Source organism: Myxine glutinosa, chromosome 1 (genome assembly GCF_964187855.1).
Source record: "Myxine glutinosa chromosome 1, kmMyxGlut1.1, whole genome shotgun sequence".
Classification (NCBI taxonomy): Eukaryota; Metazoa; Chordata; class Myxini; order Myxiniformes; family Myxinidae; genus Myxine; species Myxine glutinosa.
In genome coordinates this window covers 299,820,773-299,892,861 of record NC_136261.1, presented here as the reverse complement: position 1 = coordinate 299,892,861, position 72,089 = coordinate 299,820,773, and the positions used below count along the sequence as shown (strand labels likewise).

Here is a 72,089-nt window from a genome sequence, read left to right as displayed (position 1 = left end):
GAAGGAGGTTTACCCGGGCCGAGATCCCACGCACCATCTCGGCACGGAGCCATCCCATGGCTCGATCTCGACCTGCCGGAATGCCTCAACAAAAAGTGGTCGCCATGACGACCCTTTCTATCGGGCTGCCCGCTCCGCCTAGTGGAGCACGGACGCGGCCGTTCAAAGCGAGGCCCAGCACGCACCGAGGGCCCGATTCGGCTATAAGTCGTTCTAAACTCTACCCCGTCTAACGTCGATGCTTCACCTGGGCGCTTACACCCCGCAGCCCGTTCCTTGCTCACACATCCAGCCGTGCCCATGCTCCTCGTACCTTTCCTTACACACCCAGGTACCCTCATTCCACTCACAGCCTTGGTCACACACCTGACCACCGAACACTGTGGCACACATTCGTTGCTCGCACACCTCATCAATACACCGCTTCGCACCCCCTCCTCGGTCACCTCCTCTGTGACAATCACAGGTGTGCTCTCATTCGCACACCCAACCACGTGCCTCACCACCAACTCCAGCGTGCATTCCCACTCACGCTCTACCATTCCAGGTGTGCATCCTGCCATCCCAGGTGTCCATCCTCGCTCACCTGTCACAACTAACTCACGCTCCATGTCACTCTCACTACTTTCACCTCCATTCCTGACAGCGCACTCACCCTTACTCTTGACAGCGCACTCTTTCCTCATGCACCTGTCCGTCACACACCTTTCTCGCGCACACTCTCCCGTTACACCCTCTGTAACACTCACCCCAGGTGGACACTCTTCCTTACTTCTGACAGCGCACTCTTTCCTCATGCACCTGTCCGTCACACACCTTTCTCACGCACACTCTTGCGTTACACCCTCTGTAACACTCCCCACAGGTGTGCATTCTTCCTTGCCTTTGACAGCGCACTCTTTCCTCAGGCACCTGTCCGTTACACACCTTTCTCGCGCACACTCTCCCGTCACACCCTCTGTAACACTCACCACACCGCGCTTCCATGTACTCCCTCGCACACGCGCTACGACCGACTCACTCTCGCCAGCACCCTCACTCCTTGGCACGCACTTTTTCCTCACACACCCCAGAGTCGGACTTTCTCGCACACCTCCTCTTTCGCACACCAGACCTGTCGCACACTTCACCAACGGCCTCTCACGAACACCCGGGTCTATCTCGACCCCCAAGCTTATTAAATCCCCTGGCGCATCATACGCACGACCATATTGGTCACCACTTACACCGGGTCCTCTTCCTCTTCGCTTCTCCTCCATCACCTGCGAATCCCTCATCCGGTTAATGGACACATCATCACGATCCAAACACAGACTTTGGACCAATTCTTTTATCTCCTCTTTCATCTCTTTCTTATCCCCTCTCCGTCGCTTCTTAATTTCGCTCACCCCTTCTTCCACTTCTTCTAATTTCTGCTTCACCTCTTTTATTCCCCGGTACGTCTCCTCAAGCTCGTCCTCCAAGGCTACCTTGACCGTTTCCATGTGCGTCCTCACCTGCCGGTCCTTCGTCTCCATTACCTCTATCACCTCGTTGTCAGTCCCTCACGTACCGTCTGACACTGCCTCTTTGTCGCTATCAAGTCGTTTTTTATGTCGTTTTGTGTCGCTTTTAACCCTCCTAATACCGCAGTGTTCCTTTGAACCTGCTCCACTAACTCCGTTTGTCCCACCGTCAGCTGCTCCACCTCCTGCGTCAGGTCCTCTATGCCCCCTTGCAATTTTACAGTCCCCTTTCTCACCTCCTTCTCCATGTGCTCCTTACAGTGCCTCACCTCCTCGCGCACTCCTCCGACCTCCTCACTCACTCCTCTTCTGATCTCCTCTCCCATCACTTGCATCTCCTGCCCAGATGCCACCCTCATCTGCTCCATTTCCTCCCTGTGAGCATCCAGTTTAGTTTCTACCCCCATTCTGACCCCCTCTATCTGCTGCCCCATTTGGTTAACTTCCCTTTCCGCTTGGTCCCTCATGTCCCTCAATTTGCCTTCCATACTGTTTTCTAACCCCTCTAACCCTTTTTGCATCCCTTCCATTTGATTCTCTTGAGCGGCCATTCTGTTTTCTACCCCCGTTAACCCCTCCTGTATTTCCCCTAATCTATCGTCTAATTTCCCAAATTTCATGTCTAATCCCTTAAAATTATTGTCTAATCCCTTAAAATTATTGTCTAATCCCTCACTGGTACCCCTCGCTTCGTCCCTCATTACCCCCATTTCGTTTCCCATTACCCCCATTTCGTTTCCCATTACCCCCATTTGGTTTCCCATTACCCCCAATTGGCCCTCCAATCGCTCACTCTGAGCCCTCATTTGCTCACTCTGAGCCCTCATTTCCTCCCTATTCTGGGCCATAAGGGCCTTCATTTGTATGAAAAACAAGTTCAAATCCACCGGTGGCGCCACTACGGTCGCGGGCGTGGACGCCGTGGCCACCTCGTGCATGACAACGCTATTTTGCGACCCTGCCGCCCTCACTGCTTCGCTCTCCTCCCGTCCCTCAATTTGGTCCTGGACCGACCCTGCCTCACTCTCCCCTACCGGACCCCAGCTGTCTTGATCCGCCATAGCGCGACTTTCAAAATTCGGGTTTTTATTTTCGTATAACAAAATCAAATTTCGCCGTTATAATTTCGCGCGGGAAACGCGCTCCGAATCGATTCTAATTGTTACAAATTTGGGCCTAATAAATTTAGTCCCGGGTTCGAATTCCACTCCTCGACACCAATTGTTACAGACGCGGTGGTGGATGTTAGTTTACCGAGCGGTTTTGGTATGACCACGTCTGCACAAGTTACCCGATTATACCTGAACGTTGACTAATCGCGCTACGCTAGATCAATGAAGGAAAAGACACACGGCTGGGATTAAAATGACGCGACACCAGGGATACGGTTCTCAAGACCTCCGGAGGAGATTATATTCGTTCGGAAGGTCAGATTACAGGGACGAGAGGTACAGCATAGAAAGACAAGCACTTAGACACAATCTTATATTAACCCCAACAGACGACAGATAAACGGGACAAAAGGCTGACTCACACGGGGATTGATGGCTAGGAAAGGCAGGATCGATGGCTCCAGGTGCACCTGGGCTCAGGGACAGGGTACTGTACGGTCCAGTAGATGCAGGAGGCTTCACAGCGCTCGAGGTGGCGTCTTGTCGTCTCAAGCTGGGGGCGCATCTGACGTCACATCCGGTGAGTCGCTTCGTATATCCGGCGGGGAGTGACACGCCCTCGGCTCGTTAGCTCCGCCTCGTGGAATCGGCACGTTGCTTCTCATTGGGTGCGTGCGGGGGGTTTACCAGGCTCCGCCCTTGACGAGGAGCTGACAGCCAGCCCCTTCGTGGTAACCCCGTGGAGCGCATGGTCATGGCGGCTAACCGAGCTGGTGGGAGGACGCACACTCCCCCCGCGCAGCGTCGTTGTTGTTGTAATTGTTGTTGTAGTTGTAGTTGTAGTTGTAGTTGTTGTTGTTGTTGTTGTTTGGGGAAGAAGATGGAAGGAGGTATGGGAAAGGTCCTAAACTCACTACTGGTGCCATATAATCACATTCTGGTGCAACGAAGAGTCATAATTAATGGAAACGAGTCCTTAACTGACATAGACTAAGAATAACTAGCAAGATGTCCGAAAGTTGTCTACGTGTGATGCGGTGGACCTGGGCACGACATTTAATGGGGGAAAAAGGGGAAGGTCGGCTCTACTGATTGTTGTTTACAGACAATGGGACTAGGGAATGGGGGATTGGGGATAGTTGGGGAGTATTGGGGAAATAGGGGAATATTTACAAGCGGATATGGAGGCCAAATTCCATATTCGCAACAATACGATAAGCCTTTGACAAAGAGCCGCTTCAACCAGCCCCGTTTCAACCAGCCGCGTGAAGCCCTGACGGGGCAGCGAGTGACCCTGCCGGTGTGCGGTGTAAAGCCGAATACAAGGAGCTGCCGGCTCCTCGCTTCCCGCCCGGAGTGGACCTGCTCGCTGTGCCCTGTGGTTCCACCTGCTCATCCCTCCAAACGATTCCTGTCCTTCCATCCTTTTGTGTACGTGAGTTTGTTTTGTGTGTTCTGTCCTGGGTAATAAGTTAAGCCTGTTTAGTTAAGCTCGAGTTTCACTGTGTCCTTCTGGTCCGTCCCTCTTTCTGCTTTATTTTATTATCCTTCCTTCTCCTTGGTTTCTTTTGGTTGTAAATAGTAATAAATTATATTCGTATTTCCTACTTCTGTCTTCCTCTTCTTCACATCCGTGTCGTCTTTGTCTTTTCCCCATTGAATATCTGTGGCACGATTTGGCCCACGTTTAAGGAATCGGGTCTTAGTCATTGCTAATAGTTCGGGCCGCGGCCGCCATCCGCTCGGCAAATCAACACCTTATCCACGGTCCGTAACAATTGGTGCCAGGAGCGAGATTCGGACCTGAAGCGCGAATAGCGCGCTCGAAATTACGGGTGGTCCAAAATTTTGTTTTATTTTAAAATCTTGAATTTGGAAATCGTGCCATGGCTGGTCAAGGTGATCGGATGCAGGTGGCGGAACTAGAAGAGGGGTTAGGGGTAACCCAGGACCAGAGGGAGGAAATGGAGGGGAGCAATGGTGAGGTGGTTGAGGGAGTTTCAGGCGCACAAAATGGCGCCTCGCACGAGCGCGCGGTAGCCGAGCCCGCTGTAACAGCGGGCTTTAACATGCAGCCGTTTGACATGCAGCAGTTCATGGCACGGTTCAGCGAATACATGGCAGAGTCGAAATGCGACAACAAGAAAAGAAGCAGGGAAATGGAAGAAATGGAAAACAGAATGAGGGACGAAGCGAGGGGTACCAGGGCCCAAATTGGGAAGATAGACAGCAAATTTGAGGGGTTAGACAATAAATTGGAGGGGTTAGCCAATAAATTTGAGGGGTTAGACAATAAATTTGAGGGGTTAAACAACGGGATAAAAGAGGTGAAGAATGGGTTAACGGGGGTGGAAAATAGAATGGCTGCCCAGGAGAATCAGATAGAGGGGGTGAAAAGTGGGTTAGGGGGGTTAGAAAACAAGATGGAAAACAAATTGCGGGAAATAGGGGAGCAATCGGCCCGGGAAATTAAACAAATTGGAGAGCAGATAAAGGAGGTGAAAATCGGGGTAGAAACCAAATTGGATGCCCAGAGGGATGACTGGGAACAGATGAGGGTGGCATCTACCAAAGAGATGGGAGAAATGGGAGAGGAGATCAGACGAGGTATAAGCGAGGAGGTCTCAGGGGTACGCGAGGAGGTAAAGCGAGGTGAGAAGCGTATGGAGAAAGAGGTGAGAAATGGGACGGCAAAGTTACAAGGGGGAATAGAAGATCTGACGCAGGATGTGGAACAGCTGATGGTGGGACAGATGGAATTAATGGAGCAGGTACAAAAGAACACTGCGGTACTAGGAGGGTTAAAGGCGACACAAAAAGAACTCAAAAATGACTTGATAGCGACGAAGAGGGAATGTCAGATGGTACGTGAGGGACTGACAACGAGGTTGGACGAGGTGACGGAGGCAATGGAGACGAAGGACCGGGAGGTGAGGACGCACATAGAAACGGTCAAGGTGGCCTTAGAGGACAAAATTGAGGGGGCGCACCGGGAAATAAAAGAGGGGAAGCAAAAGTTAGAGGAAGTGGAAGAGGGGGTGAGTGAAACTAAGAAGAGACGGAGGGAAACTAAGAGGGAGATAAAGGAGGAAGTAATGGAATATGTGCAAGGTCGGTGCTCAAATCGTGATGGTGTGCTCGCTAACCAAATAAAGAGTTTGCAGGTGGCGAAGGAGGTGCGGAGACGAGGTGCCGAGGTGAGTGGCGATATACGCGGAAATGTATATGGTGTGAGAGGAGATTCAGTCGGCTTGGGAGTTGGTTTGGACCCGGGTGTTCGTGAGAGGCCGCAGGTGAAGTGTGCGACAGGTACGGAGTGTATGGACAGAGGAGGTGTGCGAGAATGTCCGACTATGGGGTGTGTGAGGAAAAAGTGTGCGCCGAGGAGTGAGTGTGCTGTCGAGAGTGAGTTGGTCGTAGTGCGTGTGCGGGGGGGGGGGGGGCACATGGAAGCGCGGAGTAGGGAGTGTAACAGAGGATGTAACGGAAGCATGCACACCTGTGGTGAGTGTTACGGAGGGTGTAACGGGAGAGTGTGCGCAATAAAGGTGTGTAACGGATGGGTGCATGAGTACAGAGTACGCTGTTGAGAGTAAGGGTGAGTGCGCGACCGAGTGTGGTGGTGAAAGCAGTAAGAGTGACACGGAGCGTGAGTTGGTTGTGGCAGGTGAAAGAGGATGTCCACCTGGAATGGAAGGATGCACACCTGGAATGGTAGAGCGTGTATGGGAATGCACACTGGAATTGGTAGTGAGGCACGTGGTTGGGTGTACGGAGGAGAGCACACCTGTGGTTGTCACAGAGGAGGTGACCGAGGAGGGAGCGCGAAGAGGTGTGTTGGTGAGGTGTGCGAACGACGAGTGTGTGCAAATGTGTGCGGTGGTCAGGTGTGTGACCAAGTCTTTGAGCGGAATGAGTGTACCTGGGTGTGTAAGAGAAGGTGCAATGACGAGGAGCATGGGAACGGCTGGATATATGAGCAAGGAACGGGCTGCGGGGTGTAAGCATGCAAGTGGAGCATCGACGCTAACCGGGTTAGCGGTTAGAGCGACTTATAGCCGGAACGGGCCCTCGGTGCGAGCCGGGCAGCTTCGTGTGCCGCGGGGACCCGCGGGGATCGTGACCGCGACGGTTTCGAAAGAACCGCCGTGCGGGATCCACGCCGGGCCGAGCTCTGAACGGCCGCGTCCGTACTCCATTAAGCAGAGCAGGCAGCCCGGTAGGAAGGGTCGTCATGGCGACCCCTTTTTGTTGAGGCGTTCCGGCAGGGCGAAATCGGGCCATTGGACGGCTCCGTGCCGAGATGGTGCGTGGGATATCAGCCCGGGTAAGCCCCCGTCCCTGCACCGAATGCCGGACGTATCCAACCGCCGGCACCAAGCAACCCGCATTCATTGCTCGGCTGTGCGAAGCGGGGCTGTAGAAATGAATTGGCGCACCGAGAGGCTCAAGTAAGTAGACGTGTGATGAGGATAGTGTTTTGGACCCGAAATTGAAAAGCAAAAATTTGATGATTGGCAAAGGATTGGCAGATTGATGATTGGCAGATGATTGGTAGTGATTGGCAAATTTTTAATTGGCTGGAATTTGGTGAGCAAAATTTATAGTGAGAGATACCCGATGTGATGGGATGGCAACTCTGCCATCCCTCACAGCGGGGGCAAAGGAGCACTAGTTATGGGGTTTATGGCAGTGAAAACTAGCCCGGGAGGGTCAGGATATCGTGTGTAGGGACCTAGAGATTGACAATAGGTAACGCTAAGGTTAGGTAGTGACAATGATACCTGTAGTGGGGACGCAGGTAGATTAGTTGGATGACAATGACGAGGGAGCGCAATAGTTTAAAGGGGCGACTGGGAAGCGCAAGTTCCAGAGGGGAGTAGTTAGATGAGATGATGCCGTGTGTTTGAGGATCGGAAGTGTATTGAGCAGGGTATGAGTAAATGATTGTGAGTGTGGGTTGTATTGAGATTGCACAGGTGTGCAACTGAACAGGTGTATTGAGCAGTGTATGAGGGAGTGATGGTGATGTGTGTTGTGCTGACCAAATGGTCCAGGGAGGAAGGAGGGTGCAGGTGGCCCCAGGTGAGATTGCACAGGTGTGCAACTACAGGTGAATGGAGAATGGTTGTGTGGAGAATGGTAGTGTGGAATATATGGAGTATGGAATGGATGGTCGTGCAGTGAGTATGGTGGAAACTGTGGAGTGTAGTGGATGGTGCGAAGGTGTGGATGGGGGAAAGGAGGATGGACCCCATCACGAATACCCGGGGAGGGTAGTGTAAGTGTTAGGCAGAGGGTACAGGTAAATTGTGGTTGGATATTGGCATCTGTGGTGCGTGTGGAAGAATGGTACTTGGATGGGTGCATTAGTGTTGTGGAAATGGCTGGGCGTGTAGCCTGTTAGTGTGTGTAGTTGGTTGGGCACTCCACCACTGTGAGGATGTCGGCCAGGTGAGGCCGCAGGTGGGCTCTGGGAGCCGGTAGAGTTGTGGATGGGGCCCGAGGATCCGGAGGACGGACCCGGGTAGCCCAGTGCCAGAGGGCACCGAGGGGTGACAGAGCCAGGAGGGGCCTTCCCCAATTAGATAGGTTCGGGTGAGGAGCTAGGTAAGCTCGGGTGGCAACTACAGTGCTGGAGGTGTGCAGGTGGGTAGACCTGCTGGGAGAGCTACACGACCCAGCCCGGAAATTGTGCGAAGGGCACCGGGAGATGAATCGGGGGAGTGAGACCCCAAATTGATAAGCACCGCAGTTTGGTCAATGGGAATTGGTTTTTAGAACCCATAGTGTAAGTTGGCCAATGGATTGGCAGGGAAAGACCCCGGGTAGTGTAAAGTGTGTTAAAGTCATTTAGGAAGTAGTTAGGTTTGAAATCTCCTTGCACCATCTACATCCACTCACCTGAGATGACGTACCTCCACACCATGCCAGGTGGTTTTTATTATTTTTATTGTGCAAATGTTTGGAATGTGAGACGCATCATGACGTGGGTGTGACATTGTGCTGATGTTCCATCTCTTCCTCCTTATGAGGATTGATGATGAATTGGGTGATGGCAAATTTGGTTAGAGGGATTGTGGGGACGAATTTGGTATAGGGGAAAAATGGGGAAGACGTGACAATAGTGACGAATTTGTAATGTGTAGATTTTGTACATATGGGGTAAGGGCAAGGGTAGAGTAGGTGACAGGGGGGGTGACGTACGGTAGGGACGAGCTTTTCTCCGCTCCGTCTCCATACGCACCTCACCTTGCATTGCCTTTATTGATGTGTACCCTTGTGACCTTACCCCTCGCTCACCTGTCTTCCCCCCCCCCCCCCCTTGTCTCCCACACGAGGACTGTGCGCCATTGGGCGCCGAGGGGAGCGTGCGAGAGTCCGCCAGTGTGCGCCCGAAACTCCCGGAACCAGCTGTCTGCATCGATGCACCACCTTATGGACCACATGTCTGTGGCTGAGCACCACTTATGGACCCCATGGGTTGGGACATGGCCTCTCTGCTGGAACCGGCCATGAAGGCCCGAGATCTTGCTGGCGGACCTTGGTCGCAGGGCCCCGATGCCCTACAGGTGAACCACACATAGTCGGCCCTGTGGGCCATAAATAAATAAAAATGGACACGGTTGCGCACTTTCATTTTATTATTGCAAATAGGCCGCCAGCAAAGAAGATGACAACATCTGGAAGAACCATGGCCAGCAGAGGGAGCCAAAGAGGAAGACCAGCACCAGGGTTTGTTGTTTTTATTTTTATTGAACAGTGATGACTGTGCACCGATTGGTGCTTGAGGGTGTATTGGTGCGTTTTTGGGTGCTTCATGGTGCGTCGATGCAGAGCAGACTGTCTCCCCCCCCCCCCCCCCCCCCAAAAGAACAATCACAGGTCCTGGGTTAGTTTTGTAAATAAAATAGCATCATTGTAAATAATGCGCCCCCACCGTAAGTGTTTTAGTTTGAAGACCAATTCCGCAATTCGGTTAGTTGTGGGCGTGAATCTGTTAGGCAGGGTGCAATGGAGCAGGGGGACATATTTATTTATGTTTTAAAACTGTCGCACTCAGGGTCAGGTTAAATGTAGAGGGAACTACACCTACGTGCCACACTAAAAGTAAAAGTAATAGGCCCGGGACGTGCCTAAGAGGAGGAGGGTGCAGTGTTGTGGATATGAGAATGGTGTTTTCTTTATTGTGTTTTTTATTGTATAGTACATTGTAAAATATCGCCCTCCTTCCTCCAGTTGTGTATAAAGGTCAAAAGGGCGTCCCGTAATTAGGTCATCAACAATCACGTTAGCCAATCATAGATTTCCTCCTTGTTGGTAGTTTATTTCCTTATTCTGTGTATTAGGCTAAGGATTTGTCTTCCATTAATTAATACTCCATTGCACCGAATCAATTAAGAATAGCTCCCCTTCAATAATTCCATTTCCCAGCCAAACTCTCCATCTCTGGGTAAAGCAGTTCACAACCGTGGGGTGCGCGCCCTCTCATTTCGCTGCTATAGTGAATATGTCCTCCGTGCTCTGTATGAACAGGAGGGGCGGGGTCGCCAGGGAGAGGCAAGCCCAGGGCGCGCCACGAAGGGCGGGGCTGTTCAGCCCCATGCCCAAATAAGGAAACTAGCCCGTGGCTCGCCACGGGGGGCGTGCCATCGGCACCATGCCCAAATAAGGAGACAAGCGCGTGGGATTGCCATACAAGGTCATGAAACAGAGCACGGGGGGAGGGCGGTACCGAAACCGACGAGGGTGTGTCACACCCACGCGGAAGGTATGAGAGAAGGGTGCGACGATCGCAAAAAGGAGAGTCAGAGAGTTGGCAGTCCACCGGGAGAGAGAGTTGAGAGTTGCACCGGAGTTGCGTGAGAGATACGGAAAGCCTTTGGGTGGTTGTTGCGTGAGAGATACGAAAAGCCTTTGACAACGAGCCGCTTCAACCAGCCCCGTTTCAACCAGCTGCGTGAAGTCCTGACGGGGCAGCGAGTGACCCTGCCGGTGTGCGGTGTAAAGCCGAATACAAGGAGCTGCCGGCTCCTCGCTTCCCACCCGGAGTGGACCTGCTCGCTGTGCCCTGTGATTCCACCTGCTCATCCCTCCAAACGATTCCTGTCCTTCCATCCTTTTGTGTACGTGAGTTTGTTTTGTGTGTTCTGTCCTGGGTAATAAGTTAAGCCTGTTTAGTTAAGCTAGAGTTTCACTGTGTCCTTCTGGTCCGTCCCTCTTTCTGCTTTATTTTATTATCCTTCCTTCTCCTTGGTTTCTTTTGGTTGTAAATAGTAATAAATTATATTCGTATTTCCTACTTCTGTCTTCCTCTTCTTCACATCCGTGTCGCCTTTGTCTTTTCCCCATTGAATATCTGTGGCACGATTTGGCCCACGTCATTGCTAATAGTTCGGGCCGTGGCCGCCATCCGCTCGGCAAATCAACACCTTATCCGCGGTCCGTAACAATATATATATATATATATATATATATATATATATATATATATATATATATATATATGTATATATATATATATATATATATATATATATGTATATATATATATATATATATATATATATGTATATATATATATATATATATATATATATATATATATATATATATATATATATATATATATATATATATATATATATATATATATATATATTGTTACGGACGCGGTTAAGATGTTATTTTGACCGAGCGGTGGTATTGCCGCGACCGAACAGTTATTCCCCGACTAGAACCCGATTCCACCCAAACGTTGGCCGTATCGCACCGCAGCTGCTCAATATGGAAAACTCTAAAGCGACCGAATACAAAGAGGAAGAAGACGTACAGAAGAGTAATGGGATTTATTATTTACACATATAAGCAGGAAGAAAGCAATCACGTTTATTTACAGAAGATATTAGATACACAGTGCAACGCGAGCTTACCTACAGTCTTAATTAACCCAGGGACAGAACAAACAAGGACAGACTCACGCGGGGAATGATGATAGGACTGGCGGGAGATGGATGGCTGGCGGGATAGGGAGGTCCAACTGGTCCTGCAACCGATCGACTCGTTGGGCAGCCGCCGCTCCTTCGCGGCCCTGCTCCAAACTGCCGTCCAGGCCTCACGCTGTTGTGGCTGCAGTTTCGGTGGCTCCAGCTGCAGTAAGTGCAGTTTCGGTGGCTCGAGCTGCAGTAAATGCAGTTTCGGTGGCTCGAGCTGCAGTAAGTGCAGTTTCGGTGGCTCGAGCTGCAGCTCAACTCTGGACTTCTCTCGGACTCAACTCAAAGCGCCCCTCTTGGACTCAACCCAAAGCGCCTCTCTTGGACTCGACCGCTTGGACTTCCTCTCGTCTCTCTGTAAAAGCTCATCTCTTTTTTGGGAAACGCCCTAGCTGCGGGTTATATAGGCCCCGCCCCTCAACCTTCGCGAACCTCCTCGATGTTTCTCTCCACACCCTCTCCAAGTCCAACCCCTTGTTCGTGGTTGGTTGAGTGGGGCTGACTCACTCCTCCCCTCTATGACGAGGTGGGGACCCGCCTTTCTTCCCCAACCCTGCCTCGTGGCCAATGGCGGCAATTGTTGGTTGGCAATGCGAATGGCAATTGACGAAAAGGGGGAATGGAGGTTTTTGGGAATGGGAATGAAGGGAATCTATCTCTTTCACTGGTGCAATGGAGTATTTCAATTAATGGGAGACACAGCCTTACCCTAAAACACATAATAAGATATAACTATTGAACAGGGGTATTCTATAATGGGCTGACGTGCATGCTCTTGGACTAATTATGGGACGCCCTTTGACCTTTACACAGCTCCGGAGGCAGGAGGCGCAGAATAACAATAACAATAATAATAATAAAGCACACAATAAAAAAACACAATCCTCATATCCGCAACACTGCACCCTCCTCCTCTTAGGCACGTCCCGGGCCTACAACTTTTATTTAGTGTGACACGTAGGTGTAGTTCCCTCTACTTTTAACCTGACCCTGAGTGCGACAGTTTTTAAAACATAAATAAATGTGTCCCGCTGCTCCATTGCACCCTGCCTAACAGACTTACACCCACAGTTAACCGAATTGCGGAATGGTCTTCAAACTACACACTGACGGTGGGGAGCATTATTTACAATGACTCTGCTTTTATTTACAAGACTAACCCAGGACCTGTAATTGTTCTTTCTGGGGGAGACAGTCTGCTCTGCATCAATGCACCATGAAAGCACCTATAACACACCAACACACCCTCAAGCACCAATCGGTGCAGTCACCACAGTTCATCAGTGTTCAATGCATGTTCAATAATAAAAATAAATCAACAACCCCTAACCCTGTAGGTGGTCTCTTTCTCTTCGGCTCCCTCTGCTGGCTATCATTATTTTCCTGGTGTTGTCATCTTCCCTTGCTGGCGGCCTATTTGCAATAAAAGAATGCACCTAATGTGTCCGTTTTTATTTTATTTATGGCCCACAGGGGCCGACTATGTGTGGTTCACCTGTGGGGCATCGGTGCCCTGTGGCCAAGGTCCGCCAGCAAGATTTCGGGCCCTCATGGCCGGTTCCAGCAGAGGGGCCATGCCCCAACCCATGGGGTCCATCAGTGGTGCTCGACCACAGGTATGTGGTCCATAATGTGGTGCATCGATGCAGACAGCTGGTTCTGGGAATTCCGGGCGCACAATGGAGGACTCACGCACGCTCCCCTCGGCGCCCAATGGCGCACAGGTCATGTGGGAGACAAAAGAGACAAATGAGCGAGGGGTAAGGTCACAAGGGTACACATCAATAAGGCAATGCAAGGCGAAATGCGTACGGAGGGCGAAGTGAGAAAGCTCGTCCCTACCGTACGTCACCCCCCTGTCACCTACACTACCCTTGCCCTTACCCCATATGTACAAAATCTACACCTTTACAAATTCGTCGCTACCGTCACGTCTTCCCCATATTTCCCTTATACCAAATTCGTCACCACAATCCCTGTACTTCAAAATTTGCCATCACCCAATTCATCATCAATCCTCATAAGGAGGAAGAGATGGAACATCAAAGCACAATGTCACACCCACGTCATGATGCGTCTCACAATCCAAACATCTGCACAATAAAAATAATAAAACAACCTGGCATGGTGTGGAGGTACCTGTCACCTCAGGTGAGTGGATGCAGATGGTGCGAGGAGACTTCATCCTAACTACTTTCTAAATGACATTAACACACTTTACACTACCCGGGGTCTCTCCCTGCCAATCCATTGGCCAACTTACACTATGGGTTCTAAAAACCAATTCCCATTGACCAAACTGTGGTGCTTCTCAATTTGGGGTCTCACTCCCCCGATTCATCTCCCGGTGCCCTTGCACAATTTCTTGGCTGTGACGTGTAGCTCTCCCAGCAGGTCTACCCACCTGCACACCTCCACCACTGCAGTTGCCACCCGAGCTTACCTGCTCCTTAACCTAACCTATCTATTGGGGAAGGCCCCTCCTGGCTCTGTCACCCCTCGGTGCCCTCTGGCACTGGTCTACCCGGGTCCGTCCTCCGGATCCTCGGGCCCCATCCACAACAACTCTACCGGCTCCCAGAGCCCACCTGCGGCCTCACCTGGCCGTCATCCTCACAGTGGTGGAGTGCCCAAACCAACTACACACACTAACAGGCGACACGCCCAGCCATTTCCACAACACTAATGCACCCATCCAAATACCATTCTCTCACCCGCACCACAGATGCCAATATCCAACCACAATTTACCTATACCCTCTACCTAACACTTACACTACCCGCCCCGGGTATTCGTGATGGGGGTCCACTCTTCCCCCATTCACACCTTCGCACCATCCACTCCACTCCACAATTTCCACCATACTCACTCCACGACCATCCATTCCAATACTCCATTTACTTCACACTACCAGTTATTCCATACACCTGTTGGTGCACACCTGTGCACTCACACCTGGTGCCACCTACACCCTCCTTCCTTCCTGGACCATTTGGTCAACACCACACGCAATCACCACTACTCCCTCATACACTGCTCCATACACCTGTTCAGTTGCACACCTGTGCAATCACACCTGTTCCTTATACACTTCCAATCCTCAAACACACGGCATCATCTCATCTAACTACTCCCCTCTGAAACTTGCGCTTCCCAGTCACCCCTTTAAACTATTGCGCTCCCACGTCATTATCATCCACACTAAACTACCTGCGTCCCCACTACAGGTATCAGTCACTAACTAACCTTAACGTTACCTAATGTCATCTTCGCTAGATCCCTACAAACGATATATTCTAACCCTCCCGGACTAGTTTTCACTGCCATCAACCCCATAAAACTAGTGCTCCTTTGCCCCCCTTCTGTGAGGGATGGTGGATTGGCCATCCCACCACATCGGGGAGGTCCCACTATAAATTTTGCTCACCAAATTTCAACCAATCAAACATTTTGCCAATCATCTGCCAATCACTGTACCATTACCAATCATCACTCTGCCAATCCTTTGCCAATCATCAAATTTTGCCTTTTTCTAATTTTGGGTCCAAAACACTAACCTCATCAGTCATCACCCGTCTACTTATTAGATCCTCTCGGTGCGCCAATTCACGTCTACAGCCCGGCTTCGTAAAGCCGAGCAATGAATGCGGGTTGTTTGGCGCCGGCGGCTGGATGCGTCCGGCACTCGGTGCAGGGAAGGACGCTTACCCGGGCCGAGATCCCACGCACCACCTCGGCGTGGAGCCATCCAATTGCCCGATCTCGACCTGCCGGAACGCCTTAACAAAAAGGGGTCGCCATGACGACCCTTCCTATCGGGCTGCCCGTTCCGCCTAGCGGAGCACGGACGCGGCCGTTCCCTGCGCGGCCCAGTGTGGATCACGTACGGCGGTCCTTTCGAACCCGCCGTGCTTCGGATCCCCGCTGGTTCTCACGGCACGCGAAGCCCGGCACGCACCGAGGGCCCGATTCGGCTATAAGTCGCTCTAACCGCTAACCCGGTTACCGTCGATGCCTCACCTGCATGCTTACACCCCGCAGCCCGTTCCTTGCTCATACATCCAGCTGTTCCCATGCTCCTCGTACCTTTCCTTACACACCTCGCTACACTCATTCCGCTCACAGACTTGGTCACACACCTGACCACCGAACACCTTTGCACACACTCGTCGCTCGCACACCTCACCAACACACCTCTTCACGCCCCCTCCTCGGTCACCTCCTCTGTGACAATCACAGGTGTGCTCTCACTCGCACACCCAACCACGTGCCTCACTACCAACTCAAGTGTGCATTCCCACACACGCTCTACCACTCCAGGTGTGCATCCTTCCATTCCAGGTGTACATCCTCGCTCACCTGTCACAACCAACTCACGCTCCGTGTCACTCTCACTACTTTCACCACCACTCTTGACAGCGCACTCTCCCTTACTCTCGACAGCGCACTCTTTCCTCATGCACCCGTCCGTTACACACCTTTCTTGCGCACACTCTTGCGCACACTCTCCCGTTACATCCTCTGTAACACTCACCACAGGCGTGCATTCTCCTTCACTCTTGGCAGCGCACTCTTTCCCCATGCACCTGTCCGTTACACACCTTTCTCGCGCACACTCTTTCGTTACTTCCTCCGTAACACTCACCACACCGCGCTTCCATGTGCTCCCTCGCACACGCGCTACGACCGACTCACTCTCGACAGCACACTCACTCCTCGGCGCACACTTTTTCCTCACACACCCCAGAGTCGGACATTCTCGCACACCTCTTTTTTCGCACACCAGACCTGTCGCACACTTCACCAACAGCCTCTCACGAACACCCGGGTCCACATCAACCCCCAAGCCGACTGAAGCTCCCCTCACATCATCTACATTTCCACGTATATCGCCACTCACCTTGGCACCTCGTCTCCTCACCTCCTTCGCCACCTGCAAACTCTTTATTTAGTGGGTGAGCATCACATTATGAGTTGAGCACCGACCTTGTACATATTCCATCACCTCCTCCTGGATTTCTCTTTTAGTTTCTGTCCGTCTCTTCTTAATTTCACTCACCCCCTCTAACACCTCCTTTAACTTTTGCTTCACCTCTTTTATTTCCCGGTGCGTCTCCTCAAGTTCGTCCTCTAAGGCTACCGTGACCGTCTCTATGTGCATCCTCACCTGCCGGTCCTTTGTCTCCATTACCTCTGTCACCTCATCCAACCTCATTGTCAGTCCCTCACGTACCATCTGACATTGCCTCTGTGTCGCTATTAAGTCATTTTTAATTTCTTTTTGTGTCGCCTTTAACCCTCCTAGTACCGCTGTGTTCCTTTGAACCTGCTCCACTAACTCCGTTTGTCCCTCTGTCAGCTGTTCCACCTCCTCCGTCAGGTCCTCTATGCCCCCTTGTAACCTAGCCGTTCCATTTCTCACCTCTTTCTCTATACGCTTTTCGCCTCGCTTTACCTCTTCGCGTACCCCCGAGACCTCCTCACTTACACCTCGTCGTATCTCCTCTTTCATCTCCTCCCTCTCTTTTGTAGATGCCACCCTCATCTGTCCCAATTCATCCCTCTGAGCATCCAGTTTGGTTTCTACCCCGATTCTCACCTCCTCTATCTGGTTCCCCATCTGTTCGATTTCCCGGGCGGATTGCTCCCCTATTTCCCGCAATTTGTCTTCCATCCTATTTTCTAACCCCATTAACCCATTTTTCACCCCCTCTAACTGATTCTCCTGGGCAGCCATTCTATTTTCCACCCACGTTAACCCATGTTTCACCTCTTTTATCCCGTTGTCTAACCCCTCAAATTTATCGTCTAACTTCCCAAATTTCTTGTCTAATCCCTCACCGGTACCCCTCGCTTCGTCCCTCATTACCCCCAATTGCTCACTCTGAGCCTCCATCCGGTTCCCCCATTTGTCCCATTTGGCCCCCTATCCTGTTTTCCATCCCTTTGAAATTATCGTCTGTTTTTACCATAAAGGCCATCATCTGTTTCATAAACAGGTCCAAATTCATTGGCATCTCTGGCTCGGCTGCCGCGACCACGGGCGCGGCTAAATTTGGTGCCGCTACACCCACGTGCGCGAGGACGCCATTTTGTGCATCTGATACCCCCTCAACCACTTCCTCCATATACATTTCCCCGAGGTCCTGGGTCGATTCCACCCCCGTCTATCTCTAGCTCACCCACCGGCATCCGATCGCCTTGACCAGCCATGGCGCGATTTCAAAATTCGGGTTTTTCTTTAAAACAAAACAATTTCCAACTGCTTGTAATTTTGAGCGCGTTAAGCGCGCTTCGGGCCTCGTATCCCACTCCTCGACACCAATTGTTACGGACGCGGTTAAGATGTTATTTTGACCGAGCGGTGGTATTGCCGCGACCGAACAGTTATTCCCCGACTAGAACCCGATTCCACCCAAACGTTGGCCGTATCGCACCGCAGCTGCTCAATATGGAAAACTCTAAAGCGACCGAATACAAAGAGGAAGAAGACGTACAGAAGAGTAATGGGATTTATTATTTACACATATAAGCAGGAAGAAAGCAATCACGTTTATTTACAGAAGATATTAGATACACAGTGCAACGCTAGCATACCTACAGTCTTAATTAACCCAGGGACAGAACAAACAAGGACAGACTCACGCGGGGAATGATGATAGGACTGGCAGGAGATGGATGGCTGGCGGGATAGGGAGGTCCAACTGGTCCTGCAACCGATCGACTCGTTGGGCAGCCGCCGCTCCTTCGCGGCCCTGCTCCAAACTGCCGTCCAGGCCTCACGCTGTTGTGGCTGCAGTTTCGGTGGCTCCAGCTGCAGTAAGTGCAGTTTCGGTGGCTCGAGCTGCAGTAAATGCAGTTTCGGTGGCTCGAGCTGCAGTAAGTGCAGTTTCGGTGGCTCGAGCTGCAGCTCAACTCTGGACTTCTCTCGAACTCAACTCAAAGCGCCTCTCTTGGACTCAACCCAAAGCGCCTCTCTTGGACTCAACCGCTTGGACTTCCTCTCGTCTCTCTGTAAAAGCTCATCTCTTTTTTGGGAAACGCCCTAGCTGCGGGTTATATAGGCCCCGCCCCTCAACCTTCGCGAACCTCCTTGATGTTTCTCTCCACACCCTCTCCAAGTCCAACCCCTTGTTCGTGGTTGGTTGAGTGGGGCTGACTCACTCCTCCCCTCTATGACGAGGTGGGGACCCGCCTTTCTTCCCCAACCCTGCCTCGTGGCCAATGGCGGCAACTGTTGGTTGGCAATGCGAATGGCAATTGACGAAAAGGGGGAATGGAGGTTTTTGGGAATGGGAATGAAGGGAATCTATCTCTTTCACTGGTGCAATGGAGTATTTCAATTAATGGGAGACACAGCCTTACCCTAAAACACATAATAAGATATAACTATTGAACAGGGGTATTCTATGATGGGCTGACGTGCATGCTCTTGGACTAATTATGGGACGCCCTTTGACCTTTACACAGCTCCGGAGGCAGGAGGCGCAGAATAACAATAACAATAATAATAATAAAGCACACAATAAAAAAACACAATCCTCATATCCGCAACAATATATATATATATATATATATATATATATATCTATATATATATACACAAACAACAACAACATGCATGTTAAAGGCCATTTTCGCTACTAGAGTGGGGGTTAGCCTTGCGGTCCCCATGACAATCTTCTCCATTTTGCCCTGTTTTCTGCATCTCTCCTTGTTAACCCCCTTGCCCGCATTTCTTCTTCCACCATCTTTAGCCAAGTCTTTCTCGGTCTTTCCCATCCTCTACTTCCTTCTACATTCATTTCCATCACTCTTCTCAACCAGTCACTTTCATCCTTCCTCAACACATGACCAAACCATCTCAACCTGTTCCTCTTCAGAGCATCAATCACAGGCTCTATTCCCATCATCTTTCGCAATTCATCATTTGTCTTCCCTCTCTCTCAACGATACTCCGCACATCCGTCGAACCATTCGCATTTCCACCCTTTCCAACCTTCGTTGCTGCTCTACGTTCATTACCCATGTCTCGCTCCCATAAATCATAACACTTCTCACACATGCAGCATACACCTTTCCCTTCAGCTTCAACGACACTCCCCTCATCATCAGCACGCCAGTCAGTTCCCGAAACTTCTTCCATGCACATCTCACTCGAGCAACCGTTGCCGAGTCTGATCCACCTTCTCCATTCAGCATGTCTCCGAGGTAGCAAAATGTTTTCACACCTTCCAGCTTCATGTCGTCTCCAAGATCCAACTCAACATTTCCGCCATCTGCAGCTCCCTCTGTGCACACCTTACATTTGAATGTAGCTGCCACGCTGGTTAATGACCCTCTCAGACCACTACATTTTTGATGAACCCACTCAGCGCACATTGTACATTGAATGGAGTTCACTCCGACACCCTTCCTACACACAGCACAGGGCCACTTCCCAGTTCTTTCCACCTCACCACATGCTTTACCACTTGCCATCACCTTCGTCTTTCCGATATTCACCTTCAGACCTTTTGTCTCCATACATTCCTTCCACTTGTTCATCTTTTCCTTCAGTCCATCCATACTTTCCGCAATCAACACCAGATCATCTGCATACAACAACTCCCATGGTAAACCCTCCTTTACGTTCTGAGCCAGCACCTCCATCACAGCTACAAATAGTAGTGGACTTAGTAACGACCCCTGATGCACTCCCACCTTCACCTCAAACTCACCACTGTTCCCGTCCTTCGTCCTTACAGCTGTGCGCGCTCTTTTGTACATTGCCATCACTACTCTGATCAACCATTCCTCCACTCCTAACTTCCTCAATGCCCATGTCAATACTTTGCGTGGAACCCTATGGAATGCTTTCTCCAGATCAACAAACCCAAGAAACAACTTCTTCCTCTTCTCCATGTACTTCTCCTGCAACTGCCTCACAATGAAAAGCGCGTCTGTCATTCCTCTTCTTGGCATAAATCCAAACTGCATTTCGTCAATCTTCACTTTCCTCCTTATCCTCCTCTCCAACACCCTTTCCAATACCTTCATTTATGAAGCTAAATCCAAGGGCCTCTCACTCACTCAGCGCATGCAGGTTGGTGGTCTTTCCGTCTTCTACTGACTCCTCTCTGGCCTTGCCCCCCCAGCTCTCTCTGGGCTCTGTCCCGCAAATATTCCTGCAGGTCGCACAAGATCTGCCTGCAACCCTCTTATGGTTAAACTGCCAAAATCAAGACTCTCTGCTCACCTTCCCTCCTTCATTCTCCCACCTCTGGAACAAACTCCCTCAATCTCTTCAATCCCACTCCTCCCTCCAGGTCTTTAAAACAGCTGTTCACCACCATCTCTTATCTTCCCCCATTCAAAAGCTTGATCTTTTTTACCCCGGTTAATTCACCCTAGATACACTTTTTTGAAATACTGACTTCTTTCCTGGAAGTCCTCACAGTGTCCATGTGTTTTATACTTCCCCCCCCCCCCCCGGCCTTCCCATGCCTCCTCCCCCCAAGCCCTCTCCCTTCCACAGATCTCCCGATGTCCCTGTTCTCTACTGTTGTACTTGTGTGCTTCCCTCTCCCCATCTTGTCTCCCGCTCCCTTTGTCATATGTTTTATATGTCAGTTTTTTGTGTGTGATTAATGTTAGCTCTTACACGAGCCTCGATCTTGTATACAAAAAAACCCCAAAAAACCCTGTCTGTCTGTTTGTCCGTTTGTCTGTCCGGTTGTGAACAAAATATCTCAAAAAGTTGTGGACGGATTCGGACGAAATTTGGCAGAGATGTAGCGTATGTGACAAGGACGAAATGATTAGATTTTGGTGAAGATCCGGATTCGGATCCGGCTACTAGAATTTTTTAAGTGAATCTTCACCATCGGGAGAAAGGGCCAAAAACTATACATAGCAGGATATCTCAAAAAGTTGAGGACGGATTTGGACGAAACTTGGTGGACCTGTTGGGTGTCTGACAAGGACGATTCGATTCAATTTTGGTGAAGATCCGGATCTAGCTAGTAGAATTTTTTTTAGTGATTCTTCATCATTGAGTGATGTGGCCAACCAGGCTGAGGTATGCTCTCCACTGAGTGCCGTTCTAGTTTAAGGAAGAAAAACCCCTTTCGGTAAGTGCTATATTGTTAGTATTAATATTGTTTTGTAATACCATTAATAATATGACCCCACTGCAAAGCCGCAATGAGCCGGCGAAGCCAAAGCCTCTGCGGTATTGAACTTATTGTTTATGCATACTTCCGCATCCGCAAGATGGCGGCCTCCATGGAGCGATTTGGTGCGTCAAAGCTTCGAAATTCTCAAAGGATCCAGCAAAATCTGGCTTTTAAACATAATACGCATTCATTCACAACACCGGCTTCGCCGGCTATTATGCTGTTACATTTAGAGTTGTTATTAGAAGCGGTCTTGGAAAAACGCCACGATAAAACTATCTTAACACGAATATACATCTCAACACTCAACCCCATTGGCGGGGAAAGGCCCCTTGGTGGAGAAACCCCCTTGGGGAGGGTGGGCAAATTCATTTGCTACAACCTTCACTGTGTGACCTTCGTCTTCCTGTCACGTTTGGTTGAGATTGGATAAGTAACGACCGAATGTATTGGGGTCAAAAATCGTTAGACAAACAGACAGACACCAAATTGCATACTTTAGTATGATTGTCGTGTTTAAGCTGTCTGTTAATACGGACAACTGAACGGATGAACCGAACTGGCTGTTACTCCCTTGGACAACTCAATTAATGGTAGCCCTGTGCATGTGCCCTAATGTGAGGAGACACATGAGGCTTCTTAGCTCGTTTAAAACAACCAGGGTTTATTTCCTGAAACAAGAAAGCACAAATAACAAGGGAAAATAAATTCAATAAATAAAAAACGACCCTATGGCATGACACATCATATTCGATCACAAATGGGGAAATGGAACGAGAACCGGGTGGGCTTAGCACTGCTGTGATGACGGAGAGTGTGAGCAGTCTCAAGCAGGGAGACGATGAAGCAGGCAATGAGGTAGGTGAGGCACGTCGAGGAACAGGCAGCAGGCAGATGAAATGGAGAGCAGACGATGGGGCAGAAACATGAGCAGACAAGCAAGGTGATGAAGCAGACAGGACAGATGAGCAAAAGCACTCCTTTTCTCAGGTGAACTCCTTTTCTCCTTATGTCAAAAGCTCTGAGTCCACCAAACTCACAAGACTCGAGGTCCTCCCCTCAGGAGGTGTGCATGGCTCCGCCCTCGGGTAGATGAAACTCCTCCCTTCCCTCTCCAAAGCCACACCCAGTCCCTGAAGGGGATTACAAGAGGCTAGATGTAAAATTCCTTCACTTTAAACCAAAACTATTTATGACAATGTACCGCCCTCCGTATGGTACACATTCAGACAATTCTTTTGCTGACGTGTCCCTGATTATTACATCGAGATTGGCTAACTACTCATACACGGACTAGACTACTCTACACAGTTCTAAGGTAATCTCTACCTCTCCTCCACAAACATAACAATATTGCCTTTCACAAATATATTGTTAATTAATAATATTTTGTCCTCCACCCACTTCCCTAAGAAGATTACAAAACCCATCTGGGAAATGACGAACATTTGTGTTGTGCTGTCTAATGTCCCTGTCTAATGTCCATGGCTTTGAGGTTGTTGTCTGTAGCCATTGTTGGTCTGCCCCAAGGGTATCCTGAGAGCTCAGACCCAATGACCTACTGGATTTTTAAAAAAGTAATGAAGATAGCACGAGATCCTTTAACGTCGAGGGGCAAGTGCTTGCGGACAGAACAGTCGATTTTTTTTTTAAACTTTAAGTCCACTCTAAAAACTTCACCGAAACCGAAACCATTGCAATACTTGCTTTAGTTTCAGTTTCCTCTTTCCTGTTCGTTATCATTTCCTTGTTTGTCTCACTGTCAGTTATACTTTGCTTTCTCATTTTAAAAAAAAGTTTGAATCGACCCATTGATATAGTTCTCCCATGAAGAAAGTCCTCCGCAACTGTTAAGAGGGGAAATCGATGTGAGTTTGTATGGGTACTCAAACTTCGTGAGATTTCCATTTTGAAGCATTTATTACAATGTTACCTTCACCACCGAAGGTAGATGGAGGTTATGTTTTCACCCCTATCTGTCTGTCTATTTTTTTTTTTGGTTTGGTTTTTATTATCTGTGAACAATATATCTCAAAAACCGTGGACGGATTCGGATGAAATTTGCCAGAGATGTAGCGTATGTGACAAGGACGAAATGATTAGATTTTGGTGAAGATCTGAATCAGGATCAGAGAATTTAAAAGTGATTCTTCACCATTGAGTGATAGGGTTTAAAATGACACACACACACACACACACACACACACACACACACACACACACACACACACACACACACACACACACACACACACACACACACACACACACACACACACACACACACACACACACACACACACACACACACACACACACACACACACACACACACACACACACACACACACACACACACACACACCTCAAAAAGTTATGGACGGATTTGGATGAAACTTGGTGAACAGATAGCGTATGCGACAAGAAAGAATCGATTCCATTTTGATGAATGTTCGAATCCGGATATGAGAGTTGTAAAAGTGATTCTTCATCATTGAGAGTTGGGGCTAAAACCGATACATAGCACGCCATCTCAAAAGGTTGTGGACGGATTTGGACGAAACTTGGTGGACAGATTGTGTGTGTGACAAGGACTAATAGATTGGTTTTGGTGAAGATCTGAATATGGATTCGGATATGAGAATTATTTAATTTTTAAGTGATTCTTCACCATTGAGAAATCGGGCCGAAAGCGATATACAACATGATATTTTTAAAAGTTATGGACAAGTTTTGGTGGACGAGTTGGTTAGGTGACAAGAACAAGCCGATCAGATTTTGGTTCAGGTTCGAATCCAGATTCCAGATCCGGCCTATCTGGTTCAGCCTCAGCGTAGGTGTGCTCGCTTCGTCGTGTCGTTGGAATTGTGTAATGCAGGAATCAACACACAATGACTGACCCCACCCCGTTATTAACCCTTCGCCCTTCCTTTTTCCGCATGCAGAATGGCGACGCAGCGCGTCGTCGACTTTTAGTTTTGCCCTTTGACAACGAGGCTGAAAAAACATTCATCCTCCGACCGCAGCCATTCGCACTCTGCTTCCTGAGATCGGAGCATCGCGCCGGCCGTGTAAGAGTGGAGACGACCCGTGCCGTGCCGTGCCGCTCCGGACCTAAACGAACCGGGGACCGGGCGCGGAGGAAGCGCAGGCCTCGTAGGCCCACGTCGAGGCCTCGCGTTCGCGTAGCGCACGGGCGGGCACCGCGCGCTCCACGGCCGTTGGCTAAACTAGGCAAGGCCCCGAAGATGGCGGAGGACGCGCTAGCTGGAACAGGTGGTTGTCGCTCATGCTCGGCTATGGACGCCGATTAGCGATGCGATGAGGCACGGAGGCTCGCAGGTTAGTGATGTTGACGGCGCTTTTGAATGTTGCCAGTACTAGATAACATGGCTGCCGTTTAAATTGCTTTGCTAATCTTACATCTTCCTCATCAGATTCAACAGTTAATTCGCACAACTAATTTGAAATAAAAACCGTGCGTATCCACAAATTCTTTTGAAAAGAACCGTTTTGTCGGAGCAGTGTATCAAAAGCAGCGTCAAAAGGGCTCACATCCGTTGCAATGTTGTAAGAAATGAATCGTTTCGCAAGCACTTGATGATGATCTTGTACAGTGTTGTAGTTCCGTAGGTCGTACATAGTATTTAAACTATTAGTATATTGTTGATTGATTAACATAACGACTTTGGTCGAATCGTTCGCATGACGCGATTGAATTTAATTAAATAAATAAATAAAGAGGATTGTCACGTGACTTTTAACAGGCGATAGAGCGTATAATCTGATCACGTGATCAGCCATAGATAGCTCATCAAATGTCGACGTTGCGTGTTGATGATATTAAAAAAATTTATTTTATCTGAATGATATAGGAATTATTTTGCTTGTTCCCACCATTCTTGTTGATGTGATTTGATTGGTTATTATCGTGTGCATAGTACGGAGTCGACTAGTCAAACGGCATGAACCATATTGCTGAAATATCAAGGACATTTCCAGAAAACAAAATAAGTAAATAAATTAAAAAAGGAATCACAAAGCTTTTCGTTGTGCACTCTTCATCATCAAGCGAAATAAGACGTTGAAGAAGAACTTATATAGGTCACCTATCAACAAGACCAATTCCGATTGGATGCTTTCTGCTGACATCATCACCTCCCAATGGCCTTGGTTGGAGGAGCCTGTTCAGTGTTCAGCGCTTCAATTGGAGGTTGCAGCATCTGGGGCGGGGCCTCCAACCTCCAATTGGAGCGCTGAACAGGCTCCTCCAACTTAGAGCAGTGGGAGATGATAGTGACAGCAGAGCATCCAATCTGAATGAATAGGTGACCTATATAAATTATTCTCCAATATCTCATTTCACCTGAGGAGTGCACAACGAAACGCTTTGTGGTTCTTTTTTTTGTTAATTCTGTTTTATGGAAATGTCCTTGATATGTCTCTGTTTATGTCTGCATTGTTGAACTGTTCTATGGGGGTGCTGCTTGGCTTCCTGAGTCCGACAACATGGTGCAGAGATAGCACAGCGTACCTTCGACCTGTCTTGTCTGGGTTACACTCTCGGTCTGACTATAAGTATAAACTGTTGGATTCGTGGTTCTTCATAGGCAGGGTGTTCCATCATAGTGCGCCGGCCCTCCGAAGGACGCTCAGCTGGGTGCCCCGCCAGCTAGCATTAGTTGGTGAATGTTAAAGGTATTTTGCAAAGAGTGGTTATGTGCCGGCACCTTGGCCAAATTCCAAATTCCTGCCCAAATCTCCTTCAGTCGAACGTCAACCCTGGCCAGCCGGTTCGTGAAAGACTTGAACCAAAAACGTTCCACAGCCGAGCCTCACAACATGATGGGAGTAATCGGGGATCGTTGAGTTTCAGGCTTTGTTGAGTAAGAATTTAAATGCGTCATGAGGCTCCCAACGCATCGTTTTATGGCAGCCTGATCCAATGTCCCCACCTGTTTCTACTAGCCTGGGTTTGAATCCCAACCCAGCTATAAACTGTCGTCCTGGTGTTTCACAGGCAGGGTGATTTATCAATGTCTGTGTCGTCCCTCGGATGGATTTTATACTGTGCGTCCCCCCTGCCAGCATTAGTTGGTGGACGTTAAAGATTCCATTGTGCCCTTCGCGAAGAGTACGTGAGCTATCGCCGGCACCAAGAACAAATTCCTCCCCTAACTACTGCTGGGAGAGGGATGGAAAACCTTCCAGCATGACCCTGGGCCTAAAAATTGCTTTCGCAGAACCAACGCTCTGTAACAGAATATGGTATATCGGATCAGATCCAATGTCACTACTCGTTAAGTAAAATAGTACTTCCTTGTATTAAAGTTTAAGCATCTTCATATGGTGGCCCTTTGCATGTGTAGAATTATTTTCAGATATGATATCGAGGCTAATGTTGTCATAATCATATTCGATAATATCGTACTCATATATGTGTGTGTATATATATATATATTTTTTTTTTTGAAAAATATAGCATTTTTTGAAGCACCCTCTATATATATATATATATATATATATATATATATATATATATATATATATATATATATATATATATATATATATATATATATATATATAGATATATATATATATATATATATATATGTGTGTGTGTGTACACAACGGGGCAAAAAAAACGAGCCAAGTCAATTTTTATGTCTCCTCCCCTGAAGGTGGCTGGAGGTGTTATGTTTTCGGGTTGTCCGTCCGACCGTCCATGCGGGCTAAACCTCTTTTTTCTCAGTAACCATATGTCCGATTGAGACAAAACTTTCAGGGTAGGAGTGACATCCATGCATAATGTTTTTCTGATAATTGTAACATCATAGGTCACATGGAATGGCAGCCATATTGGGTTAAACGCAAATAATTTAAAAAATATTTCTCGGAAACTGCTGAATGGAAATATGTGAAACTTGGCACATTGTCAAGTACTCCCAATGGGAAACAAAAGCTTGATAATGATGACATCATAGGTGAAGTGGCATACCAGCCATAAATGTTTTAATTGAATGCCCTATCCTAAAAATGTGAAATTGCCTGCATATGATCTATGACCCATTTGGATTGAAGTATTAAATTTATGACATCATAGGTAACATGGTTTGGCAGCCATATTGGATTTAACTTAAAACCTTTAAAAAAAACGTTTTTTCTCGAACCACCGAAGCAATTGACTTGAAACTTTACGTGTGTCATTGACGAGGCATGGAGATTAAAATTTGATCACAAAAACGTCATCGGTCACATGGTGTGGTGTCCATATTGGATTGAAGGGAAGTATTAAATAATTATAACTCAGAAACCGCTTACCCTATCGATGTGAAACTTTACAAATGTCACCTAACACTATTTGTGCATATGGTTTGAAAATGATGATGTCATAGGTCACATGGTTTGGCATCCAGATTAGCTTGAAAGCAATTTTTAAAAAACCCTTCTCCAAAACCACTTCACCAATCGATGTGAACCCTGTCATATCTGGTAAAAATGTGATACTTGAGAACAGCTGAAGGGATTTAAATCAAACTTGCTTAATTTAGGACAGTCAATGAGGGCATCTACCTGGTGTCACGAGCAGGGACTACACAACAACAAACGCAACAGGCATTTTCAGACCATTTTCCCTGCAAGAGCGGGGGTTAGCCTTGCGGGCTCCATGACAATCTTCTCCATTTTGCCCTATTTTCTGCATCTCCCATTGTTAACCCCCTTGCCCGCATTTCTTCTTCCACCACCTTTTGCCAAGTCTTTCTCGGTCTTCCCCGTCCTCTAATTGATTCACGAGTTATCAAACAGAGTGACCACTATATTCGTCATGGGTGTGTGTCTGTCTGTCTGTCTGTCTGTCTGTCCGCAGTATAACTACTCGATGATATCATCCGATCTTGATGAAACTTTGGTGGGAGGTTGATATCATGATCTAGTTGTGTCCTGCCTAGAGTGGGCGTATTGCGCCCATTGTGGGCGGAGCGACGCCCGAAAAAGATGTCTTTTTAGGGGGTAATCGAGTTCAAGCTACATCTTCCCCGAGGGAGTTGGTGGAATCTGACAGGGGTTTTGGTATTTGGTGAGGCCAATGTCATTTGTCGAGCCCCACAGAGCTCGATTTTTCATTTTCGCCCCACGGTCAAGGTCACAAGGTCAATAAATTTAGAAAAGTCGATTTTTGATGGTTTTATTACATTGTTCGCTTCCTGATAGGGTGAAATGTCGTACATGATCTTATATTTATCACATACATCATGAAATACAAGTTTTCCAACAAATTCCAAATCTTCGACCTTTGACCTTTGAAGGTCACAAAGGTCAAAGTTTCAAAATTGTCGGAATCGAACCGAATTTTCGGTATTGTGTAGCTAACTAACCTCATAACTGATTATACATTATTTTCTATCTCATTTCAAGGTCAGTAACCTTCGTTTTGACATTTCCGGGCCTGGCCTGTCCGGGCCTGTTTCGGTTATAGTCCGTCCTTTGTCATTGAATACCGCTCGCTCATGAACCATCGTCGTCTCCTGACTTGTTCCTTTTACATTCATTTCCATCACTCTTCTCACCCAGTCACTTTCATCCTTCCTAAACACATGACTAAACCATCTCAACCTGTTTCTCTTCACAGCATCAATCACAGGCTCTATTCCCATCATCTTTCACAATTCATCATTTGTCTTCCTCTTTCTCAACGATACTCCGCACATCCACCGAACCTTTTGCATTTCCACCCTTTCCAGCCTTCATTGCTGCTCGACGTTCATTACCCATGTCTCGCTCCCATAAATCATAACACTTCTCACACATGCAGCATACACCTTTCCCTTCAGCTTCAACGACACTCCCCTCCTCGTCTGCATGCCACTCAGTTCCCGAAACGTCTTCCATGCACATCTCACTCTAGCAACCATCGCCGAGTCTGATCCACCTTCTCCATTCAGTATGTCTCCTAGGTAGCAAAATGTTTTTTTTTCAGCATAGTCCCTACGGGTCAAAATGTTTCAGCATAGTCCTTACGGGCAGGGACTATGCTGAGGCATATTGGCGACGCAGCCGCATTGCTCTAGTTTAAGATTTTTTGTCATAACTATTTTACATACATTAAAAATCCATTTAAAATCCACCAGAACATACAGAAATAACTGTACAAATCAGTATGGAATAGTTTGTCCCTTAGCTTTCTTTAAATAATCCAGTCTCTTTGTCAAACTTTCACAAAGCTTCTTGCACCGAGAAATGTCAATATTGTCCCATTCATTTTTGACAGCTTCCCAAAGGTGATCAGAATTTGCAAATTTCCTTCAAGTAAGTTTGTACTGAATATAGGCCCAAAGATTCTCTATGTGATTCAAATTGGGACTATATAAATGACGGGACTATATAAAACCATGACCCTAATTCCCTCTGTATAAATGTGTATCATATACATTGTGCCCTTTGGGGTACTCTGTTTGTAAATGTGTTTCATTTCGTGGTGCCTGTTGGGAGTGGGATCATTAAGCATACACACATGGATCTAGGACATGACCTATGGTCCTGCTGGTATCCCCAGGCAGCCTGACCACATCTTTCTGTTTTGTACATAATACATGAAGATCCCAGAGAGATCTCACTCATGAAAAAACTGAGGGCCATATAACTGCACTCATATGCGACCATCTACAAATTGTGTATGCATCAAGATGTTAAAGAAGTGGGGAAATTAACATTCCATTTAATTAACAATTAACATTCCTGACTATAAACTGTTGGATTCATGCTTCTTCGTAGGCAGGGTGTTCCATATTCATTGAGAACGGCTGAAGGATGAAAACTTTAAAAAAATTCTGAAGTTATCGAGGTAACGAAATAATTGTAACGTAACATGACCTCTGATCTTTGACCTCCAAATCGAATCCGTTTATTTTTGCATCATAATATACTAGCAACGGTACCCGCCATATGGGCGGGGCTTCAGTTGGGAAGCCAAAATGTAAAGGTAAAATATCAGAAATTGAAAGCTTTTATTTTAAACGATTCATATAAACATCCGTTGAATCATATCACACGCAAATCATCAAAATCTAAACAGTACATGGCTAAACAGTACATGGACGATCACGTACCACGTACATCTCGCGTCTCGCTCGCTCTCATGTTGTCCCGATAATGATCCTTCCGCAGGTTCACCGACGGAAACCTTGTTACGACTTTTACTTCCTCGAGACAGTCAAGTTCGCTCATCTTTTCGGTGCACTGGCACGAGCCGAGAACGGCCCGTGCAGGGGCTGATCTGAGGATCTCATCAAACCGTCCGATCGGTAGTAGCGACGGGCGGTGTGTACAAAGGGCAGGGACTTAATCAACGCGAGCTGATGACTCGCACTTACTGGGAATTCCTTGTTCGTGGGACACTGTCTCAAGCCCCAGTCCCCATCACGGATGGGGCTCAGCGGTTTACCCGAGCCTGACGGTGAAGGGCAAGGTACACGCTGGCCCGTCCAGTGTAGCGCGCGTGCGGCCCCGGACATCGAAGGGCATTAATCGTTCATTAAACATTAAACGTTCATTAAAGGATTACAAAACGAAAAACATTACGAAATTACGTTCACACCATCACGTCAAACACTACCGTGAACACATACATCGTCACAACATCGTCACAATGAGAACATCGTCACAATGAACGTTATGCGAACGCGAATGTTATGCGGGAGTCCAAACCTGAGAATGCTGGAGACCAAAGCTGAAATTGGGAAAACTAAATAGCCTATTTTACTCCTGGAGATCCCAGGATTACCCACCCAAAATATATTTGCGATCGGTTCAGCAGTTTTTACGGTACCTTCAAACAGACAGACAGACGGACATTTGGTGAATTATAGTAAGATAGTCACAATGAGAACATCGTCACAATGAACGTTATGCAAACGTGAATGTTATGCGGGAGTCCAAAACTGAGAATGCTGGAGACCAAAGCTGAAATTGGGAAAACTAAGTAGCCTATTTTACTCCCAGGGGTCCCAGCATTACCCACCCAAAATATCTTTGCGATCGGTTCAGCAGTTTTTACGTTACCTACGAACAGACAGACGGACATTTGGTGAATTATAGTAAGATAACTATACCAAGTTTGGTGAAAATCCCATGACTGGTTCACAAGTTAGCTCGGTAAAATAATTTTTACCTCACGGAACGTCTGACATTTGATCTTTGACCTATTGACCCCAAAATGTAATCATTTAATCTTTACATAATTAAACATAGCTATACCACGTTTGAATTAGATCCCTGTGGCCGTTCTCAAGTTATAGACCTATTACAGACTTTGACCTTTGATCTCTTGACCCCAAAATCAAATCAGTTCATATTTGCATCATAATACATACTTGTACCAAATTTGTTCAGAATTCCATCACTGGTTCACAAGTTATCGTGGTAACAGGGTTTTTTTTTTAACCTAACATGAGTTCTGACACTCTACTCTGGACATGCTGCCTCTGCTGTCTCAACAATGGATGGAGGTCCTCAATGTCAAACAGGAAATTAGAGCTCTCTCCCTTGACATATCACGTGCCTTCGACACGGTCTGGCACCCCGCTCTGCTCACCAAACTCTCCTCCAATGGTATCCATTGAAATCTCCACGCATGGCTTGCGGACTTCCGCTCTGGTCGTATTCAACGTGTGGCCGTGGATGGGTTTCTCTCATCTCCCCTTCCTGTTCAGGCTAGAGGTCCCCAGGGCAGTGTTCTGGGCCCTGTGCTTTTTCTGGTCTTCATCAATGATCTCTCCGACTCTCTGGAAAATCCTCTCCATCTCTTTGCTGATGACTCAACTCTCTGCCGCTTCATACCTCATCCCTCAGATCAGCAGTCTGCAGCCTCCTCACTCTCTGCAGACCTGGAGAAAATCACAGACTGGGCAAACAAGTGGAACATGTCTTTAAATCCTGACAAATCTCACACTCTCACTATGTCTCTCCGAAAAGACCGACTGGACAACCCTCCCATCTACTTTCTGAACAATCCTCTCCAAGAAGTTCTGTCACTCAAGCTTTTGGGTCTCACTATCGCCATGATCTTTCCTGGGAAAACCACATTTCCAAGCTGGCCTCCAAAGCCAGTCGCCGACTGGGCATCCTCCGTCGTGTGAAGTCCTTCCTTGGCACACCTGAGCTCCTCACCACATACAAGGGTTTCATCCACAGCCCAATGGAATGCTGTTCTCCCCTCTGGGCTGGTGCTCCTGCCTCACACCTAGCTCGGCTTCACGCTGTTGAAGCCAAAGCTTTCAGAATCATTGGAATCTCCTGCGATGAAGCTAACTCCGAGGGCCTTTCACTCACTCACCGCAGGCAGGTTGGTCGTCTTTCTGTCTTCTACCAACTCCTCTCCGGCCTTGCTCCCCCAGCTCTCTCTGTGCTCTGTCCCCCAAATATTCCTACAAGTCGCACAAGAGCTGCCAGCAACCCTCTTATGGTTAAACTGCCAAAATCTAGGCTCTCGGCTCACCTTCACTCTTTCATTCCCCTTTTCTCCCGCCTCTGGAACAAACTCCCCCACTCCGTTCAATCCCACTCCTCCCTCCAGGTCTTTAAAACAGCTGTTCACCACCATCTCTTATCTTCCCCCATCCAAAACCTTAATCATTTCTACCCCTGCTAATTCACCCCAGATACGTTTTTTCGAAATTCCAACTTCTTTTCTGAAAGTCCTTGCAGTGTCCATATGTTTTATACCTCTCCCACCTCCCCCCAAGCCCTCCCCCTCCCACAGTTCTCTCGATGTCCATGCTCTCAAATGTTGTGTTTGTGTCCTTCCCCCTCTCTCCCCATCTTGTCTACCGCTCCCCTTATTTTGTGATTTTTGTGTCGGTTTGACTTTTTGTGTGATTAATGTTTAGCTCTTTCATGAGCCTCGATCTTGTATACAAAAAAAAAAAAAAAAAAATCCCCAAACCTCATAAGAACCCGTAAAAGTATAGGTTTCTAGCTGGTGCCAGGAAATGTACCACCAAACAGTTATCGGTTATCGTTAACTCAGGCTAACAAGTTGTTAGGGAACCATTTAGGAAATATTGTTTGGCAATTGAGAAGAATTCTGGTGTTAACACTTTCTGGAGCATTAATTCTACTTTGGAGTTCTTGGATCGGATAAGATATCAAGTCAGTTGAGGTTTTTGGTTTTTAACTTTATATACAAATTTAGCTTTAGTACTCGTAAGGGATTCACTCTTCAAAGTAATTGACAAGGTTTTTAGCTCTTTTAATAAGTTTTTATATGTCAGGTTTGATAGAACATTATTTTCTCAAAATAAATACTCAGGTTTTCATTGTTTTGATGAGCAGAAATTTAAGGATGCTGTTAATTTTATTTTAAGTAATGCTTTTGTGTCCTTTTGTGGGATCAATATTTCCACAGGTTAAGGGTATTCCCATGGGTGGGAATTGCAGCCCCCCTACTAGCGGACATTTTTCTTATTTTCTGTGAATTTTCATTTATGAGGAAACTGGTGAAGGACAAAAAAAAATTCGGATTAGCTAAAATATTGTCTCATACGTGTCATTACATAAATGATACTTGTGTGGTTAACTATAACTTTTTTCGATAGGCTGCTTTACAAGATTTATCCAGATAGTCTGATTGCAAACAAGAGTAGTAATGATTGTACTGTTGCTGTATATCTGGAGGTGTTGGTTAGAGGTGGACAGAATCTGGATGTGTTGGTTAGATTTGGACAGAATGGCTTCAGTACAAGTGTATATCATATAGTTGATTATTTCAGTTTCCCTGTAGTCTTGTACACCTTTCCAGGTAGCAATGTACCAATTAAAATGGGTTGCAATGTTTTCTCATCTCAGCTACTTAGATTTGCAAGAATTTGTTCAGTAAAGGATGGTTTTGTGGAACGTGTTGAGAAGGTATTTTCCATCATGTTAAACAGGGGATATTTGGCTCATCGGGTCTTGTGAGAGTCTTTAGACTTCATAGTCACCTTTTGTTTGTTTGATTGGTTTTTTTCATGTAAACAAGTTCCTATTGCATTGCATTTGATTCAATAATATTGAATTAATTATTTTAGTGAAGTAAATTCTTTAATTAATATCATTAATTAAACATATATATAAATATATAATTATATATACATACATACATACATACATACATACATACATACATACATACATATGCAGAACATGTGCAGGAATAAATTAACAACTGCACGAAGATGCGGAAACATCTTCAGGTTCATTGATGATTTGTTGGCAATTAACGATGGATTTATATTTGAGCAGCTTCATGATGATATATATCCAAAAGAACTTGAATTAAAAAAGGAAAACCAAACTTCCACTTCAGTTTCCTTTTTAGAATTACAAATTGACATCCATAATAATAAATTTCACACCAAATTATTTGATAAACGAGATGCATTTCCATTCCACATTGTCCGAATGCCTTTCTTAGACGGCAACATTCCCAAAAAGCTATTTTATGGTACGGTTGCAGGTGACATAATTAGGACTGTGAGAGCAACCACACACAGCTCTGAACTTGTCAATAGATTACAACAACTAGTCAGACGTATGTTAGCACAGGGAGCTACAGTTAGTAGATTAAAATAAGTTTTCTTTAAAATCACAAAACGGCACCAAATCGAATTAGTAAAATACAATACGAATAGTAAAAATATGATTCATGAGATATTTATGTAAATAAAGTACAATATAAGAATTAAATATACTACAAATCAATGTTGCTAGGAAACAGTGGTTGCTAGGATATGGCAGCATGCCAAAAACCGTTTTCGGTGACAGTTTGAACATTCGAAATACAGTTTGATCCAGAGGTAGGTGGTGTGGTTGTGCTGGTTGGTAGATATCGTGTATTTAAGGTAAGATGTGCATGATTTAATGATATCATATTATGGAGTGTGAAAGTTATAAATATATGATAATACATTAAATCCTATTGCGAGTAAAGTTGGAATAAGTGATATTGCATTGATGGGTTGACTGACTTCCTGGGTGCCACTGAGATTGCGGATCTACTGATGTACCATCTATTGATGTGGATCCATGATCAAGGTTGTGGATCCGCCATTTGGAGAGGTCCTGGGCTGAAAGGATTGAAACCTCGAGGAAGAACGGTGCCCAGCTGATGATCCGTGCAGTCGGGAAACTAGTCAATTGCTTACAGGTTAAGGTTCTTGCTTTTGGGAGAGAAACTATGTTTTGAGGTTTACAATTAAAATAAAGTTGAATATGGGATGTTGTGAAATTAACATCATTTACAGCAATACAACAACAACAACAGGCATTTTAAGGCCATTTTCCCTGCAAGAGCGGGGGTTAGCCTTGCGGTCCCCATGACAATCTTCTCCATTTTGCCCTATTTTCTGCATCTCCCCTTGTTAACCCCCTTGCCCGCATTTCTTTCATCGACCATCTTCAGCCAAGTCTTTCTCGGTCTTCCCCTTCCTCTACTTCCTTCTACATTCATTCCATCACTCTTCTCAACCAGTCACTTTCATCCTTCCTCAACACATGACCAAACCATCTCAAACTGTTTCTCTTCACAGCATCCATTACAGGCTCTATTCCCATCATCTTTCGCAATTCATCATTTATCTTCCTCTCTCTCAATGATACTCCACACATCCACCGAACCATTCGCATTTCCACCCTTTCCAGCCTTCGTTGCTGCTCTACGTTCATTACCCATGTCTCGCTCCCATAAATCGTAACACTTCTCATACATGCAGCATACACCTTTCCCTTCAGCTTCAACGACGCTCCCTTCCTCGTCAGCACGCCACTCAGTTCCCGAAACTTCTTCCATGCACATCTCACTCTAGCAACCATTGCCGAGTCTGATCCACCTTCTCCATTCAGCATGTCTGCTAGGTAACAAAATGTTTTCACACCTTCCAGCTTCACGCCGTCTCCAAGATCCAACTCAACATTTCGTCCATCTGCAGCTCCCTCTGTGCACATCTTACACTTGAATGTAGCTGCCACACTGGTTAATGACCCTCTCAAACCACTACATTTTTTATGAACCCACTCAGCGCACATTGTACATTGAATGGAATTCACTCTGACACCCTTCCTGCACACAGCACACGGCCACTTCCCAGTTCTTTCCACCTCACCACATGCTTTACCACTTGCCATCACCTTCGTTTTTTTCCGGTATTCACCTTCAGACCTTTTGTCTCCATACATTCCTTCCACTTGTTCATCTTCTCCTTCAGTCCATCCATACTTTCTGCAATCAACACCAGATCATCTGCATACAACAACTCCCACGGTAAACCCTCCTTTACGTTCCGAGCCAGCACCTCCATCACAGCTACAAATAGTAGTGCATTTAGTACCGACCCCAGATGCACTCCGACCTTCACCTCAAACTCACCACTGTTCCCATCCTTCGTCCTTACAGCTGTGCGTGCTCTTTTGTACATTGTACATATATTTGTACATTTACAGCAATCCTTTAAATTATTTATATTTAAGTTTAGGAACAACCAATACTGTACAATTAATTAAATGCATTTTTAAATAAGAATTGAAAAAGAGAAATAAGTATTGAAAATTATAAGAGATTGTGATTTGAATTGTGAGAAACAAAAATAGAAAAACAAGGTGTGTGGGTGTGTGTGTGTGTGTGTGTGTGTGTGTGTGTGTGTGTGTGTGTGAGAGAGAGAGAGAGAGAGAGAGAGAGAGAGAGAGAGAGAGAGAGAGATATAGAATTGTGAGGAACAGAAATGAAAAAACCAGATGTGTGTGTGTGTGTGTGTGTGCGTGCATCTTTGTGTATTATGTCTGGCCTCCCTCTTGGGACTACATTGCTGTAATTAGTCTTTGTTTTGATTTGAAAAGGATTTGCATATTTGGTCAATTAATTCAACTACCAATTACTTTTGAGGTCAACATAGGCCAAAGTTGGGTGTTGAGACCCTGGTGTTGGGCTAGCGGCTAGGGTGCCGGCTTAGGATACCAAGGATCCTGGGTTCGAATCCCGGTCGATTGCTGAATTAATGCCAGGGGGGTTGACTCAGCCTGTCATCCTTCCGAGGTCGGCTAATTGAGTACCAGTCCACTGGTAATTCCCTGTTTGTCGTTAAAGGCGGCAAAAAGGGTTGGCGTCAGGAAGGGCATCCGGCCGTAAAACATTGCTTCAAAAAGGGGACCGAAAAACAACAACAACCACGGTTCCCGAAAAAGGCCAACCCCCGCCTTGCGGGGAAAAATGGCCTCTAAAGGTGGTTATATATATATTTTTTATAGGCCAAAGGTATACAACTTCAGTGTCGTTTTTAAAACCTAAATTTTCATCTGATTGACTTGAAAGTTTAACAGTATTTCGATATTTGGTCTTTTAATCCAACCGCCAATTATTTTAAGATCACATTTGTTTTAGAGATTTCACAAGTATCGTGCTCACGACATCTTTCGGAACATTATGGAAACTGAATCGCTGACAAAATGAGTTGAAAACTGCTGGTTGTGCTCGTTTTTGCACTCGTTTTTTGTACTCGTACTCGTGCACAATGTTTTAAAGGGTAAAATAAATACCAAATATATTTGTAGTTCCGGTGATTCAGCGTTACCCCAATTGTATGTCGCCACCTGGTGGAAGCCAATATTACATGTATAGATCATAAATGTGGGGGAACCAACCTGTCTGTAAGGGTGGTTTTTTGCTAATGAGATTCAATTTTGGCAATAAAAATTGTATTTCACTTGTAATTAATTTGAAGTTGCCCATAAACAGCAACGCTGACATATGTATATTTTTTTGTTTGGGATGACCAACACAGTGGGTAATGATCTTCAGGGGTTTTGATATTTTTTAGTGAAATAACTATTTGAAGGATCAGCAAAATGGCTTTCATTATGATGCATCTCCTTTTTTAAACCCCGCGCACGCGAATCAAAAAGTGGGGTTAAGCAATTGGTTCACTTCTGTCTGTCTGTCTGTCTGTCCGTCCACCCACAAGCGTTAGTTTATAAACAAGGAACAACTTCATTTCAATTGAATGTTAGATTTTGAACACAAATCGGAACGTGAATCAGAAAACAAACCTGGAGTTTAGCAATACAGTAATACCCCGGCCTACGTCATTAATTGGTTCCATAAGCAGTAACGTAACTCGGTTTTTGACGTAAACCGGGCGTAATGTCATAAAAATGCCTTACAATGAAGACAAACACCGTAATTCGTAAAACTAGAGTAAATAACTGGAGGAGGCTGCGGCTTCGCCCTGAATCTTTGCCGCTCCCCGTCAGGAGTCCCTCCGTTGTTTTCTATCGGTCGGGTCTTCTCCTCGAATGGGGTGACCGGCACGGACGTGTCGACCGTGAGCTGGCTTGTGTGCCGAGTGACTCCGCGGCCCGCTACCCAACGTGTCCGAGCAGTTTCACCGGTGGTCGTGTCCTGTCGTCTGTGACGAACGAACGAGCTCAGGGTTCCGTGAACCCGGCCGCCCCGGGGATCGACGCTCGCCTCCGAGTCGTAGGCGTGCACTGTCTTTCCTTGAGCGGCCGAAGTTGCTTGCTTCTTTATTTTTGGACGATGCGATATACGCAGAAACGACGACGTACAGGCAGGCATTTGCAAATCCATGCACATGTGCACATGCACACGTCGAGATCGGTTCTTTACAAGGATATGCATCAACAACAACTTGCTACTTCCCGCACCACAGATGTCAATTTCCAAACAATTTACCTACTCCCTCTACCTAACTTTAAACTACCCTCCCCGGGTATTCGTGAAGGGGTCCATCCTCCCCCATCCACTCCTTCGCACCATGCACTCCACACCACTCAATCCACACTACTCACTCCACACTCCATTTATTCCCACACACTAAGTATTCTCTCCATTTATCCACTTGCACCCCATGCAAGTCAAGCACTCAACACCATTACACATGTCCTCAATACACCACTCATACACTTTCTCCGGTCTTCCCAGACCATTGCCTCATTTCACCAAGTTCAACGATAACCAGATTCTCACACACACAACCATTCTCGACCAATGCCTCATTTCACCAAGTTCATTCCAAAGATCCTCATTCAATTCCTCATTTGCGCCTAAAGCTCATCCTCATCCTCACACACATGATACACCAAGATACACCAAGAGCGGCTTCAGCTTGAAGTCGCCGGTGCAATTACCCCCAAGCATTAGCGTTAGCCGCTCCTTCGCGACTTTGTAGCCTGGCATGGTCTTCTCCTCCTTCGAGATAAAGGAGATGATGATGTAGGAGTGACGTAAAGTCACACATAATGACGTTCGCTGAACTGAAATTTACTCCAGAAGAGTGGTGTAAAGTCGGATTTGACGTAGGTCGAAATGGCGTAAAACGGGGTATGACTGTACTTTGGCTGTGAATTTGTGCCGGTTACGCATGCACAGAGAGGAGTGACAAATTTTTTTACTTCGTGTGCCTGCCTGGTAGTCAAACAAAATTTAAAATCATTCCAAAACAGGAAACTTCCTGTTTTTAAGGACGTTATAACGGACAACAGGCACGAATAACTCATGTAATGTGTTAGATAAGGTGGTGTAATATCCACTGCGTCAAGAGCAGTAAACTTCCGGAATAAATTTTTTGTACGAACTTTAAAATCACTTTTATTTCAATTGAATTATACACTTGAACACTTTGTGGAGTAAGGTGTTTTCAGAATTCTGTAGTTTTATTTAATATTTTTTATTTTTGTTATTCTACCTTGTGATTGAGTTTGTCAAGGAGCCAACATATAGCCTCGTAATAAGCTCAAGTCTGGATCCCATTGCTGATAGATCAGAGTCTATCGACAGTTTTTACCACCATAAACTTTGTGGCCATTGCATTGCACTATGTCGTGTATGGTTTTAATTACAAGTCATTAATCTAGATTCCCTGTCTGTTAGCATTTGTAGCCATCAAAGATTCCATGGTGTATTTCCCAAAGAGTAGTCTATTGGGCTGGTAAAAAAACCACCTTTAGAGGCCATTTTTCCCCGCAAGCGGGGGTTGGCCTTTTTCGGGAACTGTGGTTGTTGTTGTTTTTCGGTCCCCTTTTTGAAGCAATGTTTTACGGCCGGATGCCCTTCCTGACGCCAACCCTTTTTGCCGCCTTTAACGACAAGCAGGGAATTACCAGTGAACTGGTACTCAATTTGCCGACCTCGGAAGGATGACAGGCTGAGTCAACCCCCCTGGCGTTAATTCAGCGATTGACCGGGATTCGAACCCAGGATCCTAGGATCTACGCCTAGGACCTAGGATCTAGGATCCTACGATCTACGCAGGATCCTAGGATCTAGGATTGGGCTGGTACGTTGCTTTAATTTCAAATTCCAGCATACTGATTATCATATTTGCTTATCCTGGATCATTTCTGTCTCTGTGAGATAAGCACATGGATGATGAGTGATAATGAGTGGCTCTGTGGCTGCAGCTGCTGAGGCTTGAGTGTCTTTTCATGCTGAGGTTAAATGAGTGACTTTGGGAGAAGAAAGTTGGATTTTGTTTGTTAATTTGATGGAGATTGTGAAAAATTTTAATGTTTCAGAGCTCATTTGAAATGGATTGTTAGTGTTTTGTTTGAATTTTACGTTTATATTTTTGAGTCATTTTACCTTTATGTTCCCCCAGGGTGTTCCTGGGACTCGGAGGATAAAGAGAAAGAAACAAGCTTTCAAGAGTCTGAAGCAATAAAAAGGCTTTCAGGATAACAATGGAAGCTGGTCATGGGCGGCATGATGCTCATCATGTGATCAGAGATGGGACAGTTACTGCAACAAAGACTGATTGCTCAGTGGAGCAAAGTCGGCGAAAGGATAAAGTCAGAGGTGGGACTGGCGGGCGAGGGGCTAGGACTAGTAGAAGTACTGTGGAGAGCGCGCATGACACCTCTTTCAAGATCCTACCATGCTCACCTTTCTCACCCGTGTCTTCCATCTTGTTGCATTCGGATGGTACTACGCCACCAGGTGCAGTGGGCCAGGAGATGGAGAAGTTGACTCCGGAGGAGGCACTAGGCCTGCATCAAGCAGAAGAGAGGTTAAAGCGAGACTTCATCGTTCGGGTACGCAAAACTGATGCTGGCAGTTCTCATCCACCATATCTTTGTCGGCTGTGTTCCCAGCCTCTCGACGGTGTATCTCAAGCCCACCGGCATATCAAAGAAAGGCGTCATCGTCGGGCTTTACAGGAAAAAAAGGAGGATGAATGTCTTCGTCAGCTCCCAGAACCTTCTACTACGCATGCAAATGCTCTCTCTCTTTGTCTCTTGCAGCTCCAGAGTGATGTTGGCCTCTCTGAGAGAGACAATCGACAGCGGGCTTTTATTGTGACTCAAATGGAGGTGGTTGTACAAAAGACGCTGCCAAAGGTCTCTCTGCGTCTGTATGGATCATCTCTGACTCGCTTTGGTTTCAAAAGTAGTGATGTAAATATTGATGTGTGTCTACCTAATGACATGACCCTGCCAGCTGCACTCATATCTGTCTCCGAAATCCTCAAGTCTATGGACCTCTATGAGGAGGTGCAGACTGACTTTCATGCCAAGGTCCCAGCTGTTTTGTGCAAACATCAGAAGAGTGGATTGCTCTGCAAAGTTGGTGGAGGGGCTGAGACATCCTTTCAGAATAACCAACTGCTAGCTCATTTTGGCCGCCTTGAACCTCATGCTTTGTCTCTTGGTCTTGCCCTCCGTCACTGGGCCAGACTTTGTGATTTGGATCGGCCAGAAGAAGGAGGGCTGCCCCCTTATGCGTTCGCACTTATCACTGTTTTCTATCTTCAGCAACGGCATCCAGCTCTGCTACCTGCACCTCTAAGTCCTCAGATTTCAGGATTTGACCCAAACCATCCTGACGATTTCCAGTTGATAACAGTCAATAATGGCTTTGTTACTTGGGAAAGGTTGCAGGGGGGTAATGGTGGGGGACAAGGAAGCGAGCGGACAGATGAGCAGCCTGTTGTGACCCCTGGCAAGACACCACTGACTCGGATAGCTGATGGGCCAGTCCCCTCCCTGGGGGCTTTGTGGCTTGGTCTGTTGCGCTTTCTCTGCCTGGAGTTCTCCCCGAGTGAGTGGGTTGTATGCCTGCGCACTGCAGAGCCTGTGTCTCGCCAGGCCAAGGCTTGGCCACGCCGCCGCCTTGCTATTGAGGATCCTTTTAGTCCTTGGAGGAATGTGGCAAGATGCATGTCCAGCCAACTGGTTTACGATGCCTATATGGAGTTCTTGCGGAACACCTATAAATATTTTGCAACACCATGTGTTGGCTCCCATGGTGTAAGACCAATGGAAAAGCAGGCATCAGAGGTGAAAGGGGTGATTACAGGTCCAAGAGAGCAGTCAAATGCCAAAAGGTTTGGAGAGGAACTTGAGGGAGGCAAGGTCGATGTTGACAGTGTGGTGGAGAATGAATTGAAGGAGGATGGACAAGAGGAAGTAGGGTGGGGGAAAAAAGAGAAAGGCAATGATGCTGTTGAAAATTGTGAGGAAGAGCATAGCAGAGCTGTAAATAAGCAAAAAGGAGAGGTGAGTAATGTGGAAAGACCAAATGATGGCAATGAGGCAGGATTGGTATTTGTTTTCGATCAAAAAATCTTTACCAAAGACAAGACGACACCAGTTGTGTGTGCTTTATGCAAAAAAGATGGTCACACACACTCCTGTTGCCCAGATGATGCTTCTCGACTACCTCTCACTCCTCTCCCTTCACTATCCGTTCAACACCGAAATCTTCTTGACATTGTGTGCCAGCAGTGCTTCAGAGAGTATGCCCCTACTCCACAGGAAGAAAGTAAGCGTGACCAGATGCTGAATAGCTTGGAAAGATTCATACAGAGAGAGTTTGACAAACGTGCACGGCTCACCCTCTTTGGCTCATCCAAGAATGGCTTTGGCTTTCAGCACAGTGACCTTGATATCTGTCTCACCTTTGAGGGATGCCAATCAGCAGAGGAGCTGAACTGTAAACAGCTTATTGAAGACTTAGCTCATGCCCTTCGAAAGCACACAGGGCTCAAAAACATTCTCCCGATAACAACGGCTAAAGTCCCTATAGTGAAATTCGAGTACATCTGTGGCCTAGAGGCCGACATCAGTTTGTACAACACACTTGCACAGCACAACACTCGGCTCTTGCACATGTACGCGAGTATTGACCCGCGTGTGCGTATATTGGGTTACACCATGAAAGTGTTTGCAAAGGTTTGCGACATTGGTGACGCATCTCGTGGTAGCCTCTCTTCATATGCATACACCTTAATGGTGCTTCACTTTTTACAGCAGCGTGATCCACCCGTTATCCCCGTCCTTCAGGAGCTTTGCAATGAGGGGCCAAATGAACCCAGAAAGATAGTTGACGGCTGGGATGTGACATTCTGTAGCAACCCAGAGATGCTGGACCGCTTGTGGACAGGACGTGGAAAGAATCAGGAGACGGTAGGGGAGCTGTGGCTCGGCCTTTTGAGATACTACACAGAGTGTTGGCAACCATCACATAAAGTCGTGTGTGTACGTCGGCACGCACCACTCTCGACCTTTGAGAAGGAGTGGACAGCAAGTCACATGGCCATTGAGGACCCATTTGACTTGTCACATAACCTTGGTGCAGGTGTTTCACGTAAGATGACCAACTTCATCCGCAAGGCCTTTGTGAATGGTCGTTCACTGTTCGGTTCTCCAATGACTGTTCTGATACCTCATCAAACCCCTTTCCAACACTTCTTTAATCCTGAAACACTTACAGGTGGTGAAGGAGCACCGAATGACCGCTGTTGCCGACTCTGCGGGAAGATTGGCCATTTTGTAAAGAACTGCCCACGCAGGCGAAGGCCTCGACGCAAGGAGGAAAGGGATGGTGTTAGTGGAGAGGGACAAGGTGGGGAAACCCCTGGGGGTGGAAGAGAGAGGAGGTGCTACCAATGTGGAGAATTAGGTCATGTCAGGAGGGAATGCACAGGCACAACCCGTCCTCGTCCAGCCTCCGGTGCTCGTCCAGCCTCCGGTCATCGTCCCGCATCTCGGTCCCTGGTCCATGAGCGAGGCCGGCCCAGCGGATACGTGAAAGAGGCACCAGCTTTCTTTGGCTTGCGTCCACGGCTACTCGTGCAACCTTCATCTCAGCACCACGCACAACCTCTCACCCAACAAGTCAACAAGATCATCAACCAGCCCCTTGCCCAACGACCCGCACAACAACCGCATGGCATACTTGCCCACCCACACACACACAGGCAGCAGATTCCCGGCGCACACAACCAGCCACTTGCTTCCATGTACCCTCCACCCATTGCACAACCTCATACTCAACGTCAGACACAACCACTATCTCAGCTGCTGTTGCCTTCACTCGCTCAACCGACCAACCAGCGGCATAGCCAACAACACAAGCCCAACAACTGGATGGACTCGTTTACACTCCATTGAATGGACTGGAATTTTCGCCACTGATAAGGATTCTTTATGTATTATAAAGCATTGCATTCTTTTAATTTAAGAATCGTCGGATGGTTTATGGTCATTCACATTCAAATCAAAAATACAATATTTTACATTCTTTTAATTTAAACGTCTCCCTGGTTATTTTATTTATCAGATCATTTTTGCGCACGATTGAGAAAGTTACAATATCGGAATCGGAGAGAATGGACACGAACTGACATCACGCAACCTCTGCAGATTATTGATATTATATTTTGTTTATTTGTATATTGATATTTGTACATTATATATCTGAATATATTTATAATTCGTTTTGCAAATTTAATCAAGTCTGACTGGATAGTTAGGGCACTTACCTTTGAGAGGTCTAGTCGACCCGACAATGAACTGTCGGATTGGTGCTTCGTGGGCAGGGTGCTGTTGCATCGACGTGTGCGCCGTCCACGGTTATTGGACGTTAAGCTGGCTGTCCCGTCTGCTAGCGTTGCCTGCTGGACGATGGTTATCGCCGGCAGCCTGCCAACCCCAGAGATGATCGAACCAGCAGCTACATGTTGCACTCGGATGAATGAGTCCAGATCTTATGTGGACGTTTATCAGTGCGCACACGACCATCTTGTTGCGCGTTGTTGCAGCTGACGTTTAAATACAGAAAGGCTGTTAACTTCTTATTTTATTCAATACAGTAATTCATTGTTCGGTTCAGCGTAATATTTTTCTATTGTGAGTTTGTGTAAAACTCGTTCTTCATTTTACTCTTGCTGTATAACTTTTGGTCATTGCTTGTTTCTTTGTACTTTTCTCCCTGCACCATTTATACAAAATGATGTTGCCAGTCTCGGGCAAAGAGGGAGTTGAGGTCACGTTAGTAGATGAAGGGTTTGGTGTCACCTTCGTGAGGGTGGAGGTAGCGGTGAAGGAATGGGATAGTGTTGGGAGCGAGGTGGGGGCTGAGAGGTGGGGAGCTGGGAGAGGGGAAAGGGGAGCTGGGAGGGGGGAGAGGGGTGGGGGAGGAGGATGGGGCTGGGAGAGAGGTGGGGGCTGGGAGAGAGGTGGGGGGGGGGGGAAGAGGATGGGGTTGGGAGAGTGGTGGGGACCTGGGAGAGTGGTGGGGACCTGGGAGAGTGGTGGGGAGCTGGGAGAGTGGTGGGGAGCTGGGAGAGTGGTGGGGAGCTGAGAGAGTGGTGGGGAGCTGGGAGAGTGGTGGGGAGCTGGGAGATAGGTGGGGGCTGGGAGAGTGGTGGGGAGCTGGGCGAGTGGTGGGGTAGCTGGGCGAGTGGTGGGGGGCTGGGAGAGTGGTGGGGAGCTGGGAGATAGGTGGGGGCTGGGAGAGTGGTGGGGAGCTGGGAGATAGGTGGGGGCTGGGAGAGTGGTGGGGAGCTGGGAGAGAGGTGGGGGTTGGGAGAGAGGTGGGGGCTGGGAGAGAGGTGGGGGCTGGGAGAGAGGTGGGGGGGAAGAGGATGGGGTTGGGAGAGTGGTGGGGAGCTGGGAGAGTGGTGGGGAGCTGGGAGAGAGTGGTGGGGAGCTGGGAGAGAGTGGTGGGGAGCTGAGAGAGTGGTGGGGAGCTGGGAGAGTGGTGGGGAGCTGGGAGATAGGTGGGGGCTGGGAGAGTGGTGGGGAGCTGGGAGAGTGGTGGGGAGCTGGGAGAGTGGTGGGGGCTGGGAGAGTGGTGGGGAGCTGGGAGAGAGGTGGGGAGCTGGGAGAGAGGAAAGGGGAGCTGGGAGGGGGCGAGGGGTGGGGGAGGAGGATGGGGCTGGGAGAGAGGTGGGGGGGAAGAGGATGGGGTTGGGAGAGTGGTGGGGAGCTGGGAGAGTGGTGGGGGGCTGGGAGAGTGGTGGGGGAGCTGGGAGAGTGGTGGGGAGCTGGGAGAGTGGTGGGGAGCTGGGAGAGTGGTGAGGAGCTGGGAGAGTGGTGGGGAGCTGGGAGATAGGTGGGGTTGGGAGAGTGGTGGGGAGCTGGGAGAGTGGTGGGGGGCTGGGAGAGTGGTGGGGAGCTGGGAGATAGGTGGGGGCTGGGAGAGTGGTGGGGAGCTGGGAGATAGGTGGGGGCTGGGAGAGTGGTGAGGAGCTGGGAGAGAGGTGGGGGCTGGGAGAGTGGTGGGGAGCTGGGAGAGTGGTGGGGAGCTGGGAGAGTGGTGGGGAGCTGGGAGAGTGGTGGGGAGCTGGGAGAGTGGTGGGGGGCTGGGAGAGTGGTGGGGGGCTGGGGGAGAGGTGGGGGCTGGGAGAGAGGTGGGGGCTGGGAGAGAGGTGGGGGCTGGGAGAGTGGTGGGGAGCTGGGAGATAGGTGGGGAGCTGGGAGAGTGGTGGGGAGCTGGGAGAGAGGTGGGGGTTGAGAGAGTGGTGGGAAGCTGGGAGAGAGGTGGGGGCTGGGAGAGTGGTGGGGCTGGGAGAGATGTGGGGGCTGGGAGAGTGGTGGGGGCTGGGAGAGTGGTGGGGGCTGGGAGAGAGGTGGGGGCTGGGAGCGAGATGGGGGGGCTGGGAGCGAGATGGGGAGGCTGGGAGCGAGATGGGGGGCTGGGAGCGAGCTGAGGGGGTGGCTGGGGGGCTGGGAGCGAGGTGGGGGTTGGGAGCGAGGTGGGGGTTGGGAGCGAGCTGGGGGGCTGGGAGAGTGGTAGGGGGCTGGGACCGAGATGGGGGGGGCTTGGAGCGAGCTGAGGGGGGCTGGGAGCGAGATGGGGGGCTGGGAGCGAGATGGGGGGCTGGGAGCGAGGTTGGGGGCATTAGCAACAAATTTAAAAACAAAATAATGTTAGTTTCCTCAATTGTTCACGTTGACAACGCTTTCCATCACAGGATCATATTAATAAAATCTCAAGGGTTTGTTTTTATCAGCAGGATTGTAGCAACACAAAAACAATTGTTGCACAGATGAAATGACGATTGTTGTGAGTTGTAAAAATGTCGGCAAGGTTTGTCAAGGCAAGGTTTTAATGAGGTTCAGCACTCGTACCAGGTGGCTAATTTATGTGCAGCGTCACAGTTCAGCTCCATTTTGCTGAATCACAGTAACTGTAAAACCCAAGCAAGTTCAGAACTTGTCCATTAAGGTTTTTAATGTGTTTGTCGTGAACAATATGCAGTTGTCTCATTTTTTTTGTCTTGCACACAACACACTTCACCTGCACACTTTTCTCTTTTTTTTATTCTCAATCAAAACTTGTCTTCCAAAAGTGGTCGTCATTCAGCTATTTGAACCCCTGTTGGACTCAGGATAAGGGTTTGCGGGTGTTAAAAAGTTCCAAGCGACAGCAGCACGTCTCGGTTGATACCGTGTACTGGCTTCCACCTTGCTGAGTCCTCGGTTCGATTGCTCAACCGAGTCGGAGCCAACTAAAACGACCGTTCTGATGGTGTCAGCGGTGGCGCTGCATCACGGAGCACGCCGTCAGAGGTCGAGCTACCTGTTCCGTCTGCAACGTTCCATCGATTACGGGGAGGCTTTTGTGCGCTCTGGCGATGGGATTCAACGTGATGTCTGACCATGTTGCGTGAAGAATTTGAAAATTATTAGGGCATTAATTGTCGACTTACATGGCCAGTGGGAATGTGATTACAACTCGGGCTGGACAGGCCAGAATAATGCAGGGGGGGGGGGGAGCATAAAAATCCTTGTATATAAAAATAAATATATGTACTGTATATTTAAAAAAAAGCAAATCTGCTTGCAATCGACATGGGCCTGTAAATCAACCTTGGTGGATCTTGCTTTTTTTTTTTTTTTTTGCTTTCACACTGGAATTTTTTCTTAGGGGCCGTTTATATTTATTTCCGACTCCAATGTGGTGGGGTTTTTGAACCGTTTCACCTCCGTAACGGCACCCCCTCCCTCCCATACAAAGTTTGTGTTCTATTTATCGAATACATTTTTGACCATGATTCAATCATGAGAATTCACTTTGTCGGTTGCATCATTGCTTTGCTACATCATGGCAGCAACTTAGAATTTGGTCGTTGGATCAACGACACCATGACCAACTCTGAGGTACTCTTAGGATCTTGAGCATCCCCTCCAAAAGGACTACACACGCACTCGTTGATGTTCGAGGCCCTGCCTTTAAAACATTGGAATGGCGATGATTGAAAATTGGGTTTCGAAATTATTAGGTAGACAAAACCCACAGCAGTGGGGTATGTAGACAAAGACAGTAGGCAGACAAATCCCACAGCTCAAATGGGGGGTATGCTACATCTGTGAGCTGTCTTGTCACAAATTCTGTGACATTCCAAACAGGAAACTTACCGTTTTCGGGGCTTCATGGAGGACACAAACAACAGGCATGAAAATCGAATGGAACGTGTTAAATAATGTGGTGTAAAAGAAGGCGAATCAACGGTCCTAAACTCCCGAAAAAATGTTGTCCACGAGCTTTAAAAATCCCAATCCGATTCAAATGTAGTTATATATACTTGAACACAAATCGCTTTTTTGGCATTTTCAAAACCCTTCCGTTTAGCAGGACTTGGACAAAATACTACGGCATTTTACGTCATCACGACCGATGAAATTTGCCGCTTGCATTCTCCCAGACTAGGAGCGGACGCTCCAACCATTAAGGGTGTAGAACAGGTGATGTTTGTTTTTTTGTTTGTTTTTTAGCTGAACAGTTTCCTTATAGTCTTATAAACAAGAACCATGCTATTAGAGGTCATAGAAGTACCCCTAATTATTGTTATCTTTACACGCAATTCACAAGAAATAGAATATTTTGCATGAAATTTGTTATAACTTTAAATTTGCATCATTCTTTTGGGCTGAAATTTGGACAGGATATTCAGAATGTCACTTCCTTTAAAATGATGAAGGCTTTTGTTTATAGGAGTAGCCATTGTGGATTTATTGAAGGACAACCAAGTTTTATCTGGTAATTGGCATAATTAGCTAATTAGTGAACATTTGACATAATTTCACAAAATCCTCTCATCAGGTAGTAGAGTAACACATGTATAATACATGTACCAAGTTTTGTGTGAAAAGAATGATAGGTGACATAGAAGATAGAAGTAGAAATGTGTTGTTTGTTTTTTATTGACGGTCTAATTTATGCAAATTATATGCATGTAATATGACAAAGAAGCGTTGAAACTGGTCTGAGTTAAAGCCAAGATTATATCTTTCAAGAAAAACTGAAAATTAGATATTAACTTGACTTTGTTTTTGTGTAAAGGCCTCTCAAAGGTACCGATGTAGTTTTCTCAATTTTTCACCAGTACTACACCCTTAAGCCACCGAGTCTGAGAGGTTGCACATTAGAATGAACAATATCAAGTGCTGTAGACAACACGCACGGTTTTCACAAGAACTATTTCTGCAGTTGGTATAGAATGGCTCATTGACTGGCTTTATGACTTTATTAACATGATTCAAACATGTTATTTATTTTGGATTTTAGCTCGGCTTTTTATTTATTTTATATTCCCCATCTATCTATAATTCCACTAATCTCTGTGTGTATGTTTGTTTGTTTGTTTGTTTGTCTGTGACCGCTGTTTCTCGACAACTACCGGTCCGATATACTTTAAACTTGCCAGGTATATTGCTGGGGACCCGAGGATGTGCCTTTTCAAGGTTTCATATTAATCGGACAATTACTTACCGAGCTATGTCCAAAAAACGATTCGACCAATCAGAGAGCAGCGAGCTATCGCGTGTGCCGAACGTGGCGAACACACTCTGCCTCGGATGGCACATTTGAGAGCGTATTCATTTATTTCACGTTGGCAAACTATGTTGCCGTTAAACTATGTTTTAAAACTAATTAAAACTACTATCTATAATTCCACGGGTCCGATAAAAAACACCGTACTCGCAAGCCGTTCGCTTTGGACCAAACCATTTCATGTAAATAGAGGGGGGGGATATAATTTTAGATATATATATAGTACGGGCATGCCCTAGTAGATACAAATTCCAGCAGTTAGAGGAAAAGGCCAAGTTCACCAACATGCATATAACCCGACCCTCACACCCCAAATTATAATCCTAATCCTTACACCCCAAACTATAACCCTAAACCTTACACCCAAACTATAACCCAAAACCTAACACCCCAAATTATAACCCGACCCTCACACCCCAAATTATAATCCTAATCCTTACACCCCAAACTATAACCCAAAACCTTACACCCCAAATTATAACCCTAAACCTTACACCCCAAACTATAACCCCAAACCTTACAGCCCAAACTATAACCCTAAATCTTACACCCCAAACTATAACCCTAAATCTTACACCCCAAACTATAACCCTGAACCTTACACCCCAAATTATAACCCAGAACCTTACACCCCAAACTACAACGCTGAACCTTACACCCCAAATTATAATCCTAAACCTTACACCTCAAACTATAACCCTAAACCTTACAGCTCAAACTATAACTCTAAACCTTATACCCCAAACTATAACCCTAAATCTTACACCCCAAACCTTACACCCCAAACTATAACCCTAAACCTTACACCCCAAACTATAACCCTAAACCTTACACCCCAAACTATAACCCTAAACCTTACACCCCAAATTATAACCCTAAACCTTACACCCCAAATTATAATCCTAAACCTTACACACCAAACTATAACCCGAAACCTTACAGCCCAAACTATAACCCTAAACCTTATACCCCAAACTATAACCCTAAATCTTACACCCCAAACTATAACCCTAAACCTTACACCCCAAACTATAACCCTAAACCTTACACCCCAAATTATAACCCTAAACCTTACAGCCCAAACTATAACCCTAAATCTTACACCCCAAACTATAACGCTGAACCTTACACCCCAAACTATAACCCTAAACCTTACACCCCAAACTATAACCCTAAACCTTACACACCAAACTATAACCCCAAACCTTACACCCCAAACTATAACCCTAAACCTTATACCCCAAACTATAACCCTAAATCTTACACCCCAAACTATAACCCTAAACCTTACACCCCAAACTATAACCCTAAACCTTACACCCCAAACTATAACCCTAAACCTTACACCCCAAATTATAACCCTAAACCTTACAGCCCAAACTATAACCCTAAACCTTACACCCCAAACTATAACCCAGAACCTTACACCCCAAACTATAACGCTAAACCTTACACACCAAACTATAACCCTAAACCTCACACCCCAAACTATAACCCAAAATCTTACACCCCAAATTATAACCCTAAACCTTACACACCAAACTACAACCCTAAACCTTACACCCCAAAACCTTACACCCCAAACGATAACCCAAAATCTTACACCCCAAATTATAACCCTAAATCTTACACCCCAAACTATAACCCAAAACCTTACACCCCAAACTATAACCCAAAACCTTACACCCCAAACTGTAACTCTAAACCTTACACCCCAAACTGTAACTCTAAACCTTACACCCCAAATTATAACCCGAAACCTTACACCCCAAACTATAACCCTAAACCTTACACCCCAAACTATAACCCAAAACCTTACACCCCAAACTATAACCCTAAACCTTACACCCCAAACTATAACCCTAAACCTTACACCCCAAACTATAACCCAAAACCTTACACCCCAAACTATAACCCAAAATCTTACACCCCAAACTATAACCCTAAACCTTACACCCCAAACTATAACCCTAAACCTTACACCCCAAACTATATCCCTAACCCCAAGATCACAATTAATGTTTACACTTAAACTTTTTTTTTTTTAACATCTCAACGAATTTTGTTTAAGTCACCGAATTAATCCAAAGTTATTAGTCTTTCAACTCAACGAAGTTGAGTTCCCTTGTATTTTTTCCCCTCGTCTTTTTCCTTTCATTCAGCTCTATCTTGAGAATGAAGTTCTCCCAGTTCTGTCTTGTGAAGTTCTGCCAGTTCTGTCTTGTGAAGCTCTACCAGTTCTGTCTTGAGAATAAAGCTCTACCAGTTCTGTCTTGAGAATAAAGTTCTACCAGTTCTGTCTTGAGAATAAAGTTCTTCCAGTTCTGTCTTGAGAATAAAGTTCTTCCAGTTCTGTCTTGAGAAGAAAGTTCCTCCAGTTCTGTCTTGAGAATAAAGTTCTTCCAGTTCTGTCTTGAGAAGAAAGTTCCGCCAGTTCTGTCTTGAGCAGAAAGTTCCCTCCAGTTCTGTCTTGAGAAGAAAGTTCCCTCCAGTTCTGTCTTGAGAAGAAAGTTCCTCCAGTTCTGTCTTGAGAAGAAAGATCTCTCTTTCCCCCATCTCTCTCCCAGCTCCCCACCACTCTCCCAGCTCCCCACCCCTCTCCCAGCTCCCCACCCCTCTCCCAGCTCCCCACCCCTCCCAGCTCCCCACCCCTCCCTCAGCCCCCACCTCTCCCTCAGCCCCCACCCCTCTCCCTCAGCCCCCACCTCTCCCTCAGCCCCCACCCCTCTCCCTCAGCCCCCACCCCTCTCCCTCAGCCCCCACCCCTCTCCCTCAGCCCCCACCCCTCTCCCTCAGCCCCCACCCCTCTCCCTCAGCCCCCACCCCTCTCCCTCAGCCCCCACCCCTCTCCCTCAGCCCCCACCTCTCCCTCAGCCCCCACCCCTCTCCCTCAGCCCCCACCCCTCTCCCTCAGCCCCCACCCCTCTCCCTCAGCCCCCACCCCTCTCCCTCAGCCCCCACCCCTCTCCCTCAGCCCCCACCCCTCTCCCTCAGCCCCCACCCCTCTCCCTCAGCCCCCACCTCTCTCTCAGCCCCCATCTCTCTCTCAGCCCCCATCTCTCCCTCAGCCCCCACCTCTCTCCCAGCTCCCCACCACTCTCCCAGCTCCCCACCCCTCTCCCAGCTCCCCACCCCTCCCAGCTCCCCACCCCTCTCTCTCAGCCCCCACCTCTCCCTCAGCCCCCACCCCTCTCCCTCAGCCCCCACCCCTCTCCCTCAGCCCCCACCTCTCCCTCAGCCCCCACCCCTCTCCCTCAGCCCCCACCCCTCTCCCTCAGCCCCCACCCCTCTCCCTCAGCCCCCACCCCTCTCCCTCAGCCCCCACCCCTCTCCCTCAGCCCCCACCCTCTCCCTCAGCCCCCACCCCTCTCCCTCAGCCCCCACCTCTCCCTCAGCCCCCACCTCTCCCTCAGCCCCCACCTCTCCCTCAGCCCCCATCTCTCTCTCAGCCCCCATCTCTCTCTCAGCCCCCATCTCTCCCAGCACCCCACCTCTCCCTCAGCCCCCACCTCTCCCTCAGCCCCCATCTCTCTCTCAGCCCCCACCTCTCTCTCAGCTCCCACCTCTCTTCCAAGGACAAAGCGGTCACTCAAACCGATGAAAGCCAGGGACCACGAGACAAAATGCCGGGACACGACCGCCCACGATGAAATCCAGATGCCGAGAGAGCTGGACACGCGGCCACTCGTCACCAAAGCCAGGACCCAAGAGCGAGAGACACCGTACATGTGCACAGCACTAATGTCCCCACGCAAGATCGTAATATGCGACTGTTCCCTTTCAATGTCCCTCGCGCAAGGAGAGAGTATAAACTGCGTCTGCTCGTAATGACTGTAACCATGAAAGAGGACAAAATGTTGGGACTCGATTACTTTTCTTCTCAAGGCTCTGACGTCATCCGACGATCCCCGTGCGTGCTCCTATCAGCGGGTCCCTCTCATCGCTCGACAATACCGGACCAATCACTGCTCTTCGGGGCGTGGCCTCACGGACCTGCCAGCTTGATGTTGCGATGTTGCAGGTGCCGGCGCAGCGTTATTTTTCAATGTCCTGTTCTGGTTGGGTTTTATTTTCTGTTTTAATGCACGATTGCTTGGCTTGGCTATGTGTGTCTGCTGCATGTCATAAGGAACTCAGGAAAAGTTTAGAGAGGCACTTCCATACAGGAGATTAATTACCCTTAATCGCTAACTAATTAACATAACCCCACCCCTCGTCATGGGGACAAAGATACACTCTTGCACGACATCCGGCTACCGGATTCCCTACTCATGGTACATAGGGGTTCTACTTCTTCATCGCGTAATACGGAGCATGGTAATCTATACACTTCAACCTGGACTGAGGTATTTCATTGCCGACCCCCCATAAACATAACACAGGCTCCCCCCCCCCCCCCCCCCCACACCCCAGAACTGCAGTTCCCGCAAGGTTCACTGCAGGCGGACCGTTCCAGCCTTAACACGCATCGATTCACACTTAATTAGCCGATGAAATAAATTAGGAGGGGCTGTGGGAAGCGAGCGGGACCTAACTTACCTATTCTCCTTCCCGTTCTACACCCCTTAAGCAACAATTCACATATTTACAAAACTTGAAGTTCTCGCTCCTAACTCGTGGGGTGGGCAAAAAAAAAATGTCAGCAACGCAAAAAAAGAACCTTAACCACAAAACTTATCTAAAAATTGCAAAATTCAAAACGTTTGGACAAAACCTTGGATCCCTCCAAAGACCACGTCCCACGGTGGATGCCACAATACCCAACGTTACCTGCGGAGCCATCCCAATGTACCCAAATTTCCGCGAGCCCTGTCCTGGTGATACAGGTGAGTGACATGGCTTGGTGGATTCCTATTTGGCATGTGTTAACATGCACATGGCATGTGTGAACACATGGCATGTGTTTGTTTGGCGAATGTGTTGGTTTGGCACATGTGTTAGTTTGGCGAACGAGTTGGTTTGGCGCATGTGTTAGTTTGGCGAATGAGTTGTTTGGCGCATGTGTTGGTTTGCCATATGTGTTAGTTTGGCGCATGTGTTAGTTTGGCGTATGTGTTAGTTTGGCACATGTGTTAGTTTGGCGAATGAGTTGGTTTGGCGCATGTGTTAGTTTGGCGAATGAGTTGGTTTGGCTCATGTGTTAGTTTGGCGAATGAGTTGGTTTGGTGCATGTGTTAGTTTGGCTCATGAGTTGGTTTGGCTCATGTGTTGGTTTGGCGAATGAGTTGGTTTGGCGCATGTGTTAGTTTGGCGAATGTGTTGGTTTGGCACATGTGTTAGTTTGGCGAATGAGTTGGTTTGGCGCATGTGTTAGTTTGGCGAATGAGTTGGTTTGACACATGTGTTAGTTTGGCGAATGAGTTGGTTTGGCGCATGTGTTAGTTTGGCGAATGTGTTGGTTTGGCGCATGTGTTAGTTTGGCGAATGTGTTGGTTTGGCGGCGCATGTGTTAGTTTGGCGCATGTGTTAGTTTGGCGCATGTGTTGGTTTGGCGGATGTGTTAGTTTGGCGCATGTGTTAGTTTGGCAAATGTGTTGGTTTGGCACATGTGTTAGTTTGGCGAATGTGTTGGTTTGGCATATGTGTTAGTTTGGCGCATGTGTTAGTTTGGCGAATGTGTTTGTTTGGCGCTTGTGTTAATTTGGCAGATGTTTTGGTTTAGCGCATGTTTTCGTTTGGCGAGTGTGTTGGTTTGGCACATGTGTTGGTTTGGCGAGTGTGTTGGTTTGGCACATGTGTTGGTTTGGCGAATGTGTTGGTTTCGCTAATGTGTTGATTTGGCGCATGTGTTAGTTTGGCGAATGTGTTGGTTTGGCGCTTGTGTTAGTTTGGCAGATGTGTTGGTTTGGCGCTTGTGTTAGTTTGGCAGATGTGTTGGTTTAGCGCATGTGTTAGTTTGGCGAGTGTGTTGGTTTGGCACATGTGTTGGTTTGGCGAATGTGTTGGTTTGGCTAATGTGTTGATTTGGCGCATGTGTTAGTTTGGCGCATGTGTTGGTTTGGCACATGTGTTAGTTTGGCGAATGTTTTGGTTTGTCGCTTGTGTTAGTTTGTCAAATGTGATGGTTTGGCACATGTGTTAGTTTGGCGCATGTGTTAGTTTGTCGCATGTGTTAGTTTCGCGCATGTGTTGGTTTGGCACATGTTTTAGTTTGGTGAATGTGTTGGTTTGGTGCCTGTGTTAGTTTGGCGGATGTGTTTGTTTGGCATATGTGTTAGTTTGGCGAATGTGTTGGTTTGGCGCATGTGTTAGTTTGGGGAATGTGTTGGTTTGGCACATGTCTTGGTTTGGTGAATGTGTTGGTTTGGCGCATGTGTTAGTTTCGCGAATGTGTTGGTTTGGCACATGTCTTGGTTTGGCGAATGTGTTGGTTTGGTGCATGTGTTAGTTTGGCGAATGTGTTGGTTTGGCGCATGTGTTAGTTTGGCCTATGTGTTGGTTTGGTGCATGTGTTAGTTTGGCGAATGTGTTGGTTTGGCGCATGTGTTGGTTTGGCACATGTGTTAGTTTGTCACTTGTGTTAGTTTGGCGAATGTGTTGGTTTGGCGCATGTGGTAGTTTGGCGAATGTGTTGGTTTGGCACATGTATTAGTTTGGCGGATGTGTTCGTTTGGCGCATGTGTTAGTTTGTCAAATGTGTTGGTTTGGCGCATGTGTTAGTTTGGCGCATGTGATAGTTTGTCGCATGTCTTAGTTTGGTGCATGTGTTGGTTTGGCGAATGTGTTAGTTTGGCGAATGTGTTAGTTTGGCGCATGTGTTAGTTTGGCGAATGTGTTGGTTTGGCACATGTCATAGTTTGGCAAATGTGTTGGTTTGGCACATGTATTAGTTTGGCAAATGTGTTGGTTTGGCGCATGTGTTAGTTTGGCGAATGTGTTAGTTTGGCGTATGTGTTGGTTTGGCGCATTTGTTACTTTGGCGCATGTGTTGGTTTGGCGCATGTGTTAGTTTGGCGAATGTGTTGGTTTGGCGCATGTGTTAGTTTGGCGCATGTGTTGGTTTGGCCCATGTGTTAGTTTGGCGAATGTGTTAGTTTGGCACATGTATTAGTTTGGCGAATGTGTTGGTTTGGCGCATGTGTTAGTTTGTCAAATGTGTTGGTTTGGCGCATGTGTTAGTTTGGCACATGTGTTAGTTTGTCGCATGTGTTAGTTTGGCGAATGTGTTGGTTTGGCGCATGTGTTAGCTTGGCGCGTGTGTTGGTTTGGTGCATGTGTTAGTTTCGCGAATGTGTTGATTTGGCGCATGTCTTGGTTTGGCGAATGTGTTGGTTTGGTGCATGTGTTAGTTTGGCGAATGTGTTGGTTTGGCGCATATGTTAGTTTGGCCTATGTGTTGGTTTGGCCCATGTGTTAGTTTGGCGAATGTGTTGGTTTGGCGCATATGTTAGTTTGGCCTTTGTGTTGGTTTGGCCCATGTGTTAGTTTGGCGAATGTGTTGGTTTGGCGAATGTGTTGGTTTGGCGCATGTGTTAGTTTGGCGCATGTGTTGGTTTGGCACATGTGTTCGTTTGGCGAATGTGTTTGTTTGGCGCATGTGTTAGTTTGGCGAATGTGTTGGTTTGGCGAATGTGTTGGTTTGGCACATGTGTTAGTTTGGCGAATGTTTTTGTTTGGTGCTTGTGTTAGTTTGGCAAATGTGTTGGTTTGGCGCATGTGTTAGTTTGGCGCATGTGTTACTTTGGCGCATGTGTTGGTTTGGCAGATGTGTTAATTTGGCGAATGTTTTGGTTTGGCGCTTGTGGTCGTTTGGCAAATGTATTGGTTTGGCGCATGTGTTAGTTTGGCGCATGTGTCAGTTTGTCGCATGTGTTAGTTTGGCGCATGTGTTGGTTTGGCACATGTGTTAGTTTGGCGAATGTGTTGGTTTGGCGCTTGTGTTAGTTTTGCAAATGTGTTGGTTTGGCGCATGTGTTAATTTGGCGAATGTGTTCGTTTGGCGAATGTGTTGGTTTGGCGCATGTGTTAGTTTGGCGCATGTGTTGGTTTGGCCCATGTGTTCGTTTGGCGAATGTGTTTGTTTGGCGCATGTGTTAGTTTGGCGAATGTGTTGGTTTGACACATGTCTTAGTTTGGCGAATGTGTTGGTTTCGCACATGTATTAGTTTGGCGAATGTGTTGGTTTGGCGCATGTGTTAGTTTGTCGAATGTGTTGGTTTGGCGCATGTGTTAGTTTGGCGAATGTGGTAGTTTGTCGCATGTTTGGTGCATGTGCTGGTTTGGCACATGTTTTAGTTTGGCGAATGTGTTGGTTTGGCGCCTGTGTTCGTTTGGCGTACGTGTTTGTTTGGCATATGTGTTGGTTTGGCGCATGTGTTAGTTTGTCGCATGTGTTAGTTTGGCGCATGTGTTGGTTTGGCACATGTTTTGGTTTGGCGCATGTGTTAGTTTGGCGCATGTGTTAGTTTGTCGCCTGTGTTCGTTTGGCGAATGTGTTGGTTTGGCGAATGTGTTGGTTTGGCACATGTGTTAGTTTGGCAAATGTTTTGGTTTGGCGCTTGTGTTAGTTTGGCGATAGTGTTGGTTTGGCGCATGTGTTAATTTCGGGAATGTGTTGGTTTGGCACATGTCTTGGTTTGGCGAATGTGTTGGTTTGGTGCATGTGTTAGTTTTGCGAATGTGTTGGTTTGGAGCACGTCTTGGTTTGGCGAATGTGTTGGTTTGGCGCATGTGTTAGTTTTGAGAATGTGTTGGTTTGGCGCATGTGTTAGTTTGGCGCATGTGTTGGTTTGGCCCATGTGTTAGTTTGGCGAATGTGTTAGTTTGGTGCATGTTAGTTTGGCGAATGTGTTGGTTTGGCACATGTGTTCATTTGGCGACTGTGTTGGTTTGGCACATGTATTAGTTTGTCACTTGTGTTGGTTTGGCGCATGTGTTAGTTTGGCAAATGTGTTATTTTGGCCCATGTGTTAGTTTGGCGAATGTGTTAGTTTGTCACATGTGTTCGTTTGGCGAATGTGTTGGTTTGGCGCGTGTGTTAGTTTGGCGGATGTGTTGGTTTGGCACGTGTTAGTTTGGCAAATGTGTTAGTTTGGTGAACCGGCGAATGTTTTGGTTTGGCGCTTGTGTTAGTTTGGCAAATGTGTTGGTTTGGCGCATGTGTTGGTTTGCACATGTGTTAGTTTGTCACTTGTGTTGGTTTGGCGAATGTGTTGGTTTGGCGCATGTGGTAGTTTGGCGAATGTGTTGGTTTGGCACATGTATTAGTTTGGCGGATGTGTTCGTTTGGCGCATGTGTTAGTTTGTCAAATGTGTTGGTTTGGCGCATGTGTTAGTTTGGCGCATGTGATAGTTTGTCGCATGTCTTAGTTTGGTGCATGTGTTGGTTTGGCGAATGTGTTAGTTTGGCGAATGTGTTAGTTTGGCGCATGTGTTAGTTTGGCGAATGTGTTGGTTTGGCACATGTCATAGTTTGGCAAATGTGTTGGTTTGGCACATGTATTAGTTTGGCAAATGTGTTGGTTTGGCGCATGTGTTAGTTTGGCGAATGTGTTAGTTTGGCGTATGTGTTGGTTTGGCGCATTTGTTACTTTGGCGCATGTGTTGGTTTGGCGCATGTGTTAGTTTGGCGAATGTGTTGGTTTGGCGCATGTGTTAGTTTGGCGCATGTGTTGGTTTGGCCCATGTGTTAGTTTGGCGAATGTGTTAGTTTGGCACATGTATTAGTTTGGCGAATGTGTTGGTTTGGCGCATGTGTTAGTTTGTCAAATGTGTTGGTTTCGCGAATGTGTTGGTTTGGCGCATGTGTTATTTTAACGAATGTGTTGGTTTGGCATATGTGTCAGTTTTGCGAATGTATTGGTTTGGCGCATGTCTTGGTTTGGCGAATGTGTTGGTTTGGCGCATGTGTTAGTTTGGCGAATGTGTTGGTTTGGCACATGTGTTAGTTTGGCGCATGTGTTGGTTTGGCCCATGTGTTAGTTTGGCGCATGTGTTAGTTTGGCACATGTATTAGTTTGGCGAATGTGTTGGTTTGGCGCATGTGTTGGTTTGGCCCATGTGTTAGTTTGGCGAATGTGTTAGTTTGGCACATGTGTTAATTTGGTGAATGTGTTGGTTTGGCACATGTGTTAGTTTGGCGATTGTGTTGGTTTGGCACATGGTTTAGTTTGTCACTTGTGTTGGTTTGGCGAATGTGTTGGTTTGGCACATGTGTTGGTTTGGCACATGTGTTGGTTTGGCGCATGTGTTAGTTTGGCGAATGTGTTAGTTTGGCGCATGTGATGGTTTGGCACATGTGTTGGTTTGGCGCATGTGTTCGTTTGGCGCATGTGTTAGTTTGGCGCATTTGTTAGTTTGGCGAATGTGTTGGTTTGGCGCATGTGTTGATTTGGCGAATGTTTGCCACGCCACGTCTGTCATCCGCCAATGCCAGATCACTGAATTCTTCCGGCGTCGCAACGAGGAACAGCCCTCTGTCTTTGACCAGCCCTCTGACGTTGAGGGCTTCTCTGGTGCTGCAGCTGATGCAATCCTGGACGAGTTGGAGGCACGTCGGGGTGGTCAATAAGACTCCACCCAAGCCTCAGAACATACCTAACCACCTAAGCCCCTCATCGTCCCCAAAAAGGTAAATAAAATTGTAAAATAAGTACTTTTTTACCATTTTATATTTATTTCCATATTGTGATTCTTGTTTTGATGTTTCTTTTTATGTTAATGTTTCTTTATATGGTAGAAAAACTTGGTTAAAAAAGTGGCAAAAATAGGTTAAATATGTGGTCAACCAATTGGGGGTCCTGGCACCAATTAGAATTATTGCCATAAGTTCTTCAGTTCGGCTCTCGCAATTTAGGCTAACGCGCGCCGATAGCGGTGCCAATTAGGCGCGATGGACGAGGGTTGAGTGTATATATATATATGTATATATGTATATACAGACTTGGCATTTAATATAGAATATTTTTTTTTTCTTGACTTGGGTTTACTTTCTGAACTCAGCATATCAATCTGGTGAGTTTATTTTACCCTTTGGTGATGTCTTTGTTGAAAGAACCATGTCACTGATTGTCTTTCGCAGCAAGAAGTCAACAACAGGATTATATCACAGGTTGCGTGACAAAATGTAAGGACAGGTACATTTGACGATTGGCTTCACAATCGGGTATATAAGGGTTGTTGCGTTCTGTATTAGTGGAAAACAACTGCTGCACGTCTACAAAAGTTATTGCGGCTTCCTCTGGAGATGGTCCATCAACTTGACAATGCTGTTTGTCATGGAATGGTGGCTTTCCGAAATTCTGGCATGAAACAGTGTGCTATTGCTCGGCAGTATGGCATCACTCAAGGTCAGGTGTCAAAGATCCTGAAACGAAATGCTCAGAGGGGTGTCCCTACTCCAATACCGAGGCCAGGACGTCCACACAGAACCACAAGGAGAGATGATCGCCAGCTGCACCGGTTAGTCTGCAATGGCCGTACCAAGTCAGCTAATCGGCTTCGGGCTGAGTGGCAGCAACTGACAAATGTGCCTGTATCCAGAAGGCTAGTCAACCAACGACTGGTTCAAGCAGGCTGTCATGCCAGGCATCCCCTGAGAAAGCCACGTCTGACCAGACAACACAGCCAGCGCCGATTGCAGTGGGCCAGAGAGCACCGTAAATGGCAGCCAGGACACTGGAATCACGTGAACTTCAGTGACGAGTCTAGATTTCTGGTCTATCGTCAGGATGGCCGCGTCCGAGTGCGCAGACAAGTGCATGAAGCCCACAACGAAGATTGTATAGTGCCAAGAGTTCAATCTGGAGGTGGTGTGGTGACCGTTTGGGCTGCTTTTCATGCAGGGGGCAAAACTGACCTGGTTGTTCTGAATGGAAACCTGAACCAGTTCAAGTTCAGGGTCATTCTGGAAGAAACATTGCTTCCATTTGCTCGTGCAGCCTTTCGAGGAAACTTTGTCTTCCAAGATGACCATGCACGGCCTCATCGTGCTCGCATGATCCAACACTTTCTTGCTGACCGTGGTGTAGAGCATATGGAGTGGCCTGCCATGTCCCCGGATATGAATCCGATCGAGAACTTGTGGGCAGAATTAACGCGTCAAATCGACAACTTGGATCAGCAGCCTACCTCTGTGCATGAATTGCAGCAGGCTATTGTCACTGCATGGCAAGAGATTCCTGTCCAAACCTTGGCAAAATCTCGTGAACAGCATGCCTCAACGTGTACGTGCTCTCCTGAATGCTCGTGGGGGTTACACGAAGTACTGAACTGTAATTTTACTGTCCGTAATCCCAGTCATAATTTAGCTTTTGTTTTTGTTGAAATTTTTTTTGGCTAATGTGCAAAATAAAGAGATACTTCTGGAAAACGTACAGAAGTTTAACACAGTACTATCCATGAATTGAGTTCGATATCAGTTTACATCACTTTCAAGGATCAATTTATTTGTTTCGAAATGTCAAATGTGGTTTTTGTTTCTTTTAAAGGTCACATTAACAAAATCTAGAATAATTTCAACATAATTCCAATGAACTTTTGGTTCTAAGTCATCTTGAAAAGTAAGTTCACCCCCACAAAAAATATATTCCATATTAAATGCCAAGTCTGTGTATATTATAATAGGCTACGTTGATTCTGTCTGTCTGTCTGTCTGTCCGGGGGTGTAGCTTACTCCGTTTACAGAGTAGCTCCACCCATTCTTGGAGATGCTTCATGTGAGCAAATATCCACCATTTTATTACCTCAAATAGCTTTGAGGCCTGTTTAGTTAGGGCCGTGCTGTCTTTCTATCTCACACAGGTTTATTTCAACTCTAATTCGATATATCATTTCGTTTTTAACAGTCGTTGACATAGTTTTAGACTCGGTTGAAAAAAAACGGGAAGAAAATCCCATGAAAGTTTCCGTTTATAGAACGAAATGAATTCTCAAAGGCCTGTAAAATAAAGCCCATTCATTGAGTCACCCTCACGATTTTATCTCGAATTCACCATCTGATTTAATTTTTATCGATGGTTTTCGACTCGGTGTCAGAAATAATTGAGGACATTCATGCACACACGGGAAAATGCAGACATATATATTTTTAAATCGCGCTACGATGATACACGAAAATACACCGCCTAAAATAACAGTCGGGTAAAATGTCGACATATATGTATTAAAAATTCGCTTTTTCTTTTCCGTTAAGATATATTACTTTTACTTTTGATGACAGTCGGCACAAAAACGACATATATTTATTCGTTCTTATTTCATTCAACATTATTATCCGGAAGTAAAATATGTTTCAGGAAATTACCGAAAGATATTTATTCGTTTTTTTTTTATTAGTTACGTGCGCATACACTTTAAATAGGTTTATTTGAAATCTTTCATTTTCACAATGTAATTTACTTGCCATTTGTCATTTGATGATTACGAGACACTTCCTCTTGAGGATCGTGACAATTCATGCGTTGTGTGGAAACTTCCATTTCCAAAATGAATGCGACGGTCGATGAAGAACGCAGACTTTAACTGGATGCAGCAAGAAAACGAATGAGACGGGCGAACGAGTCCGTCGACGAACCTCAATGCAGACTTGAACAGGAAGCAGCAAGAAAAAGAACGAGACGGGAGAACCGCACAGGATGCTGCTGCAACAACGATGAGGAGGGTTGGAGAGTAGCGTGGGGTTGGAGAGGGGCGAGGGGTTGGAGAGGAGTTAGGGGTTGGAGAGTGAGGAGCTCGGGGTTGGAAAGTGAGGAGCTTGGGGTTGGAGAGTGAGGAGCTCGGGGTTGGAGAGTGAGGAGCAAGGGGTTTGGGGAGTGAGGAGCTAGGGGTTGTGGAGTGAGGAGCTAGGAGTTGGGGAGTGAGGAGCTAGGGGTTGGAGAGGAGCGAGAAATTGGAGAGGAGTGAGGGGTTGGAGAGTGAGGAGTGAGGGGTTGGAGAGTGAGGGGTTGGAGAGTGAGGACAGTGAGGACTGAGAGGAGCAGAACGACATTACCTGCTTGTCCTTGTCTTCAAAGCCAAAACCCCACATCGAGTACGCTTACCTTGTCGATCTTTAATAAGATGTCACCTTTCGTGCTCAACTTCGTGCACAGACAAAGCAAACTCAAACAGATCAGCGATTTCGACATCAGCAGCACTTATTAATTGGTTGTTTGTTTTAATGTTTATTATTTAAAGAAATACCATTTAAATTACATCTTGGACAATATATTGTTACGGATTTATGTGAATTTATGTGAATTACGATTCAGGTCTTTGCTTATCAATGTGTAGTCGATTAAGGGTTGTTGTGGTTGGAGGGTCAGGAGCCCTTCTGGAAAAAGAGACCGGAAACGGAAGGAGAAAGACACGAGGTCGAGAGAAGCGACGAGGATTCTTCTTCCTCGCCCCGCTCCGACGAGAGGTGGGATCGATATTGAGCCGCGTGGAAAAGCGGCGTTCCCAAGCCCGTCTGGCGAGAGGAGTTACCGGGACGTGTACCTACCCGGTGGACACGTCAAGCTGCCGTGGGGCCGTGCACCGACCCCGCGTCTGGCACCGTTCGCGGCACCGTCTACAAAGACGCGTACGGGTCGCACGTTGGGGCCTAACACGCGTTGCAAGCGGCGTGTGGCTTTTGCCTGCTTTACAGTACCCGCTTCGCGTGGCCAGGAGGGGGCTGCAGCCGTGGTTCCCGGTACGATACATGCCCGGTGGAAACACGTCCACCCGGGGTTCGTTCAACCGCCCGAGTGCGGCGAAGCCGACCATCATCTTGGTCAGGAGGGGCCCAGAGACATTGTGAGGGACAGAGACCAAAGGGGGTCGTGAGTACAAAAGGGGACACACGTATGTAAGATGGCCATCTTAATCATCTAGGGGATTGATTGTTGAGTGTGAATTGTTGATGGTGGATTGCTCGGGGAATATATCCTTGATTGTATCATTGAAATTGTATGGTATCATTACCATTGAAATATATCATTGAAAATCAGTTTTCTCTTGGGTGGAATTCATATGGATTGCGTTGCGAAAGCGCATATATAATACAACTTTCTGGCGAAGTTCCTCTCACGGTCCGGGGGTCACCGAGACCAGGTAGTCACCGAGGGGACCACGTAACAGAATTGGGTGGTTCGTCCGGGATCTAAAATTGTATAAAATAATAAAATAATATTTTTATTAATTAAAATTTATTAATTAAGTATTAATTGGTAAATTTTTGGGGAAATTGGGGGTAAAGTATTGGGTGAAGGTTAACAGGTGTTAACGATAGGCACTATGGCGTTTGTGGCACAGAACTTTGCGGTAACCCCGAGTGAGGCACAGTTCCGAGCGTTACTAAAGTCGGACCTCTTGAAATTGGCCAAACATTTTAACTTGGAGGTCCGAACTAATTTGAGGAAGGCAGAGTTGCAGACCACGGTGATACAATCTATGGTGGGATTAGGAACATGGGACGAGTTAGCCTGGGAGTGGCTACCCGAAGAACCAGAAGACGTTGAGCTCCGGAAACTGGAGTTGCAATTACGGAGCCAGGAACGGATCAAAGAAGAAGAAAGGAAAGCAGAAAAGGAAAGAGCAGAAGAAGAAAGGAAAGCAGAGGAGAGGAGAGAAGAGAAACAAGCAGAGGAGAGGAGAGCTGCAAGGGAACTCGAAGCAGAGGAGAGAAAAGCAGAAAGGGAATTAAAGGAACGTGACATGGAGCTTCGGCAGGAAATTAAATTCAAGGAGCTGGAGTTAATGAGAGAACGGGGAGAGGTACCACCCTTGCTGACGGGGTCGACACCTAACCAGAAAACCTGGGATGTGGGCAGACATGTGAGGCTGGTTCCACCGTTCAGTGAAAAGGAAGTCGCGAAATTTTTTCCACACTTTGAGAAAGTGGCTCGACAATTAAACTGGCCGGAGGAGGCCTGGACCATACTAGTGCAAAGTGTGCTGGTGGGAAAAGCTCAAGAGATTTATTTGGCGCTACCAATGGACCAATGTGCAGATTATGAGGTACTGAAGAAGCACATCCTCAAAGCCTATGAGTTGGTTCCGGAAGCTTACAGGCAAAAATTCAGGAATGCCAGGAAGAGGGAGAGTGAGACCCATGTGGAGTTTGCCAGAGTGAAAGAAAACATGTTTGATCGGTGGTGTGAGTCAAAAGGAGTCGGGAAAGACTTCAAAACATTGCGTGACTTGATCCTGGTGGAGGAATTTCAGCAGTGTGTCCACGAGGACATCAAAGTGTACCTGCAGGAAAAGAAAGTACCAAAGTTGTGGGACGCAGCCACCATGGCAGATGATTATGCCTTAACCCACCGAATAGGAGTCCACAAACCTAACTCCTCGCCTAGACTTCAGCAGGGGAGTTATGGAACACCCGGTGCGGAGAACGACCTTACATGGCGGCGGCCTCGAGATGATTATGGGGACAACTATGATACCCCAACTGTTAGAAATCAGAGGGCTACGGGCCCAAGACAAACTTATTTTTCGGGGGGCTCAAGGCCGACCCCGAGGTTCTCCCCCGGGCCTACTTGTGCTTTTTGCCATAAAACTGGACACTTGATGTCCCAATGTTACCTCCGGAAAAGGGAGAACCCGGAACGGAATCAGTCTAGTGCGACTCCGAATGCACTGGCAAGTGTGAGAAATCATTCTTGGAGAGCAGAGCTGGGGGAAGATTCCCCTGTCAAAGGTACGGCGTCCCGGGAGAACCTTGTTCAGGAGGGCTACAAACATTTCATTTCAGAGGGGTTCGTGTCGCTGGATGGTGACCCGAGTAACCAGAAGCCAGTTAGGGTATTGAGGGACACAGGAGCCCACCAATCGTTGATGCTGGAGGGCATTTTGCCATTGTCGGAGAAGACGGCAACTGGGGTTAGTGTGCTTTTACAGGGGGTCGGGGGCTATGTTAAAGCTCCGCTTCATGTCATCCAGTTGAGTTTTGAGTTGGTATCAGGGCCGGTCACCGTAGGCTTACAAGCCACCCTTCCTGTGGAGGGAATCTCTTTTATTATCGGGAATGATTTGGCCGGGGGGCAAAGTTATGGTAACCCGAGGGTGGGTAAAGAGCACCGCCGGGGAAATGACACCACCCCAGCTCGGGATGGCGACAAAAGTTCCAAGTTATTTGTAGGGGGACTGAACTTCAACACAGAGGAAGAAGTTCTGACCTCTGTCTTCAACAGATATGGGCCGCTGGTGGAAGTGCGGGTGGTAAAAGACAGGGAAACGCAACGGTCAAGAGGGTTCGGCTTTGTCACGTTTGCGAGCACAAAAGACGCCAGCGAGGCAGAGAAGAATTGGAATGGTAAGGCTTTGGAGGGTCGGACCATAACAGTAGGGAAGGCATTTCGTAGGCATCGAGAGGTCTACAGAAGAGGACAACTTGGCGGTAGTTTTGGGGTTGGCAGCAGCCGATATTACTATGGAGGCTCCCAGAGTTACGGTACCTCCCGAAAGAATGAATGTCAGAGCACTGGCCGAGAAGGAGACCGCCAGTCAGGTAACGGCTGGGACAAGGGGTCCCACCGTAACTGTTAGGAGTCTGGAGAAGTTGAAGCACTAGATACGAGGGAGCCGCCGAGCTGGGGCTCCTACACGGACTAACCGTGAACGCCACGTTCTTAAAGGCGTCCAGGTAGTGAACTTTCTTGCACGGACTAACCGTGAACTCCACGTTCTTAAAGGCGTCCATGTAATGAACGTTCCTCCCCGGACTAACCGTGAACTCCACATTCCTTAAGGCGTCCATGTAGGGAATACTCAGCTGGGCCTCCCGAAAAAGTGCTATCGAGAGGTTTAACGTTGGGGCTTTGGGCACCACCTCTTAACCGTCATTCAAGGGAAACTAGAAGTGGTTGACGCTTGGTCCAGAGTGAATTAGTCTAGGGGTTTTGTGAAATTTTGTCGCTTTATTTTTAAGGGATAATTGTGCCCGGGGGGAACTGATGATTTGGGGGGTGTGAGTTATCTGGTTTGTTTATCAAAGGTGGCCGGCAAAGAAAGTTTTCGCTGGGTTCAAACTTTCTTTCTTGAAGGGGGGGAGTGTTACGGATTTATGTGAATTTATGTGAATTACTATTCAGGTCTTTGCTTATCAATGTGTAGTCGATTAAGGGTTGTTGTGGTTGGAGGGTCAGGAGCCCTTCTGGAAAAAGAGACCGGAAACGGAAGGAGAAAGACACGAGGTCGAGAGAAGCGACGAGGATTCTTCTTCCTCGCCCCGCTCCGACGAGAGGTGGGATCGATATTGAGCCGCGTGGAAAAGCGGCGTTCCCAAGCCCGTCTGGCGAGAGGAGTTACCGGGACGTGTACCTACCCGGTGGACACGTCAAGCTGCCGTGGGGCCGTGCACCGACCCCGCGTCTGGCACCGTTCGCGGCACCGTCTACAAAGACGCGTACGGGTCGCACGTTGGGGCCTAACACGCGTTGCAAGCGGCGTGTGGCTTTTGCCTGCTTTACAGTACCCGCTTCGCGTGGCCAGGAGGGGGCTGCAGCCGTGGTTCCCGGTACGATACATGCCCGGTGGAAACACGTCCACCCGGGGTTCGTTCAACCGCCCGAGTGCGGCGAAGCCGACCATCATCTTGGTCAGGAGGGGCCCAGAGACATTGTGAGGGACAGAGACCAAAGGGGGTCGTGAGTACAAAAGGGGACACACGTATGTAAGATGGCCATCTTAATCATCTAGGGGATTGATTGTTGAGTGTGAATTGTTGATGGTGGATTGCTCGGGGAATATATCCTTGATTGTATCATTGAAATTGTATGGTATCATTACCATTGAAATATATCATTGAAAATCAGTTTTCTCTTGGGTGGAATTCATATGGATTGCGTTGCGAAAGCGCATATATAATACAACTTTCTGGCGAAGTTCCTCTCACGGTCCGGGGGTCACCGAGACCAGGTAGTCACCGAGGGGACCACGTAACAATATACATTCCATATTATATCAACTGCTTTGTTTTATAGAGCTACATTTAATACGGGAAGATCTATTGAGAGAAACCAAACACACAAACGGCACAAAGAGGTCAACACAACATCAATATCCGTGTTCAAAGTGCGCTGTACCAACTGCCGGACTGCGCATGCGCAGCACCTATCGCGATGACAAATATGGATTATCATTATCGCGATAGTAAATCTAAAACATGATTATCGCCCAGCAGTAGTCTGAATACAAACGGATGCGGACTGGCTTTGCATTTTCGGATGCTTTCTGGTTTAGCAGTTGGAACTGCTGTTTATCTCAATTCCGCTGTTTAAATTTTGAAATTCGGTTCAGGTTAAGAGTTTGTGGAGCGCATTGAATTTTAGTTTTAAAACGTTGTGATCAAATAAAGGCACGAACACCGCCAAGTCAGGACTCCATAATTCTCATACAATTCTACCTCCAACCCCCCCCCCCCCCCTAACCCCCTCCACTAAGGGAGGTCCTTTTTCAACTATCCGAAAATTTCAACTATCCGGATCCGGATCCGGCTCTTCACCAAAATCTAATCATTTCGTCCTTGTCACATATACTATGCGAAATTTCCTCAGAATCCGTCCACAACCTTTTTAGATATATTGTTCACAGACAAACAGACAGACAGGGGTGAAAACATAACCTCCGTCCACCTTTGGTGGCAGAAGTAATTAGTGTTTAGTTGTGAAGTTACAGTACAGTACCAATAGGTGATGCTGCTGGCCACCAAGTGCACTGGTGCAGTGGCACCCTCTCCAGAAATGATCAGTTTGGGGAGCACAACATGTATACCAAGTTTGATGCTTTACCACATTTGCACAATTGTACTGAAATCTGCCCAAATATTAGATGATACTGTGGCAGCACACCAAACACAGTCGACAGAGTAGGAGCCGCTTTCTTCAAAGCTCAGGCTGACCTTACCTCGACCCAGACCATCGCTTTTCCAGGTCCAGAGTAAGTCTCAAGTCAAGTCTACAGTATTTGACGGCAAGTTTCAAAGTGAAGTCTGAAGTCTTTGAGGGCAAGTTTCAAGTGAAGTCTGAAGTCTTTGAGGGCAAGTTTCAAGTGAAATCTGAAGTCTTTGAGGGTAAGTTTCAAGTGAAGTCTGAAGTCTTTGAGGGTAAGTTTCAAGTGTAGTCTGAAGTCTTTGAGGGCAAGTTTCAAGTGAAGTCTGAAGTCTTTGAGGGCAAGTTTCAAGTGAAGTCTAAAGTCTTTGAGGGCAAGTTTCAAGTGAAGTCTAAAGTCTTTGAGGGTAAGTTTCAAGTGTAGTCTGAAGTCTTTGAGGGTAAGTTTCAAGTGTAGTCTGAAGTCTTTGAGGGCAAGTTTCAAGTGAAGTCTGAAGTCTTTGAGGGCAAGTTTCAAGTGAAGTCTAAAGTCTTTGAGGGCAAGTTTCAAGTGAAGTCTGAAGTCTTTGAGGGCAAGTTTCAAGTGAAGTCTGAAGTCTTTGAGGGCAAGTTTCAAGTGAAGTCTAAAGTCTTTGAGGGTAAGTTTCAAGTGAAGTCTGAAGTCTTTGAGGGTAAGTTTCAAGTGAAGTCTGAAGTCTTTGAGGGCATGTTTCAAGTGAAGTCTGAAGTCTTTGAGGGTAAGTTTCAAGTGAAGTCCAAAGTCTTTGAGGGTAAGTTTCAAGTGAAGTCTGAAGTCTTTGAGGGCAAGTTTCAAGTGAAGTCTGAAGTCTTTGAGGGCAAGTTTCAAGTGAAGTCTGAAGTCTTTGAGGGCAAGTTTCAAGTGAAATCTGAAGTCTTTGAGGGTAAGTTTCAAGTGAAGTCTGAAGTCTTTGAGGGCAAGTTTCAAGTGAAGTCTGAAGTCTTTGAGGGCAAGTTTCAAGTGAAGTCTGAAGTCTTTGAGGGTAAGTTTCAAGTGAAGTCTAAAGTCTTTGAGGGTAAGTTTCAAGTGAAGACTGAAGTACTTAAGGGCAAGTCTCATGTCAAGTCGTCGTGCACGAAGTCTTTCTTGTTTATTATTTGTTGATGCATTTTGAGTTTGGACTTTTTTTATTTTAAAGAATATAACAAAAACTAAATAGAAGAAAGAAATGGTCATGCCAATATATGTTTAACATCTTTTGGTGAATGCTGTTTCCATTTTTTGGTTGTCCATTTTGGTTTGGTTTGGCATTTCATCGCTGTAATAAAGTTGGATTCCCACGTTCATAAGACTGGTGTTTGGCCATGGTTCATCCATCTGGAGTTCCCTCGGCTACCACGTTGGTGCAAGTTATCTTAAATGCTTTATCACAGATTCACAGAGATATAGAACAGCAAGCAAAAGGGAATGCAGGACAAAGTTTTGATATCTGCCAGCTTTCTTTTTATTTATTAAAA

General features: G+C 47.0%; 2 protein-coding genes across 3 annotated transcripts in view; one reads left to right on the top strand and one right to left on the bottom strand.

Annotated features, from left to right (window-relative positions):
* Positions 1–22,944: 22,944 nt before the first annotated feature.
* On the top strand, positions 22,945–45,342 carry LOC137439348 (terminal uridylyltransferase 4). Of its 2 annotated transcripts, XM_068135069.2 has the most exons (3): positions 22,945–23,085; positions 24,713–25,109; positions 41,414–45,342. In XM_068135069.2, exon 3 carries the CDS (start codon positions 41,496–41,498, stop codon positions 45,204–45,206), a length of 3,711 nt encoding a protein of 1,236 aa, XP_067991170.2. In that variant the 5' UTR covers positions 22,945–23,085; positions 24,713–25,109; positions 41,414–41,495; the 3' UTR covers positions 45,207–45,342. The 2 variants fall into 2 exon arrangements, with proteins under 2 accessions (XP_067991170.2, XP_067991175.2); XM_068135074.2 differs by lacking the exon at positions 24,713–25,109 and having other exon boundaries at positions 22,956–23,085.
* Positions 45,343–71,790: 26,448 nt separating this feature from the next.
* LOC144888820 (uncharacterized) overlaps positions 71,791–72,089 on the bottom strand; it is a 60,266-nt gene continuing 59,967 nt past the window's right edge. Inside the window, exon 6 of the mRNA XM_078768155.1 lies at positions 71,791–72,089. This exon is cut by the window's right edge and continues 299 nt beyond it. The gene's annotated coding sequence lies outside the window, so the exon portion shown is untranslated.

Bases quoted from the DNA above. Each gene is read 5' to 3' on its own strand.
- LOC137439348 (XM_068135069.2), top strand. From the start codon at position 41,496: ATGGAAGCTGGTCATGGGCGGCATGATGCTCATCATGTGATCAGAGAT.